General features: G+C 42.8%; 1 pseudogene; it reads right to left on the bottom strand.

Moving 5' to 3' along the window:
- Positions 1-35908: 35908 nt before the first annotated feature.
- LOC115169395 (transcription factor MafB-like) lies at positions 35909-39601 on the bottom strand (annotated as a pseudogene).
- Positions 39602-72089: the final 32488 nt, after the last annotated feature.

The following is a 72089-nucleotide window of genomic DNA, read 5'->3' as shown; positions in this document are numbered from 1 at the left end:
CCCCCCGCTTCTGTATGTCCGGAGGAACCAGACCATGGATCATCGCCGGAGGCTTCGGACAGCCAACCGCCGCTGAAGACTCTGGGCTAAAGGCCGCCGCTGGAGGCTCCGGGCTGCAGACCGCAGCTGGATGCTCCGGGCTGAGGAGCGTCGCTGGAGGCTCCGGGCTGAGGAGCGTCGCTGGAGGCTGAGGAGCGTTGCTGGAGGCTGAGGAGCGTCGCTGGAGGCTCTGGGCTGAGGAGCGTCGCTGGAGGCTCCGGACTAGGGATGCGCACTGGAGGTCCGATGCGTGGGACTGGCATAGGTGGCGCCAGACTGGTAACACGCACCTCAGGTCGAGTGCGGGGAGCAGGAACAGGACGTACTGGGCTATGGAGGCTCACTGGAGGGAGAGTGCGAGGAGCAGGAACAGGAACAAGACACTCCGGACTGGGTATGCACACTGGAGGTCTGATGCATGGAACTGGCTTAGGTGGCGCCAGACTGGTATCACGCACCTCAAGACGAGTGCAGGGAGCAGGAACAGGACGTACCGGGCTATGTAGGCGAACTGGGGACCTGGCATGCTGAGCAGGCCTATTCCTTCCGGGTTCAATGACCATCTTCGCCCTACACCGGCGAGGAGCTTGCACCGACCGCACCGGGCTGTGAGTGCGTATGGGCGATATAGTGCGCACCACACTGTAACTCATCGCTCGCTCCTCCGCACGGCCGCTCCTCCGCACGCCCGCTCCGCCGTGCTCTTTCTGCCAGTACTTCTCTTCGGAATCTCGCGTCGAGCTCCGCGCTTGGCTCCTGTACTGACATCTGTCTGCTCCACGGCTCTCTCAGATAGACACGAGAAGTTCGATCAGGGCTCCCCCTGATGTTGACAAACTCCCCTTATGCCCCCCCCCAAAATATATTTATGGGGCTGCCTCTCCACCTTGATTATAGGTGGATATAGCACTTCGTAGTAACGTCGCTCCCTCTTGGCTTCCTCTAGTTCCTCCTTCGGGCGACGATACTTCCCAGCCTGGCTCCAGGGTCCTTTACCGTCTAATATTTCCTCCCAAGTCCACGACTCCAAACACTTCTCTTCACGCCGCTTGGTCCTTTTATGGTGGGTTATTCTGTCACGGCTGTCTGAAGGATCGGACCAAAATGCAGCGGGTTTGTAGTTCCACATCTTTTATTTATTGTGAAACGTTTGCAAAACACCAAACACTTTAATACAAAAACAACAAACCGTGACGCAGAGAGGAAAACGCACTACTCAAAAGATAATAACCCACAAACAACAATGAGAAAACACCCTTCTTAAATATGATCTCTAATCAGAGGCAATGAGGATCAGCTGCCTCCAGTTAGAGATCAACCCCAAACAATCCCAACATAGAAATAGAAAACTAGAACTTAGAACAACCCAAAACACTCCCTGTCACGCCCTGCCCTACTCTACTATAGAACATGACATCTTTCTAGGGTTAGGACGCGACACTAGTGGATGATGAAGTAAAAACTGAGATGTCTCCACTAACAATGCCTGCAACTCCCAAAATCTGGGCTTCAAAACAGGAGGCCCACAGTATTCCCTCCCTCACCTGTAGCAGCTGTGTGCACACCAAAAACATTATCAATGAAACAAATCCAGAACTGCCTCTCCCTGCTTGATGTCAATATAACGGAATACAGGGAGAGCAAACAACAAGAATGTGACACTGTCCAGACCCTGTTAGTAGAGTTGAGGCAATTCCAGGAGGCTAGCAATGCATCAATAGAACAATTAAGACAGAAGTTAAGACAGAACACTTAACAAATGACAGTCCAATGATGCCCTTCAATAGGAGCTGTGTGTAGTAAAGGTGGAACTGCAGCAGAGCGACATCGATGCCCTCTGTCAGTAACTTCTGACCACGCCACCAGCATTAATCTCTTAAGGAAACAATTTATCCAATGGAAAACGTCACCAACCACAAGATGGAGACGTTCGGCAAACATATTGTTTATTTATCCTTTATTTAACCAGGAAAAGCCTATTGAGACCCAGCGTCTTTTTTTCAAGGGAGACCTGACCAAGAAGGCAGCAACAATTAATACATTCCAAAATTAAAACAAAACAACAACATGATCCAGCCTAAAAAGTCTCCAACATTTTTAATTAATTCAGTGGCACTAACATATCTAGATGAAGCATGGATAGAAGACTATTCCATGTTTCTAGTGCACAAGAAAAGAAGTCAGTCTTGCCTAATACTGTAAATGTCCCGGGGACTTTAAGTAGCAACCACCTAGCAGACCAGGTATAGTAACTGCTGGTGGTGAAGGTGTCCAGACTACAGAGGTAAAGAGGGCTTTGTAGATGAACACATACAGATGTAGCTTTCTGTGCATATAAAGCGAGGTCCAACCCACCATTTGGCACAAGGTGCAATGGTGGGTGAGTGACTTAGCATTTGTAATAAAGCGAAAGGATGCATGATAAATAGAGACAAAAGTGCCCTGAACAAGCTTCTTTCTAGCCATAAGCAGGAAGCAAGCCTTATTACGAAAATAAAAACCCAATTTCAATTTAAGCTTCCTCACAAGATTATCCATATGAACTTTAAATGGAATGGTCTAAATGGAAAACAGAGGAATGACCTAGCCATTCAAAATGAAAACATTTGGAAAGATCAAGAAGACCTTACTTTAAACAACAACAACAAAAAATGCAAGAACAACTCAGCTCCCTAGAACACACAATTAAAAACAACCAGAACCCAATTGACTACGAAATTATACAGGCTGAACTTTCACAGAAAATACAAAACCTTAAACCTGTCCCTGACAGCATCTGGAATTAAATGTTTGAACACAGTGGTTGTTCCACTGGATATCATAAGGTGAATGCACCAATTTGTAAGTCGCTCTGGATAAGAGCGTCTGCTAAATGACGTAAATGTAAAATGTAAATGTTTCACTGTGGATATTGATACTTTTTTGAACCAGACTTGTGGAGGCTGATTTCTTTTGATTTTCCCATGATGTCAAGAAAAGAAGCACTGACTTTGAAGGTAGGCCTTGCAATACATCCACAGGTACACCTCTAATTGACTCAAATTATGTAAATTAGCCTATCAGAAGCTTCTAAAGCCAATACATAATTTTCTGGAATTTTCCAAGCTGTTTAAATGCACAGTCAACTTAGTGTATGTAAACTTCTGACTCACTGGAATTGTGATAGATTATTTCACTTATAATTCAATGTGTCTATAAACAATTGTTGTAAAAAGTACTTGTGTCATGCACAAAGTAGATCTCCTGACCGACTTGCCAAAACTAGAGTTTAATGTGTGGAGTGGTTGAAAAACAAGTTTTAATGATTCCAACCTAAGTGTATGTAAACTTCCGACTTCAACTGTAAATGGCAAATAACCATGTATGCTGTCTATATTGTTTGTAATTGATTTAAGTCAACATCTAAGTATTAAGTATTTTTACATTAATTGTTTTAAAAACCCAATAATGTTGTAGGTCCATCAGATCTGTGAACATTGGGTGAATAACAAAAACATGGGTTAAAACAGCCTATAACTCGATTATAGTTGCTTTAAAATCAGTGCACGCGTGAGCACTCTCTTGCTGTCTTTCTCTCTTTCCATCAACTGCATTCAAATGTCATCCAAAATAGATTATCCTGTTGTAGATATATAGCCTTATATATAGAAATCCAAGATTTTCAGGTAATACATTCAATGGAGTATTAGCCTTATATCTAGCTAATTAATGAATGGTTATACATAAAAAGCTTCCAACTCATAGCCGCTCCGCTGGCCTCTCCTCAAAAGGCGCTCCATAGCTATTGGACTAGAATAGCTTGCTTGACATACATGTTTTTGCATTTGTTGTACCAGTGGTTCCCAAATTTTTATGGTCCCTAACCATATTCAAACAATCAACCACCAGGTGCGTACCCCCTCTAGCACCAGGTTCAGCGCACTCTAAAATGTAGTTTTTTTGCCATCATTTTAAGCCTGCCAAACACACACTATATGATACATTTATTATACATAAGAATGAGGATGAGTTTCTGTCACAACCCGGCTCGTGGGAAGTGACAGTGTTCTTAAAGGACCAGGGCACAAATAATAATATTATAATAATCAATAATCGTGCTCTTTATTTGTTCATCGAAAATTGTGAATAACTCACCACAGGTTAATGAGAAGGATGTGCTTGAAAGGACGCACAACTCTGCAATGTTGGGTTGTATTGGAGAGAGTCTCAGCCTTAAATCATTTTCCACACACAATCTGTTCCTGTATTTAGTTTTCATGCTAGTGAGGGCTGAGAATCCACTCTCACATAGGTACGTGGTTGCAAAGGGAATCAGTGTCTTAACAGCGCGATTTGCCAAGGCAGGATACTCTGAGCACAGCCCAATCCAGAAATCTGGCAGTGCCTTGTGATTAAAATCAATTTTCACAGATCCGCTTGTTGCAATTTCGATGAGGCTCTCTTGTTCAGATAACGGTAAGTGGACTGGAGGCGGGGCATGAAAGGGATATCTAATCCAATTGTTTGCGTCATCCGTTTTTTGGAAAGTACTTGCGTAATTGCGAATACTCAGGTGCTCGCTATATCACATTTGACATTGTCCGTAAACTTGAGTTAATTTGTACTCAAAAAATCATACAATGATGGAAAGACCTGTGTGTTTTCTTTGTTAATGCAGACAGAGAAGAACTTCAACCTCTTAATCATAGCTCCAATGTTGTCCCGCACATTGTATATAGTTGCGGAGAGTGTAATCCTAGATATAGATCATTCAGGCGAGAAAAAAACATCACCCAGATAGGCCAGTCATGAGAAACTCATCATCATACAAGTGGTCAGACAAGTGAAAATTATGGTCAGTAAAGAAAACTTTAAGCTCGTCTCTCAATTTAAAAAAAACGTGTCAATGCTTTGCCCCTTGATTACCAGCGCATTTCTGTATGTTGTAAAAACGTTACAGGGTCGCTGCCCATATCATTGCATAGTGCAAAAAATACATGAGAGTTCAGGGGCCTTGCTTTAACAAAGTTAACCATTTTCACTGTATTGTCCAAAACATCTTTCAAGCTGTCAGGAATTCTCTTGGCAGCAAGAGCCTCTCGGTGAATGCTGCAGTGCACCCAAGTGGCATCGGGAACAACTGCTTGCAGGCGCGCTACCACTCCACTATGTCTCCCTGCCATGGCTTTTGCGCCATCAGTACAGATACCAACATGAGCAGCAACTACGTTTTCTACATACAGACCGTTAGTGGAATTCCCGTGAGAGAGTAACAGTTAATGTGATTGGATGTTAATTATTTGAATAGGCTACCTGTAACACTAGATGGTTTAATTTTATTTTTGTCAGTGAAACGAGGCTACTCAGGTGAGAATAAAACCTCACCCAAATATATTGCCCTGTTGGAAAATATAAATGGACTGTTTGAAAATGTGAAGAGAAAAAAAAAGTTAATATTTAAATGTGAATCACATTTTTATTTGGCGTACCCCCGGTGGCATTGCTTTGGGAATACCTGTCTTATACCAATAGACTATTCGAAGAGGGATGCCAGCTCTTTTTTGCTGAATGTTAAATTCAGCAGCCAATAGAACTCGCGGGTAGTTTGAAAGTATAGCGAACGTGCGATAGCTGTAGGCTTTAGTAGTTCTTTACTTAGTCCCATAACCAATCGAAATGAAGAGAAGTGACAGCCTTCTGCATCTAATTGTAGTCCTATATTATTCAAGGATCTCATTAGAATGATGAAGATAAGGAAAACAAAATGTATTTCATATAAGGCCAGGCACCACAGGTTAACAGAGATATATATTATTTTAAACTCTCATCAGACTGAAACTTTACCAGTTGAAAGTATACATGAATACAATATATTATTGCATTACAAGTTTTATTTACTTTAACTTTTAAATACGCAAATGAGGCCATACCTCCTTAAATATGCCCTAACATGAAATATTACCATGCTCCAGAGAGTGTTAGCACTCAGGAATAGTCTTATATCACAAACACTAGAGACAAATTCAGAGGAAGAAAATCAATTCAACATGGCAAGTTGGCTTCATAAACTGCCAGAAACGTGTTTAATATGTTTACCGCCAGAAACCTCTGTTCACTTCCACCATTCCTTGCTGGCAAAGTACCAGGATGTTGTCTCTGGTTTCAAATCTGAATTTAGAGAAATTTATTTGGAAACTGAATCTGAATGCATCTGAGAAGTTAAATATATGAAACTTTGAACATTGAACATTTCGAAATGATAGTTTGTAAACTTGATACATAGAAAATATATGCAATATCTGCCATCTCTCCCTCTCGTTTTCTCTCCTTCTTTCCATCAATAAAATGTATTATTGGTTTAAGCAAAACATCCTAGCATTTTTCAACACATTGTTTCAAGGCAGAATGTTTTTTTTGTTTTATTGTGATAAGACACTCAATGGTCAAAAAATACCCTATTAAAATACCCTTTTAAAGGGTTCTTCAAAGAACTTATAGGGGTTCCCCCACAGTTTAAATTTGAAGAACCCCTAAAGGATACTGCAGGAACCTTTTTTTTTTTTTTTAGAGTGTACTCCATTGAAGCAGTATAAGCTCTCACAACTCCAATTTGATTGCTTCCAGTCTCACCAAAGTGTTGTCAAGACACAATTTGTCCATCACATTTGATCTAGCACTGGCTCCCTCATTGAACATGGCTACTGCCATACTGGCTGCTGCGTCAATGCAGCTTTGGCCCACGAAGACAGTTTTGGGGCATCGCGACCATATTTCAGACATTCATTTGCATTCTGAGTTCCTCTGTGCTTCATTCTTTTGAGGAGGTTATCATTAGACTTTCTATGATGTACAGGTCGATTTTTCTGTGCAACCTCTCTATTAACAAATGTATGGCCTCCATGGTTTTTGTGACTGGGTGGATCATCACCATTTTCTATGGCTCGCTGGCACCAGCACCAATGCACACACCTATCCCATAGTTAGAAGTGAATCCTTTCTTGTGCCAAGTGCCATCAAAGGATACATGAATGCCTATGATCTCATCCTCCTTCAGCAACTCTGCTATGTCTGGGTCTATATCTGCGCACTCTCCATTGACTGTAGCCCTCTCTGAATCTCTGCAACTAAAGTGGGGGAAAAAGTACTTATGACTGAAATTTCGACAGACATCATAATAACTGCAGGACTAAATATCAGCACAATACCCCATGTAAATATTAGCATATCAATACCCCCTGTGGCTCAGTTGGTAGAGCATGGTGTTTGCAACGCCAGCAGGGTGTGTGCAACGCCAGGGTTGTGGGTTCGATTCCCACGGGGGGCCAGTACAGAAAAAAAATGCATGAAATGAAATGTATGCATTCACTACTGTAAGTTGCTCTGGATAAGAGCATCTGCTAAATGACTAAAATTTAAAATGTAAAGCTAATTTCTCACTAATCACATTAGGCTACAGCCCTATGACACTGTAGGCCTATGTGACAGTCTCATTGTATAGTTATGTTTTCCTTTCACTCTGTTTTATTCACTTTGAATACATTTGCTGGACCAAGGAGATAAATATTATTTATACACAGCAAGTCACCTGACACTGGGCTACTCTCCCTTTTTATTTACCTGTCATTCTCCTGTCATGTCTCTGATATGAGCTGAAACGCAAGGAAGGAATCCCTAGGACTTTGCTTATTTTCTTTAGAGCTGCATAACCAAGTCCAAGTTTGTGGGCTAGAAGAACCCTCCTCACATTTATATGAAATGCCACATCTCCCCTGGAGCACTCCTGCAGCCTGGAGGAAGTGTAAAGACTCCTCCTAAATGCATCACAATCAATTTCACAGTGTGCACATTCTATTATGACAGAATTACACAATCCCTGGTAGGTGGGATCAGCCGATCAAGGCAGTGTGGCAGTACAGGTACAGGACAAAAAGGAGGTAGCTGGCAGCAGCGGGTCGAGATGCAAATTAGTTGAGATGAAGATAACAGCTAGCGGCGATCAACCAGACAGCAGCCAGCCAACAGTGGCTTTTATCCACGTGTCACAAATAAACCAACTTGTACATGATTTGCCGTAAGTGTTTAAACACTGGAGGAAAATCACCATAGACCCCATCGATCAGGCTAATTGTTTATGTAATTCACTGCTTTTCTCGCATTGGCTAACTGAGATCGTCTATTTTTATTCACACACTGTAGCTATATTTTTTCGAGATTTTCTAATTTTGGCTCTGTGGATTCTTCACGGGAGATAAAGGGTAAATGCCAGTAACCAATCGGATGTCAGGATATTACTAATCTTTCACCACAAAGTACTATGTATACAAAGGATATAGCTGTGTATGGACTAGCTAACGATATGCTCCGGAAAACAAGCTTTTGAATGACATGTGATTCAACATGGAGAGTTTTAAAAATAGCAGTTGAAGTTCTACATGAAACATGCTAATAAGAACGACACTTATGGTAGGTGTAGTTGATTTATATACATTATTGCCAATTTATTTGTACATTTTCTAAAAGTATGGAAGTTATAATTGCAAAATATCACAAAATCTGAAATTTGACAGATGGAAGCAAAATCACAATTTTGCCCTGTGGTGCCTGGCCTTAACTGCTGAAAGAAAGAATGAAGCGACAATAGAGAAAGAGGGGGTAGGCTAATAACATTAGGGAAAATATTATGAAAGGTATATATGGCAGTGGCGATACATCATTCATTTTTTGTGCCTGTTTTGCATGTTAATTTGGCATTGATAGATGTCACAGTTTACAAACAATGTAAAAAAACATTGAGTTAATAAAGCTGCATACAAACATGGTCTCTTTTGCTTTCTTGAGTAAAGCAGCTCCAAAATGCAGGTGTTTCAGCCTAGCTCAGTGCTTTCTGTGGTTGTAGGGCAGAAAATACAGAGCGCAGGGATTGGTAATGTTCTCTAGTTGTACTGTGATTGGCTCAGTATTCTGTCACTCACACTACGTCACTGGAAAATCTATGGGTAGAGCTCAAAAATTCAAGCCCCTTGGGTGCTGCAATAGAGTTACATTAGAAGTGCCCATCCAAGGTATCATGACACAAGGCAAGATCCAGATGCAGACACAGGAGGCAGATGGTTGGAGTCTTACAATGTTTATTAATCCAAAAGGAGTAGGCAAGAGAATGGTCGTGGACAGGCAAAAGGTCAAAACCAGATCAGAGTCCAGGAGGTACAGAGTGACAGACAGGCTCGTGGTCAAGGCAGACAGAATGGTCAGGCAGGCGGATACAGAGTCCAGAAACAGGCAAGGGTCAAAATCGGGAGGACTAGAAAAAGGAGAATAGCAAAAAGCAGAAGAACGGGAAAAACGCTGGTTGGTTTGGCCAGCCAGTATGTCCTTGTCTCATCATGCTCTAGCGACTCCTTGTGGTGGGCCGGGCTCCTGCAAGCTGACTTCAGTCATCAGTTCGACAGTATTTCCTCTGACACATTGGTGCGGCTGGCTTCCGAGTTAAGTGAGCAGTGTGTCAAAGGCTCTCGAACTTCGCTGAGTCTGTAGGTGGAGTTGCAGCGATGAGATGCCATAGGCCAGAAAAGTTTGAGTTACATTGGCCATGCTGTCAATCCAGCATGACTACCACATTCAAAACAACTGGAAACTCAGAACTGGGAAATCGATAAAACTAGCTCTGACTAAGAAAATATGGAAAATAATTTAGAACGGTCATCCAACTCGAAATTGCAAGTCAGGATTTCGGGCCTCTTCTAGAGCCCACAAGAAGGACCGCTGGGCCACCTTCCCATTCAAATGAGCACAGTACAACAAAGTGAGGCCAAAAATGTATTGTATGCTGCTGTATAAATGATGTAGTATGCCAGGGGGATATGTATACTGTAGCCAAGAAAGTAATACTAAGTGTATGTTGTGTAGTAAGCTAGTAGCCCATGTGCCTCACCCTAATAATTTGGTCCCTTTCCTCCCTCATAACTTAGCCTACTGTACTGACTTGATGGTGCACATGTAGCCTATAACCTGTTTTAGAGAAATGTAATCATCGAATATTGTAAGAGCTTTCATTGTTTATATGACCCCTTTATTTATCCTATCATTCTGACTTGCTGTAGAGGGAAAATACTATAAGAACAACCCATATTCTGAATTCTGTCAAAAAAAAATTCAAAAGTGTTGAACAAATAGTTATATTGACTACGCCCATCCTAGCTCGCTCATTAATGTCTGAATCGAAATTACAGATTGCCTCTTATCCGCTCGTCGTTCCCTAATGCCATAGTTTATACATCTCAATTGTCAGTTGAAACCACATTTGTTTAAGCAAGTCAACCATATCAGCAATGTTTTTTAAAGGCAGTAAATGAGGCTGAATGAACTGTTTCGCTGCCAGACAAGGCTCCGCTGATAGCCAGCTGTAGCAGTGGTAAGGATTCACTTCATGGTGCTGATAAGAAAGCTCTGCTGTTGGGACAGCTTTATATAGGCACTAACAGTTTGTGGGCACCGTTTGTCACCGTTATAGTGCAATGAATGTATTGTTTAGTGTTGTGTTGTGTAGTGGCTTTGCTGGTATGCATAAAACATTTTGGGGGGTAGTTTGCCCCACCAAGATTTACATGCTAAAATTGCCACTCTATATGCGTCAGCCTACTGATTATACAAATAGGCCCTATTATATTTAAAAATCATATTCACTAGCCTATACTTGTAACTTTGTAGTCCACATGTGCAACACCAGAATCACATGTTCTCTCCCTGCCCTATCATGGTTTGAACAAAGTGCATAATTCCAGTCCATATAATACAGTATAATACAACACAGTACAGTAATACAGTACACACTCAAAAAGATTAGACTATTCAAGCTAGTTTCATTTATTTACCCAAGAGAGCATATAGCTAGCTACATCAGTGGGCTTTTATGTTTTTCTGTCGTGGGTAATGTGCAGTAGCCTATTTTTTTATAGCCTATCCTATTGTATAACGGCACAATCATTTGGGCTTGGCCTCATTAAATGTCTTTAATATAGGGTTCATAAATTGTATTTAATGTATGGCTCATCAGGCTCATATATAGCATCAGGCTTGATTTTTTAAATTTTGAATGACACTTCCAGTTTGGCTGGAAATATCGGGTCACCCGGGAGAAAAGGGATTTATTCTCAGGGTGGAACATTTGTAAAGTACCGTGAAAATATTCAACAGTGAGTGAGTGAGTGAGTGAGTGAGTGAGTGAGTGAGTGACCAGACCAGACCAGACCAGACCAGACCAGAAAGTGTTTACTCTTCAGTCTCTGCGTGACATCTCTCTTTCGGCTGCTGTGACTGTAAAGATGAGTGACCTGTTTCTCCCACCACCTCCCTTTTCCCCTCCTCCTTCCTTCCTCCTCCCGCCTGTAATTGTGTTTCACCTCCCGGAAATTGAGATGTACACACTAGAGTTTGACCGATTTAATGGGAATGTACGATTTAATTAGGGCCGATTTCAAGTTTTCATAACAAAAAGGTAATCGGCATTTTTGGACACCGATCATGGCCAATTACACTGCACTCCATGAGGAGACTGCGTGGCAGGCTGACTACCTGTTATGCGAGTGCAGCAAGGAGCCAAGGTAAGGTGCTAGCTAGCATTAAACATCTCTTAGAAAAACAATCAATCTTAACATAATCACTAGTTAACTACACATGGTTGATGATATTACTAGTTTATCTAGCTTGTCCTGCATTGCATATAATCGATGCGGTACCTGTTAATTTATCATTGAATCACAGCCTACTTCGCCAAACAAGTGATTTAACAAGCGCATTCACGAATAAAGCACTGTCGTTGCACCAATGTGTACCTAACCATAAACATCAATGCCTTTCTTAAAATCAATATACAAGTATTTATTTTTAAACCTGCATATTTAGTTAATATGTAAAAAATATTGCCTGCTAACATGAATTTCTTTTAACCAGGGAAATTGTGTCACTTCTCTTGCGTTCTGTGCAACAGAGTCAGGGTATATGCAGCAGTTTGGGCTGCCTGGCTCATTGCGAACCATGTGGAGACTATTTCTTCCTAACAAAGACAGCCAACTTCGCCAAACGGGGGATGATTTAACAAAAGCGCCTTGCGAAAAAAAGCACAATGGTTGCACGAATGTACCTAACCATAAACATCAATGCCTTTCTTAAAATCAATACACAGAAGTATATATTTTTAAACCTGTATATTTAGTGAAAAGAAATTCATGTTAGCAGGCAATATTAAACTAGGGCAATAATGTCATCTCTTGCGTTCATTGCACGCAGAGTCAGGGTATATGTAACAGTTTGGGCCGCCTGGCTCGTTGCGAACTAATTTGTCAGAATTTTACGTAATTATGACATAACATTGAAGGTTGTGCAATGTAATAGCAATATTTAGACTTATGGATGCCACCCGTTAGATAAAATACGGAACGGTTCCGTATTTCCCTGAAAGAATAAACGTTTTGTTTTCGAAATGATAGTTTCCGGATTTGACCATATTAATGAAATAAGGCTCGTATTTCTGTGTGTTATTATATTATAATTAAGTCTATGATTTGATAGAGCAGTCTGACTGAGCGGTGGTAGGCAGCAGCAGGCTCTTAAGCAGTCATTCAAATAGCACTTTACTGCGTTTGCAGCAGCTCTTTTCAATGCTTCAAGCATTGCGCTGTTTATGACTTCAAGCCTATCAACTCCCGAGATTAGGCTGGCAATACTAAAGTACCTATTATAACATCCAATAGTCAAAGGTATATGAAATACAAATGGTATAGAGAGAAATAGTCCTATAATTCCTATAATAACTACGACCTAAAACTTCTTACCTGGGAATATTGAAGACTCATGTTAAAGGGAACCGCCAGCTTTCATATGTCCTCATGTTCTGAGCAAGGAACTTAAACGTTAGCTTGTTTACATGGCACATATTGCACTTTTACTTTCTTCTCCAACACTTTGTTTTTGCATTATTTAAACCAAATTGAACATGTTTCATTATTTATTTGAGACTAAATACATTTTATTGATGTATTATATTAAGTTAAAATAAAAGTGTTCATTGTTCATTCAGTATTGTTGTAATTGTCATTATTACAAATATATATATATAAAAATCGGCCGATTTAATCGATATGGGCTTTTTTGGTCCTCCAATAATCGGTGAAAAAAAATCATAATCGGTCAACCTCTAGTACACACGGGTCACTTTCAACGACTCGCTGTGGCCAGGCCTATATATATACAGTATATCTTAAGCACATACCATTGACTGGTAGGCCATGTCGAGACTCATTATCACATTGCTTTGATGACTAAACTGACCATTGAAAACTGCTATGATATTCCCTATTGTTGTTTAACAACAAAAAAATATATTTTATTGTAGTAATTTCAGAAAACACAATGCTATGTTAAAAAAATAAAGGTAGTGATATTAAAAGATAATATCAAAAACATCCAAATACAGTAATTCAGTAAAAAATGTTTCTTGGTTTGTTTATGTGAGATAATAGCATCCCTCTTGCTGTGTCAGATTGTTAGGTGTCATTAGTCTAATAGTGGAGTGATATCCTCATCACTGTGTGATTGGTTAGACAAATATCCAGACTGTGTGTGTGTGTGTGTGTGTGTGTGTGTGTGTGTGTGTGTGTGTGTGTGTGTGTGTGTGTGTGTGCGCTGCGGATGAATGCACATTTGTGTTTGTTTGTGAAAACATTTGGTTTTAGGGAATTGTTCTCAATTATTTGCAACTGTGTGTCAGTGTGGTTTATGTATAAAGGGGAGGAATATAACATGCAGCAGATAGATAGCAGATGCAGTGATGATGTCCCCGTCCAAAGCAGACACAGAGCTGGCCAGGGTGAGGAGCGGAAGATGGTGCTGAAGATTGATTGCCAATGACTGAGGTCCAACACTGTGAGATCACAACTGCCAATCTGGAGCGTGCACACATAGACGACACCAGAGACATACTGCTAGGAAAGAGATCTCTATTAGAGCGTTAATAAAGCAGATGAAGTACAATGGCAAGAAAAAGTATCTGAACCCTATGGAAATACCTGGATTTCTGCATAAATTGGTCATAAAATTCATCTATGGCTTCATCTACGTCACAACAATAGACAAACACAGTCTGGTTAAGCTAATAGCACACAGACAATTATACGTTTTCATGTCTTTATTGAACACACTGTGTAAACATTCACAGTGCAGGGTGGGAAAAGTATGTGAACCCTTGGATTTAATAACTGGTTGACCCTCCTTTGGCAGCAATAATCTCAACCAAACATTTTCTGTAGATGCAGATCAGACCTGCACAATGGTCAGGAGGAATTTTGGACCATTCCTCTTTACCAAACTGTTTCAGTTCAGCAATATTCTATTTTTGGGATGTCTGGTGTGAACTGCTCTCTTTAGGTCATGCCACAGCATCTCAACCGCGTTGGAGGGCAGGACTTTGACTGGGCCACTCCAGAAGACGTATGTTCTTCTGTTGAAGCCATTCTGTTGTTGATTTACTTCTGTGTTTTGGGGTCATTGTCCTATTGTATCACCCTACTTCTGTTGAGCTTCAATTGGCGGACAGAAAGCCTAACATTCTCCTGCAAAATGTCTTTATAAACTTGAGAATTCATTTTTCCGTCGACGATAGCAAGCTGTCCAGGCCCTGAGGCAGCAAAGCAGCCCCAAACCATGATACTCTCTCCACCATACTTTACAGTTGGGATGAGGTTTTGATGTTGGTGTGCTGTGCCTTTTTTTCTCCATACATAGTGTTGTGTATTCCCCCTAAACAACTCAACTGTAGTTTCATCTGTCCACAGAATATTTTGCCAGTAGCGCTGTGGAACATCCAGGTGTACTTTTGCAAACTTCAGATGTGCAGCAATATTTTTTTTGGACAGCAGTGGTGTTCTCCCGTGAATGACATTCTTGTTAAGTGTTTTATGTTTTACATATCGTAGACTCATCAACAGAGATGTTAGCATGTTCCAGAGATTTCTGTAAGTCTTTAGCTGACACTAGGGATCTTCTTAAACATTCACAGTGTAGGTTGGAAAAAGTATGTGAACCCCTAGGCTAAAGACTTCTCCAAAAGCTAATTGAAGTCAGGAGTCAGCTAACCTGGAGTCCAATCAATTAGACGAGATTGGAGATGGTGGCTAGAGCTGCCTTGCCCTATAAATAATACTCACAAAATGTGAGTTTGCTATTCAAGAACCATTGCCTGATGATACCATGCTTCGAACAAAAGAGATCTCTGAAGACCTAAGATTAAGAATGGTTGACTTGCATAAAGCTGGAAAGGGTTACAAAAGCCTGGATGTTCATCAGTCCACGGTAAGACAAAATGTCTATAGATGGAGAAAGTTCAGCACTGTTGCTACTCTCCCTAGGAGTGGTCGTCCTGCAAAGATGACTGCAAGAGCCCAGGGCAGAATGCTCAATGAGGTTAAATTATGTATTTAATATGGACAAGAAAAATACAATAATGTGTGTGTTATTAGTTTAAGCACACTATGTTTGTATATTCTTGTAACTTAGATGAAGGTCAGATCAAATTTGATGACCATTTTATACAGAAATCCAGGTAAATCCAAAGGGTTCACATACTTATGTTAAGTTGAAAAAAGAGTTTCTTGTTCAGCTTCATTCAGACACATTACCATCTCTCTCAAAAACTCTTTATTTCCCATACATGCACATGCACACTCCATCAAGAATAAATCTGCGCGTGTACACACACACACGACCAGTGGTGGAAAAATAACTAAATTGTCATACTTGATTAAAAGTAAAGACATGGGCTAAACTCCGAATGGACGTTTTGGACCCGGTACCGGGTCTGGCGGGTTTTGGGGGGGGGGGGGCAGGAAATAGAAAGTGTTATATCAGGACCTCCCGAGTGGTGCAGCGGTCTAAGGCACTGCATCACGGTACTTGAGGTGTCACTACAGACCCGGGTTCGACCCCAGACTGTGTCATAACTGGCCGTGACTGGGAGATCCATAGGGCAGCACACAATTGGCCCAGCGTCATCCGGGTTAGGGGAGGGTTTGGCCAGGGGGGCTTTACTTGGCTCATCGCGCTCTAGTGACTCCTTGTGGTGGGCTGGGGGCCTGCAGGCTGACTTCGGTTGTCAAATGTTTTGGTACCTTTTGGAGAGCTCTTCTTTGTCTACATCCATTCAGCATTGTTCACATCCTTTAAAACTTTATCCCCTCCCATCTCTTTAAGCATTCACATGTGAGGCTATGTACTAAACATACACAGATTTCAAGATTAAAGACTGGTTTATACTACGGGTGTGTTATTAAATTTTATCTGGAGTGCCAGAGTGTGCTCTGGGCGTTCATGAACTGAGAGGGTTGTCAGATTGTTCATTCGTAAATTCAGAGTGTTTTCACTTTAGGAGCGTTCAGAGCGAACACTGGACGCTCTGGCTGAAAAGTAGGGTTGATCCGAGCGCTCTGACCTAACAGCAGTCAAGCTCCCAAGCTAACTGGCTAACGTTGGCTAGCTTGCTATTTACTTCCAGACACAAATTAGAGTACAGCTTCCTCACCCTAGCAGAGCTGGTTAGGCTGCTTTTAAGTTATCCAGAGCGTTGGTGACTGCAACTGTGCTGCTGGCAACAATTTAATTACACTTTTATGCCAACGTTTACTGACACCGGCCATATTTAACGGGTATTGAGCATTTGTAAATTCGTCAGTTATTCTGCGCTATGGCATGCTCAGACGAGAGTGCTCTGAAATCGGAGTAGATAGCCAGAGCGAATTTACCAGCTACATCTATCGACAGTTGTCGTATTGACATCATAAACATTCTATTGAAATAGTTACTTGCATAGAGGAATCTTTTGTTTAGCCTTTCTGGGAAGGGGGTTCCGCTAGTGGAACACCTGTCCTACAGCCAGTGAAATTGCAGGGCGCCAAATTCAAATAAAAGAAATCTCATAATTAAAATTCCTCAAACATACAAGTATCATACACCATTTTAAAGATACACTTCTCGTTAATCTAACCACAGTGTCCGATTTCAAAAAGGCTTTACGGTGAAAGCACACCATGCGATTATGTTAGGTCAGCGCCTAGGCACAAAAAACCATACAGCCATTTTCCAAAGAAGGAGAGGTCACAAAAGTCAGAAATAGCGTTAAAATTAATCACTAACCTTTGATGATCTTCATCTGGTGGCACTCCCAGGACTCCATGTTAGACAATAAATGTTTGTTTTGTTCGATAAAAGTTAATCTTTATGTCAAAATACCTCCTTTTTGTGCGTTTAGTCCAGTAATCCAAATGCACAAAGCGTGGGCACAAAGTCTAGACGAAAAGTCAAAAAAGTTCCATTTGAGTTCGTAGAAACATGTCAAACGATGTTTCTAACCAATCCTTTGGGTGTTTTTATCATAAGTATTTAATAATGTTTCAACCGGACAATACTGTTTTCATTAGAAAGGAAAGGGAACGGAGCTCACGCTCACAGCCACGCGCGTGACTAAACTAACAGCTTTCACCTGGGCCTTTTGCTTAGAATGCTCTTATTCGCTCCCTTTTCACAATAGAAGCCTGAAACAACTTCTAAAGACTGTTGACATCTAGTGGAAGCCTTAGGAAGTGCAATCTGACCCCACAGACACTGGATATTCGATAGGCATTCACTTGAAAACTACAAACCTCAGAATTCCCACTTCCTGGTTGGATTTTTCTCAGGTTTTCGCCTGCCATATGAGTTCTGTTATACTCACAGACATTATTGTAACAGTTTTGAAAACTTTAGAGCGTTTCTATCCAAATCTACTAATTATATGCATATTCTCGTTTCTAGGCCTGAGTAACAGGCAGTTTACTCTGGGCACGCTTTTCATCCAAACTTCCCAATTCTGCCCCCTATCCCTAAAGAGCTTTAAGCAAACCAGACGGAATTAGTTTCTTGTTGTATTTTTTTTTACAGACAGACGGGCACACTCCAACACTCAGACATAATTTACAAATGCAGTATTTGTGTTTAGTGAGTTTGCCAGATCAGAGGCAGTAGGTATGACAACGCGTTATATTGACAGGCACGTGAATTTGACCATATTGATGTCCTGCCTGAGCATTCAAAATGTAACGAGTACTTTTTGGCATCATAGAACATTTGGGGAATAAAAAGTACATATTTTCTTTAGGAATGTAGTGGAGTAAAAGTAAAAGTTGTCAAAAATATTAAAAAAATAAGTACAGATGCCACCCAAAAAGGTTAAGAAGTATTTAAACGTTTTTTTTACTTAAGTACTTTACACCACTAACATACACAAACGTCCTTAGTGCCGGCTCAGTGGCTGTAGCTGATGCAGTGTGTGTGTGTGTGTGTGTGTCCCAGGGGAAAGGGCTGATTTTCATTCCTCAGGAAATCGCTCTGATTTGGAACAGCAGGAAAGTAATTTCCAATGAAAGTCAATGGACTGCTGGTGTGAGCGGCTTGAGAGAGAGAGAGTAGCGTGTGTGTGTGTTCCTAACCTAACCCTTGTTTGTGACCATTAATGTGATGGCGGCCATTTTATTAAATCAATTAACTAGGTTTAATTATTGTGATTAAATTAATCATGTGACAATTAACTCATTAGTAACTTGGGGCACCATGGAAAAAGTTTGTTTAATGAGTTACCATTTCCCGAATTAACTCAAGAATATATAAGAATATATTGTTATCATACCAGTCATCCACTAATCATTATTACCTCATATGTCTCATTCTGAATGTCGCATAATTCTTGGATATCTGCACAAACCCTAGTCTAAATGATGATTCAGTGATACACAAATTGGCTTTATTTATTTACTAACTAACTAAATAATCACACAAAAATACATAAACACACACAGTATAGGTGATATTGATTACTAACATAATGCAATGAAAAGTCCCTAGTGGACTAACCCAGTATGACGGCTTGTTACACAATGGAGAGGGGGTGGGGACAGATAAAGAGTGGGAAAGACATCGTACATACGGTTGGAAAACTATTCTCATGGGAATGTGAATACTTTGCACATGAACGACCACTCATTCAAAAATAATTGCTATGTATATATTTACGCTTGTATGTCTTTGTTGTCTCTCTCCGTTCAAACCACTCGATCCGTCTACGGCGAGTAGTTCGATGCAAATCACTAGTTGTCCACCAAACGTCACAACATCCTTTGTAGTTGTAGTAGTAGGCTTTCTTTGTCTCTGGGTGTTCGTTAGACTGGATCCTTCAGAGCTACACACGAGGTGGTCTTTGTCGAGTTTACTAGACTAAAGTACTTAATCAGCTGCAGACTGAATGTTCCGATGTAGTCTTTATCTTCTTCACTCGAGAGTTTGAGTCTTACCATTTTTTGGTCTGGAAGTTTTAAACCGCTTCAACATATTCAGCTCGTGCTACACATATACTGGTCTTCTAGTCTCAAACCATTTCAATGTGTAGCCACCGCTCCACACTTTCTGGTCTAATGTAAATTTCATTAGCAGTCCTTTTATGCACTCGCCTTGGAGGGTGATTCCATCACGTTGCCATTATTTCTGTGCACACATGGGCATGGTTACTGACTTGGCAAAAGTTTATATGAAAAACAATGATCTAATTTAGAAGGCTAAAGTCACATTTTATCTTCTCACAAATAGTTTCATATTTAGTCATTTAAGTTTTACAACATTTAGATTTAAATCTGATAACTGGGATGTACACATTTGTAGAGTTACAGTTATTTAGTTATACAGGCCTTAATGATATCACTAAACAATACATTTTTGGCAGGATTTATTGTTTGGATGCGCACCAACCATTCCAGATGTTTGGATTTGAAAACTAATGTTTCACTGTCCAATCTTTTGAAGTTTGTTGTTTTGGCAAGAGTCTCTCTCTACACACAAAGGATGTTTTACTTCTCCATATACTGCAGTGCAAGAGAGAGAATGTTTACGACCGGTCTTATGGATCAGCCCCTTTTTTTCCATTTTCACCTAAAATGACATACCCAAGTCTAACTTCCTGTAACTCAGGCCTTGAAGCGAGGATATGCATATTCTTTGGAGTTTGTGAATGCAATGTAGGAGAATATAACACAATAGATCTGGTATAAGATAATACAAAGAAAAAAACAACCGCTCTTTTGTATTTTTTTGTACAATCATCTTTGAAATGCAAGTGAAAGGCCATAATGTATTATTCCAGCCCAGCTGCAAATTAGATTTTGGCCACTAGATGGCAGCAGTGTATGTGCAAAGTTTTAGACTGATCTAATGAACCATTGTATTTCTATTCAAAATGTTGTATCAAGACTGCCCAAATGTGCCTAATTTGTTTATTAATAACTTTTCATATTCAAAACTGTGCACTCTCCTCAAACAATAGCATGGTATTAGTTCACTGTAATAGCTACTGTAAATTGGACAGTGCAGTTAGATTAACAAGAATTTAAGCTTTCTGCCAGTATCAGATATTTCTATTTTCTGGGAAATGTTCTTGTTAATTACAACCTCATGCTAATCTCATTAGCCTACGTTAGCTAAACCGTCCCATGAAAGGGACACCAATCCGAAGAAGTTTTTAAAGTCATAAGACCGGCCCACTTCCCCCACTTCCTCTCTAGTGGGGGAGGGGGGGGGGGGGGCTATCTTTGATCCCCACCCAAGAGGGAAAGTCATGACATCCTTCATTTATTTAACACTAAGACATTGCTGCCGATGATGCAGGATTCAAATAATACATAAACAAACGTTGCTATTAGAATTAGACATTTTTATGGTTTTTCATGTCTAAATCTCCACTAGGGAGACAGAGCAGAGACTGAGCTAGAATAACAAAATAGTTAGTCATGCCCTGCAACTACTCAATCACATTACAACATTCATGACATGTGAAAGCCACATTACATTTTCAAAACACACAAAGTAGTGTTCAAATACACTAGAACACAGCCCATTGGTAAATAAACCCCAACCAACATGTAATGTAAGGCCTCAATAATGACTACATAGCAGCATTCACATGATTGGAGTAAAGCTAAGAGAGCCTCATGAATTCAGGAGCTGCTGAGCATATACACAACCCTGATAATGCCTTTAGTGGGCTGGTATACTGCACTCACAGCTGAGTCATAGGGCGGCGGCTTGGGCATAGAGCTGGGTTACACTAAAAAGAAACAGCCAGGTCACCTGTGATAAAAGTCAGTTTTCAACGCCCATCCATGTCTGAGGATGTCGGGAGATGATGTGGAAACAGGTTACTAGGGGCAACAGTAGGCGCTGTTACCTTCAAGTAGGTTTCAGTTTTGCTAGGGCGTTGTGGACAGGGATGGTGGATAGGCATCTGCCTCTGATACCAAATATTGCAAGTTCAAATCCAGATAGAGAGTTGTTCCTGATAGTTTTGTTTTAAGCCTATCCCAAAATCTTAACAATTACCTTAACCATTCGGAGTTAATGCCTAAACTTAACCTTAAAAACCTTGAAATGTGAAGTTTGCAACACGTTTTACATTTAAGAAACATGGATGAACGTCTAATTCTTAAATAAGACTGTGAGAGCTAGTTGAAAGAAACACCCACAAATCCAGTTTCAAATTTTTTTAATTAAATAATCATTTGTTAACTCAACTTTTCTGTCTAAGTGTTACCGGAACAAAAGAAAATGAGTTTGCCCAAGTTTAGCTTGACAAACCATTTGCTAAATATTCTGTCACTTTAAAATGATGTTTGCTCAACTTGACCAAATAATAATTTATACATGAGACATCTTAGATAACAAAGGCTGTGCAACTGATTACACTGCTTTTAACACAGAATGTTTTCAACTTAGACATTTATACCCACATTCATTTATACAGTAATTATTATTCAACTTGTCCTTAACTGGAATTTGAACTCACAACCTCTTGGTTCATGGCATTCCAATATTCCTTCTACGCTACCTTGTCTGTATGAATTAAATAATAATTTTAAGTTGAATGAACATATGATGCAATTTGAGCAAATGAATCATTATCAGTTGAAAACATTTGCCTACATTTTCCCATGTTGTATCTACAGTGGGGGGGAAAAGTATTTGATCCCCTGCTAATGTTGTACGTTTGCCCACTGACAAAGAAAGGATCAGTCTATAATTTTAATGGTAAGTTTATTTGAACAGTGAGAGACAGAATAACAACAAAAATATCCAGAAAAACGCATGTCAGAAAGGTTAAATTGATTTGCATTTTAATGAGGGAAATAAGTATTTGACCCCCTCTCAATCAGAAAGATTTCTGGCTCCCAGGTGTCTTTTATACAGGTAATGAGCTGAGATTAGGAGCACACTCTTAATTAAAGGGAGTGCTCCTAACCGCAGCTTGCTACCTGTAAAAAAGACACCTGTCCACAGAAGCAATCAATCAATCAGATTCCAAACTCTCCACCATGGCCAAGACCAAAGAGCTCTCCAAGGATGTCAGGGACAAGATTGTAGACCTACACAAGGCTGGAATGGGCTACAAGACCATCGCCAAGCAGCATGGTGAGAAGGTGACAACATTTGGTGCGATTATTCGCAAATGGAAGAAACACAAAAGAACTGTCAATATCCCTCGGCCTGGGGCTCCATGCAAGATCTCACCTCGTGGAGTTGCAATGATCATGAGAACGGTGAGGAGTCAGCCCAGAACTACACGGGAAGATCTTGTCAATGATCTCAAGGCAGCTGGGACCATAGTCACCAAGAAAACAATTGGTAACACACTACGCCGTGAAGGACTGAAATCCCGCAGCGCCCGCAAGGTCACCCTGCTCAAGAATACATATACATGCCCGTCTGAAGTTTGCCAATGAACATCTGAATGATTCAGAGGACAACTGGGTGAAAGTGTTGTGGTCAGATGAGACCAAAATGGAGCTCTTTGGCTTCAACTGAACTCGCAGAGTTTGGAGGAGGAGGAATGCTGCCTATGACACCAAGAACACCATCTCCACTGTCAAACATGGAGGTGGAAACATTATGCTTTGGGGTGTTTTTCTGCTAAGGGGACAGGACAACTTCACCGCATCAAAGGGACGATGGACGGGGCCATGTACCGTCAAATCTTGGGTGAGAACCTCCTTCCCTCAGCCAGGGCATTGAAAATGGGTCGTGGATGGGTATTCCAGCATGACAATGACCCAAAACACACGGCCAAGGCAACAAAGGAGTGGCTCAAGAAGAAGCACATTAAGGTCCTGGAGTGGCCTAGCCAGTCTCCAGACCTTAATCTCATAGAAAATCTGTGGAGGGAGCTGAAGGTCCGAGTTGCCAAACGTCAGCCTCGAAACCTTAATGACTTGGAGAAGATCTGCAAAGAGGAGTGGGACAAAATCCCTCCTGAGATGTGTGCAAACCTGGTGGCCAACTACAATAAACATCTGACCTCTGGGATTGCCAACAAGGGTTTTGCCACCAAGTACTAAGTCATGTTTTGCAGAGGGGTCAAATAGTTATTTCCCTCATTTTTGACATGCGTTTTTCTGCATTTTTTGTTGTTATTCTGTCTCTCACTGTTCAAATAAACCTACTATTAAAATTATAGACTGATCATTTCTTTGTAAGTGGGCAAACGTACAAAATCAACAGGGGATCAAATACTTTTTTCCCCCACTGTAAGTTTGGGCTAACTAAAAATGTTGAGTTCAGCTAACACTTTGACCGAAAAGTTGAGTAAATTAAAAAAGGCTGTAGAACCAGTTACTTAATCATGTTTAGTTGAAACAACTCGATATTTTGTTTTACAGAGTATATGTTTGGGGCTAGTGAGCTGTAACTGTCCTGCGCAGATGGTTGTAGGAGCTGAACCTGGTATTCAGTGCTTCCTGAAGGCCAAACAAGGAGCTGTGTGTATGTGTTTGGCTGGGAGCAGGGAGCTGGCAGAGCAGAAGCTGCTGCATGCAAATAGCATCTCAGCGGGGGGAGTGAATGTGTGATCGGAGACTAAAATCATTACAGTACGCCTGGTCACTGTGTCCTTGGCTGGGCTTACTGCTTCCTCTAGCTAGGTACCATCCTCCCTTTCTGTCTAACCCCTCCTCTTCTCTCTATGGTAGTTATTTTACATTCTCTGCAAACTTCTCTCATCCATGTATTCCCTACACTTTTCATCTCCCCATTGCTCTTTACTAACTGCTTTCGCCCTAGTTTCCCCCCAAACATACCCACACAACCACTATGGGGCAGTATTTCAGACAGACAGACAGACATACAGACAGGACTTTTGACTTTCTTTACTGAAAAATTCTCATTTCATTTAAAACTCCCCCCCCCTTAAAAATAAAAAAAACAAAATATATCCTGTACATATGACCCTGTTCCTCCTTGTTAGCCAAATAGCTAACTTTGCCTGAGGAATCAGAAAATTCAACAAAACACATTTGGTCTTCTCCTTACTCGAATACCTGTATCCCATTATAAAACACCCCAACAGTAAAAACCACCCCCAACCTCTCACACAGACATTCCAACAGAGACATTAATGACATTAACCTGGCACACACAGAAAACACATGAATCACAGTTTCTTTCATTACACAGAAAGGACACCCCTGCCCGACTCCCGGTTCAACTCGTGCCAACCAGCTGTTAGTGGCCAGGGCTCCATGAAGAACCCTCCACTGGAGGTCCCCTGACCTCTTTTGTACTATGGGTTTGTAAAACCCCCTCCATCTAAAACATCATACTCCCTGCCCCACATACCCCCTGCCACTGATGTGCCTTCACTCCTGTTAGGCTCCTAATGTTCCTAACCTTAACGCAGAGGTTGTAGAGGGCTTTACCTCCCACCCCTTCAAACTCTCCCTGGCTCGGGGTGTTAAAATCTAACAAGTCCTCCAGACAAACTTGCCAGTCTCCAGTCTCTGCCGTCACCTGCAGTGGCGGAAACATTGGTGGCCCCTCTCCCTTTGGCCGCTCAAACATCCCCCTTACCGGCTCAGACAGTACCTCCTGGACCTCCTCCAGTAATCTCTCCAGCAGCCTAAGAGACATTATTCCTGTTTGGGGTTTTCCACCCCTCCTCTCCCAGCAGTCTCAGGTCACCCAGCCTTTGTAAACCCCCTGCCATCAGTTGCCTCTGCAGGCTGGCCGACTGAACCGATCTCAAAGGGATGGCTGGGTTGTGGAAGATAGGCTCCTCCCACAGCCCAGGCTCCACACCCCCTTCTCGTGTGGGCCTTAGCAGCTGCTAGGCCCTCAGCATTGCAGAATAAAAATCTAAGAGACCTGCTGTACTCAGCCTCTCCAGCTTCATGAGGAACAGCTGCCGGTCCAACCCTAATCCGCCAGCTCTCCTCAGCAGCACGCATGCTGGTTCCCTCCGGCCAACATCAGTATGGTACAGCAGTCTCTGCACTGCCTTTAGCCGGAAGGCAGCCATCCTGCTCTCCAGTTCCACCAGGCCCTGTCCTCCTTCGTGGACGGTCATGTACAACACTGCCGCCCTCAGCCAATGATGGCCCGACCAGAAGAAGTCCACCAGCTTGCGTTGCAGGTCTGCGAGCAGACCGGCGGGGGGTTGCAGGGAAGATGCCACCAGGTTGTTAATTATCAGCACCCTCCCTCTATATTGTAACGGTTTTGACTTAATGTTATCGTTTATAGGGGTGCCAGGTAGGTTGTGCCTACCAGAGAAAATATTGGTTTCTCCTTTTGGTTTGGGAGGGAATGAGTCCCATCTGGTCCGTCAAGTCTACACCAATACAAAGGACTCATGTAAAAATCAGGATGCAAATACACTTTTCATAAACCCTTAACATTGGAAAGAACTTACAAAACAACTTATTTTGCGTGGGTTGTATTGCCAACATAAATGATCACACACACATAACAACATAACAATTAATGAGCTCTGGTTCCTCCAGAAATGTCCTGTACCTCGGGCCTAAAAAGAGTCCAGCCTGGTAAACAAGTTCAGGGAACTCAAGTGACCTTAGTCACGCAATGTTTGTCCGTTCATACCAGTGTAGCGTAAACCCAAAGAGCGGATCCGAACCTGGGTAGACTTGCTATTAGGCTACAAAGTACACTTTTAACTGCAACACAACAAACGGAAGAGAGAAGCTTCAGAACTGAGGGTTGAACACATCCTCATTCATGTCTCCATCACAACCCCACTTTTGCGCAGCTGATGCTGGCTATTTAATTGGGAATTAAAGGGAAAGCGTCCTATTGGAAGGAGAAGCACTGAGACGGTTCAGGAAAATTCAGGGCCGTCACAATATAACACTTTGGACAGGAGCCACCTCCACCTGGCCAGTCTTGACACCACTGCCTGTGACAGCCCCTCCCAGTTCTTCCTGACCCACTTCTCCGAGCCAAGGTACACCCCCAACACTTTAAGCCCTTCACAACACCACTGCAAACCCACTGGAAGCAGAGGAGGAGCCCTATCCCCCCATGCCCCACATAACAGAGCTTTGCTCTTGCCCCAGTTTACCTTAGCTGATGAAGCTCCTTCGTACACCTTCAGACTGGTCTCTAGCGCCTGCATATCTTGACCATCCCTGACCATCACAGAAACATCATCTGCATATGCTGACACTGCTATTCCTGTCACCACATCCATGCCTGTCCAGCACACTCCCTGCAGTCTCCTGCGTAGCAGTCCTAAAAAAGGCTCAATGGCTAGTGTGTATAACTGCCCAGATGGAGGGCATCCTTGTCTAATGCCCCGTCTCACCCAGACTGGCCTACTGAGCCCTCCTCCCACCTTAACCATACATGACACCCCAGCATACAACAGCTTCACACATGTCAAAAAACTCTTCCCAAACCCAAACATCACATTAAACAGATACTCATGGTCCACTCTATCAAAAGCCTTCTCTTGATCTAAAGAGACCAGTCCAAAGTTCACATTAGAACCTCTCGACAAGTCCAACATGTCCCTAATTAAGAACAAGTTGTCCGTAATTGAGCGTCCCGGTACACAATATGTTTGGTCCTTATGTACTATCGAGTCCAAATGGGACTTCAGTCTGATAGAGAGGACCTTGGCAAATATCTTGTAGTCCGCACAGAGTAATGCCACAGGCCTCCAGGTCTTAAGTTCACACAAGTCCCCTTTTTTGGGCAGGAGAGTCAGAGCCGCCCGATGGCAGCTCATCGGCAACTCTCCTACCCCGACGCATTCACGCAACACGCAAAAGAAGTCCTGTCCAATTATTCCCCAGAATTTTTTATAAAACTCCACTGGGAGTCCATCAACCCCCCCCCCCCCCCCCCGGTGCATGACCGGGGGACATCTGGGTTACAGCCTCTGCCAGTTCATGGGACAACAGAGGAATGTCCATTTCATCCCTCTGTGCCAGTGAGAGCTTAGGGAGTCCTGCGAACAAGACCTGAGCACACATAGGATCACACACTTCTGCCCTATACAATTCAGTATACAACTCCACAGTCCGCTCCTGCATCTCACCCACCACAGAGGTCACCCACCCATCAGACAGCCGTAGACAATGCATACCCTTGGCTTCACTGCTCTGTCTTTCTAAACCAAAGAAGAAGGAGCTGGGAGCATCCATCTCCTTGAGCATGGAGAACCTAGCTCTTACAAGTGCTCCCTTTGCTTTAACCTGGAAAAACTGCCCAGGTCCCTACTTAATTCAGCTAAAGTAGCCTGGAGGCCTACATTGCCTTGCCCCACCATCTCACTAATACAACACTCTAGTTCCCCCAATACTCTCCTAGCCTCTGAGGATGAGAAAGCTGTGTACTGTTGACAGAAAAGCCGAATTTGGACTTTCCCCACATCCCACCATTGACTCAGAGACTCATACTCCTCTCTTCGCTGCACCCACCTTTCCCAAAAGGTCTGGAAACCTGAGCAAAAAGTGGCATCTTGTAAGAGCTTTACATTTTACTTCCAATAAGATGCCTGCCGGGGCCCTGGTGAAATACACAGCCAAGCCATGGTTATGTGATGATCGGAAAACCCCACCGGGAGAATGGTAGCGCCCAACAGCCTATTGCTCTGATTCCTAGACATGTAAAGCCGATCAAGTCGGGCTGCACTCACCCTAGCCCCAAAAACCTTCACCCATGTATAATGTCTTGTGTTTGGATGTTTAGTTCTCCGAACATCCACTAGGTCGAACTGATTAATGATGTCCCTTAACACTCCCACTGAATGAGGCTCTTCCCCATTGCTGTCTTTTGTAAAATCCATTGTACAGTTCCAGTCCCCTCCGACCACCAGCGTCTCCTCAGGCGCTACCTGTGAGAGTTCCTGTCTAAGACTCCCAAATAGAACCCCTCTTTCTCTCCCTGTATTAGGCGCATAAACAATTACAAAGACAAAACCCATGTTGTTAATTTCTGCTTTAACAACAAGCAGCCTATCCTTACACACCTCCTTTGAGGAGCAAATCTTTACAGACAGACCCGGTGCAAAAAGGACTGCCACCCCTGCACTAAGATTTGTCCCATGGCTCAACACACTTGCCCCTTTCCACCAGAGCCCTCAATCGACTTCATTCATCACATCACTATGTGTCTCCTGCAGAAAAAACACCTGTACTTTTTTTGTTTTACATATTCACCCAACACACTCCTCTTTCCCGCATCTCTGGCGCCATTTATATCGAGCGAGCCTACCCGAAGAGTCTCCATAAGAAGTGGGAGAAAAGCCAGCAGAGAAAGAGACCAATAGCAAAGATCAAAAATAAAATATACATCTAAACAGTGTCTGAAGGTAGACCCTTACGCACTGTTGTTACCCACTTCCTCAACCTAAACCGTTTCCTGGGTGAGAGGACACCATGCCCCTAATTTTTCATAGCATGTTGTACTGATCTTAAAAACTTTCTCGGAACAGAAAAAAAAGCCTCAAGATTAACTTTTTTCCCTTTGGTCTCATTCAGGAACCTTGTCAGTTCTCGCAACGTGTACTTAGACCCCTCTGCTTGACTGGCTGTCAGCTCCGGGCCCATTGAAGAGGAGTCCGGAAAAAATAACTCCTCATCCTCTTCCTCAGACTCGCTTTCCTCCACATCTCCCACCCTGACCACCTGCCCTTCCTCTCTGGTCAGGGCATCCCCCACCACAGCAACAGGCAAAGTTTCCATGGTGCCTTTGACCACACCCTTTTTCCTTTTCCGCTTGACACCCTCCTCCTCCCCCCCTAGTCCCTTACACTTCCCCACTATACTCTCCTCATCCACTAACACAACCTGACTAGACCCAGCATCATCTACTCCACCCTCAATAGCATGACTAGGCCCAGCATCATCTATACCACCCTCCATAGCATAATTAGTCCCAGCCTCAGCTACCCCACCATCTCTAGCCTGACTAGACCCAGCCTCCACTACCCCACCATCTCTAGCCTAACTAGACCAGCCTCCGCTATACCACCATCCATAGCCTGACTAGACCCAGCCTCAGCTACCCCACCATCTCTAGCCTAACTAGACCAGCCTCCGCTATACCACCATCCATAGCCTGACTAGACCCAGCCTCAGCTACCCCACCATCTCTAGCCTGACTAGGCCCAGCCTCTGCTACCCCACCATCTCAAGCCTGACTAGGCCCAGCCTCATCTACACCACCATCTCTTGCATGACTAGGCCCAGCCTCTGCTGTCTGCATCTCATTACCCCCTGCACTTTGACCTCGATTTCCCCCACTGGCGCTTGTACCCTCACCTTGTCTACGGCCTTTATGTGGGCATGCAAACTCTTATGCCCCAAATCCCCACACTCAAAACACCGTAGAATATCTGTGCTGGCAAACCCTGCGTAGAGCCCCTCCCCACGCCTCACTTTAAAATGCACATTTAGCTGTTGCTCATTGTTATTCAGAAACATAATCACTTGCCTCTGGAACGAAACAACGTGTTTAACGGCATCTGCCTGAAAACCTGCCGACAGTACACGAAAACCACTAGCAAACTTACCAAAACGACTCAGCTCTTTCCTGATTTGATCATCCGTAATAAACGGAGGCATATTTGCAACAACCACTCTTGTCGAAGGGGTAGAGAGAGGTAAAACTGGCACCAACACATCCCTTATAAATATTCTACTAGCAATTAGCCTACCAACCAAATTTGCTCTTTTCATGAACACAACCACAGCTTTGTTCATTCTAGAAGCAGAATGTATCAATTCAGCTCCTACCTGTTCACCGACCGCGAGCAGAACCTCCTCCACCTTAACTCCATTCTCAGGAACACACCTGAATCCATGCGTATCGACAGTGTCTCCTCCGCGCTAGGCTGAGAAGCCATCGTGCACACCACACCTTCCAAACCCCAGGAAACTTACTCTGTCCTCTTCCACCCTAACTTTGAAAAAACTGTGGATACCGCTAAAACAAACATTGCATTAATCCTCCACCATAGAAAAATAAAATTGAAAGAAAAGACCAAGAAAAGAATCAAGAGAGTTAGTTAGGACAGAGCCCTCCACACCAAACACTCAAACTCCAAAAAACTCTGAGCATGCACTGAGAGAGAGAGAGAGAGACTAAACACACGGACGCATGCATGCACACACACACCTATTGTACTAAAAGTTTACTTGGTCAATGAATAGGAATATTTATATATCTAACAGAAAACATGTCAGCTGTTATCCTGTTTTTCTCCCTCTTAAACGTAATAGTTACTGTATTTCACACACACGTGTCTATATTAATGATAATATTAATAAGAATGACAGCAGCATCGCTATTACCATACAGTAGGCCTATTACACTACAGTGTTGAACCTAATCACCTTACACTGCCATCCCCTGTCCTCCTCAAATACAAAGAGAGAATAATATTTTAATAGCATTAATACTGTGGATATTACTGGTTAAATACAGTAGGCCGACTCTTACACAATACATGTCTGTAGTTGACTCCAGTACAGTAGTGTTGGCTGATTGTCTGCTGTACTCTCTCTTCTCTCTTACACACTGAGAATGTAAACCAGACTGAGATTCCCTGGGCTCTGATTGGTGAATTCCACGTCTGGCGGTTTTGTCCTTGAGAATGCGCAGACATGGGCCAGATAATGTTCCGACACCAGAAACTCTAAAGCCAGACCCAGATCAACACATACTCTCCTCTCCTCCTACTCTGCTATCGTGGTACAGGATGAAAGAATTGAGTGATGTCTTAAATGAAAGCACTACATGTCCCCAGTCCATCTACAGAAATTTGAGGATAGATATATTGTACAGTTGAAGTCGGAAGTTTACATACACCTTAGCCAAATACATTTAAACTCAGTTTTTCACATTTCCTGACATTTAATCCTAGTAAAAATTCCCTGTCTTATGTCAGTTAGGATCACCACTTTATTTTAAGAATGTGAAATGTCAGAATAATAAGCGGAGAGAATGATTTATTTCAGCTTTTATTTCATCACATTTCCAGTGGGTCAGAAGTTTACATACAGTCAATTAGTATTTGGTAGCATTGCATTTAAATTGTTTAACTTGGGTCAAACATTTCAGGTAGCCTTCCACAAGGCCCATTCCTCCTCACAGAGCTGGTGTAACTGAGTCAGGTTTGTAGGCCTCCTTGCTCGCACACGCTTTTTCAGTTCTTCCCACAAATTTTCTACAGGCTTGAGGTCAGGGCTTTGTGATGGCCACTCCAATACCTTGACTTTGGAAGCATGCTTGGGGTCATCGTCCATTTGGAAGACCCATTTGCGACCAAGCTTTAAATTCCTGACTGATGTCTTGAGATTTTCAGGCGGCAGGTAGCCTAGTGGTTAGAGTGTTGGACTAGTAACTGGTTGGGATGGTGTTCTTCGGCTTGCAAGCCTCCCCCTTTTTCCTCCAAACATAACAATGGTCATTATGGCCAAACAGTTCTATTTTTGTTTCATCAGACCAGAAGAAATTTCTCCAAAAAGTACCATCTTTGTCCCCATGTGCAGTTGCAAACCATAGTCTGGCTTTTTTATGGCGGTTTTAGAGCAGTGGCTTCTTCCTTGCTGAGCAGCCTTTCAGGTTATGTCGAAATAGGACTCGTTTTACTGTGGATATAGATACTTTTGTACCTGTTTCCTCCAGCATCTTCACAAGGTCCTTTGCTGTTGTTCTGGGATTCATTTGCACCTTTCTCACCCAAGTACGTTCATCTCCAGGAGACAGAACGCGTATCCTTCCTGAGCGGTATGACGGCTGCGTGGTCCCATGGTGTTTATACTTGAGTACTATTGTTTGTACAGATGAACGTGGCACCTTCAGGCGTTTAGAAATTGCTCCCAAGGATGAACCAAACATGTGGAGGTCTACATTTCTTTTCTGAGGTGTTGGCTGATTTCTTTTGATTTTCCCATGATGTCAAGCAAAGAGGCACTGGGTTTGAAGGTAGGCCTTGAAATACATCCACAGGTACACCTCCAATTGACTCAAATTATGTAAATTATCCTATCAGAAGCTTTGAAAGCCATGATATCATTTTCTGGAATGTTCCAAGCTGTTTAAAGGCACCGTCAACTTAGTGTATGTAGACTTCTGACACACAAAATGTGATGCAATGAATTATAAGTGAAATAATCTGTCTGTAAACAGTTGTTGGAAAAAGTACTTGTGTCATGCACAAAGTAGATGTCCTAACTGACTTGCCGAAACTCTAGTTTGTTAACAAGAAATGTGTGGAGTGGGTGAAAAATGAGTTTTAATGACTAATGTAAACTTCCGACTTCAACTGTATGTCTAATGCCATATGAATAATAAAGATATAGATGGACTGTATGTCTAAAGAGTAGTGACTGGATTACATGGGTGATGCCATTCCTATGCCTTCTCTGTAAAGAAACTGTGGCATCTATCCCCAACATGCAGCTCTCTCATCCACCTAGGAAGTTATAATTGTATAATTAAAATTGCACCTGTATTCTAAATGTAGGCCTTTTATATTAAAGTGTGAATTGCAAAATTCAAATATCTTCACACATGCACCCATGCATGTGCGCAAACACATACACACAAACACAGTGGCTTATTTAGGTATAGGCGACATGGGCAGCCGCCCAGGGTGGCATCTTGTCGGGAGCGGCACAAGGCGCCCGCACCAAAAAAATTGGAATGGTGACATTTGCGCGAACGGTTTTCTATCACTCATTTGCACGTCACGTCAATGATATCATGTCACCGCTTGGGACTGTGGCTCAATTAACCTTGTCGGAGTAGGCGCCCTGATTCTAGTTTGTGAGCTAGGCAGGCTACTGCCTGGGAAGGTCTCCCGCTCAGAAGTACGAGGTGGGGAGGGGGGCGGGGGTAGGTTGACCTTAGGTCTCCCCACTGGAAGCCTGAGGTAGGGAGGCGGGGGTAGTTTGACCTCAGGTCTCCCCACTGGAAGCCCGAGGTAGGGTGGCGGGGGTAGTTTGACCTCAGGTCTCCCCACTGGAAGCCCGAGGTAGGGAGGGGGGGGTTGTTTGACCTCAGGTCTCCCCACTGGAAGCCCTAGCTGGGGTCCGGGGGTAGTTTGACCTCGGGTCTCCCCGCTGGAAGCCCGAGGTAGGGGAGACGAGGGGATCTATGAAATAGCGCTCCTCTAACTGTGTACAGCACTAATGTAATTAGTCAAATTAGTCACACTACGAAATGCTACCAAATAAACCACAATTCATTCATACTATTGTGAATATATAGTTTCACAGACATATTATTGCATTTTTTTCAGTTTTTTGTGAAATCGTTAAGAATAATATAAAATCAGTCTGCACACCACCAAGGTGAATTGTTTAGTCTCAACTCTTGGTTAACAGTGTTGGGGGATGGGTAATGTATTGATGCTCGAGTGCCAAATCAACACGAATGTGTTTCTATTTGTCTTTGTTACTTCTTTTTGATATTTATGAGTTATTTATGAGTCTTATTTTTGTATAGATTTTTTATATTTATATAGTTTTAAATGTTATTTTTATTTATTTGTGTTTTTCCAAATGTCTGAATAAAAATGACAGTTAGTGCAGAATGGGGCTTTTGGGGGGAAAGAACAAGTCCTATTCGGAATTCACCTTTCTCTGCCATCATTACGCAGCACCTGTTACGCTATTTTTGTAGGCCTGGAAGAAGTAAGCCTACAAATGAAACACACAGACAACTCGTGAAGGCCTAGTGTAGGATTAATAGCAGAATGATATCGGCATTTGAAAGTTTAAGGACTCTATGCAATCCATATCGAGGAAATTCAACGTTACAGCGCGGTTGAGGTACAAAGGTAATGTTCCCGTTTTAACTGAGACTGCATTTAAACACTGCATATGTTGGCTCAATCGGAAATTACTTTTAAATTTAGATCGTGCAAAATGTATCACTTCAGCGATACAAATTGAATCGAGCCCAAATCTCCTTACCCAGCTGCTCGCACAGTGTTGCAAGGTCAAAATCTCATTTTATCATTGGCACCTGCAATGACGGGAATTCTGCAAAAGTCAGCAGCATGGGCCAGCACCCAAACCCAGTACAGTTTAGATTCTGTCGCACGCAGTATTTGGTCTAATTCCAGGCTTTCCACCATGCAACGTGTGTTTAAATCAGGAGGCTACCATAAAATTAACAAAAGGCCTGCTGCCAGTGAGAGCAAAATGCAAGTGCAGACTGGTAAAGTAGGCTATGACCATACTGGGCCTACTACATTCCTTTTGCCTCTGTAGCATGTGAACCTTGTGTCAGTAATAATAGCCAACAGGGCCAGGCTACTTCACTAAGAAATGAGACTAGTCTGTGTTTCCGAGAGGGTGAACATGGGGCATTCTAGACATTGGGCATAAACCTTTAGGCTACATGTCATAAGCGAGATGTTATGACCTCAAATCAACAGTCTCGATAAAAATGCCTAAACCACATTAACCATAAGGTTAAATCTTTGCAAAGCATAGTTCTGTAATATTGAGCATCAAAGTTGTCACATCCCATTTCTCAGAACTGTTTTGTAGTGAATTATTCTTTCATAACCCAATAAGCTCCTCACCTTAAAGGTCCTTAAATTGCAGAGTCAAAATCCTGAGACATTTGTAAATTCGTTTTTTTTAGGGTTGCAATCACTGATAGAACCTCATGGCTCTGAAATGTCAATCATGGGTTCAGCTATAAGGTTCTATCTGACACTTTGAATTAGACATTTTCCGTTTTTATGAATGCTGAGCTATTTGAATACATAAATGATAGAATATCACTATTTTACCAAGATAAGAGTCAGAACACATCATCACATACATTAAGAATTGTACAACAAACAACGATGTGACAGAATCATTTACTATAAGATTTCTGACAGTTGTTGTTTTACATGAATGCCATTATTGCTGGCTGGACTAGCCTAGACTATACTTGGAGGAAGTTGGCAATGACATGTGTTCTGATTGGTCCGTTTGTATTTGTTCAGGATTGTGATTGGATTGCAGATAGAAATGTATAGGCCAAGTTCGTGTGTTTATGCATATAGAACTTTCTAGTTTTTCATTTTTTTCTCTTAAAATTTACTTTTTCAAAAATCGAACTTCACAGACATATGAAGAACCATCTAAAGGTCAAATATATGTGACAAACTCATGTTTGACAAAACATGTCAGATAGAACCTTACAGTCCCAAGATCTCATATTTATGTTCAGTATAGGCCACGACTGATGTTGACTCAGTCCGCTAAAAACGCTGTGACAGGAATTGGGCTATGTTTTACTGATGGAAAGATTTTCCATGAAAACTGTAGGTCTTCCCAATGACATACTTTTCCGAACTGTAAATATGTAGCTCTATGTTGGTGTATAATATCGGACTGTGCCTGTAGTCTAACGCAACAATTACACCATGTTACCTAAACAAACCTGCAATTAGTTTGTTGACGTAATTCAGAGAGCGAGAGAAAGAGGGGAGTGAGAGTAGAATGAACAGTCTGAGAAAGGTAAATGCCATTTCAATGACTTTAATAAGCAAAATAGGAAACAATTTCTTCCAAAAACAATAAAAATAAGACGAAACAGAAACCAGCCTGAATGGAACTACAACAGTTCAAATTTAAGATATTTTTTTGGATCTTATTTATATAAACCGGACTGAAAATTGATCCTCATCATCATCATCGCAAAATACATGAAATTAAAAACAAAACAACAACCTGCTGCTGCAGTTTCAATTTGATTTCAACACAGTTGAATCAGTAACAAACCAAGAGATTGTAAATGCATGACTTTTCAACAATAGTTTTTAAATACAAGCACCATGCTTATTCAATATGATCTGACAGTTTGTTAATTTTAATCGTTAAAATTACGACTTTAACTATGCATCTGGCCAGCAGAACCAGAATCACCAAATAATAATAATAAAATAGACGAAAAGATAATATCATATAACATACACAACAGTTTTCATTTTGAGAATTTTGCACAACCTGAATCCCTTTTTTTACTGACCGGCAGAATATTTTTGGGGAAAACATATAGCATTAATATATTTCAACGTCGTATTCCCGAAACGCATGCGCAATCCAAATACTTGTTAATTGTACATAAAACCCCTCACTTGGTCAACATTATTGAGTATGTTTGAGTCACTTTATTAAAAAATGGAAAAGTACAAAATATGTCTATAGTAGACCTATATGACTGTTAACGGATGCAGCTGCACCCAATAAAATACTTTAATCAAGTTTCAATTAAATGACTCTCCTGCTACATTTGTTCTTCGCATTACATTCACATTAGGGTTAGGCAATAGTTAACAGAACGGCATTTCTGTTTAAGACAAAACTCTTCTGACTACAGCACCACATTGAAATGGAATAACATGTGACAGTGTTTTTCTACTGTAGCCTATATGCATCCGAGGAGAGAGAATAACAAAACATTTATGGTGCTTAAATGTTGTGCGCAAAGTACTCACTCATCTGATATTCTAGCGAGGCGTTTGTTTTTACAGTTTCGCACAATACATCACATTGTGTCATATGGTTATTATTAAGCTTGCATCTATCTTGTCTTTATTATTATAATAGAATAATCATAGTATGTCTTCTTTTAAGGGCGTCTGCACAAAACTCAAAATGAAAACTTAAAACAAGCCATTATCCAAAAAGTGCACTTAATATACAGTTTGTTATCTTTAAATGCAACTGCAAAATGGCAATATCTCCGAATCAATACCCACAGAATGAAACTCAAACAAAAACACGAAGAAAAGAAAACTCAAAGAAAGAAAGAAAAGTTAAAACCAGCCTCTTCAATCATGGTGTGCAGTTTTGCGTTGCGTAATATTTACAAGGCTACAGAACACCATGATACTGCACAGGCAGCCCTGCTGTACTGTCCCCATTCCATTCATCTAAACCCAACAACGCTATGGAGAAGCGCAGATCAACGACATGCTCTTATTAAGTAGTACAAAATATAAATTATTACCGTACATGTCCAGCATGCAGGATTAATATTTTAATGATATTTTTGTTTCAATATATATTTGAAAATAACCAAGCAGGCAACCAATGAGATGTTGCATACAATGTCCCCCTTTGCGGGATAAGTAGACAGAATTCAAGATTGCATAATGTGGAGTCTTGCTTTACAATTCTCTTTTCAGGCCCAGTGTCAAATGTGAGTCTCAAAACTCTGCGTTGTTTGTTGTGTAGGCCTATAGGCCGGTAGGTCATCCCACTAACAGACACAGTAAAAGCAGTAGTCTGAAAAGAGGAAAGTTCACCCGCAGTTTCTCTCTTCTCGTAGGAAGATGGAAAAAAGTATCTTCACTACAAGCAACTAATCTACAAAGATACAGCGTTGACCAAACATTCTACCTTGTTCTTTGTATCTCTGTTGTCACATGGATGGAGAGAGATGGTTACATATGAGACTATTACTATTGTATGGATAATTATTATTATGTGAATATAGTTGCTGTCATTAGTATAGTCAAAATGGCGGCGTATTTGAATATTATTATTTGTTCATCAGCAACAGTTGGTGGTAGGGTAAGGGAGAGTCAATAGAGCTATAATAACAACTCACATGAAAAACTCTGGAGATGACGGATTGTCCCTTGTGGACCCAGCCTCCCGGATCCCGTTATTCGCTCCCGGTTCCTGTCAGTTTCTCGCACTTGAGTTTGTAGGTGTCCCTCTCGCGCGCCAGCCGATTGATCTCCGCCTTGAGTGCCTCCACCTGGTTTATCAGATGAGTCTTCTCGTTCTCCAGCACGTGTTTCTGCTGCACCCGCTTGAAGCGGCAGGACTGTGCGTAGCCCCTGTTTTTTAGGGTCCGCCTCTTCTGCTTGAGATGGATGACCTCGTCCTTGGTGAACCCCCGCAGGTGCCTGTTCAGCTCCCTCACAGACATGGACACCAGTTGGTCGTCAGAGAATCGGTCCTCTACGTTGCCTGAGCCTTGTTGCCCTTGGTCGTGTTGGTGGTGGTGGCGGTGGTGGAGGGCTTGGTGGGAGTCTGGGGAGACGGGGGATGGGCTGTCTGGGTCCTGGCTGTGGTGGTAGTGCTGGGTGTGTGGGTGGCTGTGCCCCACCTGATGTCCAGGCAGTTCATCTGGGTGGTGCGGAATGCCTCCCCCATAGGGATGGTAGTGCTGTTGGGGTTGGCCATGGGGGTAGTGAGGCCCTCTGTAGCCATCGAAGCTGCTCTGCTGCAAAGGCTGCTGGACATGCGGGGTCGGGGTGTGGCCATGGGCCGTGGCTCCAATCAGGGCCTCCACTGCATCCTCCGGGGTCAGGCTCAGCGTCTGTGAGTCAATCTGCTGGTGGTACCCACCGTTGGGCATCCAGTAGAGCTCCTCCAGATGGTTCTTCTGCTCTGTGGGGCTGAAGCTGGGTGAGGAAGGCACCGAGCTGCATGGTGTGCTGATGGGGGTGGAGGACACAGAGCCCTGGGGCTGGAGCCGAGTACACTGGCGCACCCCGGCGCGTTCCAGCCCGGTCAGACCTTCCTTCTTCACGTCAAACTTCATTAGGTCAAAGTCATTGACGTATTCCAGAGCCAGAGGGCTGTTGGGGAGGTCTGGGCCCATGCTCAGCTCTGCGCTCATGGTGCTGCCACGACTTTTCTGCAGATTGGCGAAGTTGTTTGCCAGCGTCGCAAAAACAGACTTCTTAATAATAAGCGTCTGTTCTCCACTCTCTTGTCTCATGCAGTAGTTTTTCCTATTCCTCCAATGCTGCAGACTCGTGTGCTGTTGCATGCAACACCATTCGGAGAGGTTAAAAAGTAGATATCGAAAAAGAAGCGGAAAAAAACATTCAGACTAGGGCACTGCAAACGACATAGGAATTTACTTCATGTCGCCTACTTCTGCTAACTGGCTCTGATCTGGTCAACAGACGAGAAGTGGAGGTAGAAATACTTTCGTCTCAGTGCATAGACTAAACGGTCAGTCCTTTCAGCAGAAACTAACTTAAAACATCTTTTAAAATAAAAAATAATACCGAGTTGTCATTGACCCAGGCTCCTGTCCTGGTCAACTTTGTAGATATAAGGTATAGTTTTTGTTTTTCGCCAGGAAAATTAAAATAAGACTAGTGCGTCTGGTTTTTGATTGGAGAAGTAGCCTTTTAGCTCTGCACTGCAGAGATTTGAGCTCTCCTTCCTGACACACTCACTCTCCAGTATCCAACAGTCTGCGCTGACTGCCAGCACTTTATCCTTATAGCTTGCCGTGACGTCACGCTTAAAGGCAGGTCCCCTTGCCTGCCTGTCTCCAATGGGAGCGGTTTATTCTCTGAATTAGAATAAAGGAGAAGATGGAGAGGTAGGAGGAGAACGGAAGGGAGGAGGGGGAGCGCTTTCAATTCAATTCAAGGGCTTTACTGGCATGGGAAACATATGTTAACGTTGCAAATGCAAGTGAAGTAGATAATAAACAATCAACATTAACAGTAAACATTACACTCACAGAAGTTCCAAAATAATAAAGTCATTTAAAATGTCATATTATGTCTATATACAGTGTTGTAACGATGTGCAAATAGTTAAGGTACAAAAGGGAAAATAAGTAAACATAAATATGAGTTGTATTTACAATGGTGTTTGTTCTTCACTGGTTTCCCTTTTCTTGTGGCAACAGGTCACACATCTTGCTGCTGTGATGGCACAGTGTGGTATTTCACCCAATAGATATGGGATTTAATCAAAATTGGGTTTGTTTTCGAATTCTTTGTGGATTAGTATAATCTGAGGGAAATATGTCTCTAATATGGTCATACCTTTGGCAGGAGGTTAGGATGTGCAGCTCATTTTCCAACACATTTTGTGGGCAGTGTGCACATAGCCTGTCTTCTCTTGAGAGCCAGGTCTGCCTACGGCAGTCTTTCTCAATAGCAAGGCTATGCTCACTGAGTCTGTACATAGTCAAAGCTTTCCTTATGTTTAGGTCAGTCACAGTGGTCAGGTATTCTGCCACTAAGTACTCTCTGTTTAGGGCTCTCTCTGACAGCTACAGACAGTCAAATTAGCTGACTGACTCCCCCAAACAAACAAGGGAGGAGTGGTGAGTGAGAAAGGTGAGAGAGAGAGAAGAGCTGAATGCTTTCACATAGGGGAACCACTGGCATTTAATCATTTAACAGCCCGCGTTTAATGCATAATTCCCCCTCTTCCACAGAAATGATCTCCCAGCTTACACAGAGTGAACAGAGACAACCAAGTTATCCACACACAGTGCCTTCAGAAAGTATTCAGACCCCTTGACTTCTTGCACATTTTGTTAGGTTACAGCCTTATTCTAAAATTGATAAATTCTTATATTTTTCCCTCGCCAATGTACACACAATACCCCATAATGACAAAGCAAAAACAGGATTTAGACATTTTTGCTAATTTATTAAATATAAAGACTGAAATATCACATGTACATAGAGTACCTGTCAACTTTGGACACACCTTCTCATTCAAGGGTTTTTCTTTATTTTTTAAATATTTTCTACATTGCATAGACACATCTCTACATAACTGTTTAGAGGTGACTGAGTTAATCAGGCCTTCATGATCGATCGAATTGCTGCAACAACAAAAAAAAACACTACTAAAGTACACCAATAAGAAGAAGACACTTGCTTGGGCCAAGAAACACGCGCAATGGACACTATACCGGTGCAAATCTGTCCTTTGGTCTGATGATTCCAAATTTGAGATGTTTGATTCCAACTGCCGTCTTTGTGAGACGCAGAGTAGGTGAAAGGATGATTTACACGTGTGGTTCTACTGTGAAGCATGGAGGAGGTGGTGTGGAAGTGCTTTGCTGGTGACACTGTCGGTGATTGTTTTTGAATTCAAGGCACACTTAACCAGAATGGCTACCACAGGATTATGCAGTGATAAGCCATTCCATCTGGTTTGTGCTTAGTGGCACTAGCATTTGTTTTTCAACAGAACAATGACCCAACACACCTCCAGGCTGTTTAAGGGCTATTTGACCATGGAGAGTGATGGAGTGCTGCATCAGATGGCCTGGCCTCCACAATCACCCGACCTCAACCCAATCAAAATGGTTTGGAATGAGTTGGACCGCAGATTGAAGGAAAAGCAGCCAACAAGTGCTCAGCACATGTGGGAAATCCATCAAGACTATTGGGAAAGCATTCCCTGTGAAGCTGGTTGAGAGAATGCCAAGAGTGTGCAAAGCTGTCATTTGTTTAACCCTTTTTTGATTACTACATGATTCCATATGTGTTATTTCATAGTTTATGTCTTTACTATTATTCTAAAATGTAGAAAATATTAAAAATAAAGAAAAACCCCTGAATGAGTGGGTGTGTCCCAATTTGACTGGTACTGTAAGTATTCAGACCCTTTACTCAGTACTTTGTTGAAAAACCTTTGGCAGTGATTACAGCTTTGAGTCTCCTTGGGTATGACGCTTCAAGCATGGCACACCTGTATTTGGGGAGTTTCTCCCATTCTTCTCTGCAGATCCTTTCAAGTTCTGTCAGGTTGGATGGGGAGCGTCGCTGCACAGCTATTTTCAGGTCTCTTAAGAGAGTTCAATTGGGTTCAAGTCTGGGATCTGGCTGGGCAACTCAAGGACAGTCAGAGACTTGTCATGAAGCCACTCCTGCGTTGTCTTGGCAGTGTACTTAGGGTTGTTTTCCTGTTGGAAGGTGAACCTTTGCCCCAGTCTGAGGTCCTGAGCTCTCTGGAGCAGGTTTTAATCAAGGATCTCTCTGTGCTTTGCTCCGTTCATCTTTCCCTCAATCCTGACTAGTCTCCCACTCGCTGCTGCTGAAAAACATCCCCACAGCATGATGCTGCCACCACCATGCTTCACTGTAAGCATGGTGCCAGGTTTCCTCTAGAATTGATACATGGCATTCAGGCCAAAGAGTTCAATCTTGGTTTCATCAGACCAGATAATCTTGTTTCTCATGGTCTGAGAGTCTTTAGGTGCCTTTTGGCAAACTCCAAACGGGCTGTCATGTGCCACTCTACCATAAAGGCCTGATTGGTGGAGTGCTGCAGAGATGGTTGTCCTTCTGGAAGGTTCTCCTATCTCCACAGAGGAACTCTAGAGCTGTGTCAGACTGACCATCGGGTTCTTGATCACCTCCCTGACCAAGGCTTTTCTCCCCTGATTGCTCAGTTTGGCTGGGCAGCAAGCTATAGGAAGAGTCTTGGTGGTTCCAAACTTCTTCCATTGATGGAGGCCACTGTGTACTTGTGGACCTTCAATGCTGCAGATCTTTTTTTGGTACCCTTCCCTAGATCTGTGCTTCAACACAGATGTTGTTTTCTTTTAAACTGCTGCTACTCACTGTTTATTAGCCATGCATAGTGTCACTTTACCCCCGCCTACATATACAAATTTCCTCGACTAACCAGTACTCCGCACATTGACTCGGTACCGGTACCCCCTGTATATAGCCTCATTATTGCTATTTTATTTTGTTACTTTTTATTTATTTTTTACTTTAGTTTATTTAGTAAATATTTTCTTAAGAAAAGAGAGTTAACTGCATTGTTGGTTAAGGGCTTGTAAGTAAGCATTTCACGGTAAGGTATGTTGTATATGGTGCATGTGACAAATACAATTTGATTTGTTTTATTTGTGTGTTTTCCCAACACACATATGCAAGCCACTTCCAAGTTCAATATATTGAGAACAAGGTCCCAGAATTAGAGACACATTGAGAAAAGGCTGTGATGGTAGACCAAAGTAGCCTACATTCTGACATCGTGCCAATGGTAATATCAGCATGTTCGAGCGAGAGACAGAACGCTCTTTCTTGGCTCGAATATTGTGTAGTGCATTGTGAAGCATCACTGGTGACTACGGTGAAAAGAGGCTCAAGACCTCCGCTCCGTGGTCCTAATTGACTCTGCACAGAGACCTCATGATTGTTTTTCGTTCAATCTTTCTTCACAAGCTAATTGTATCATTAAATTGATTAGGCTACCAGTGTTTCTTTTAGGCATTGATTTTGTTGATACATAACACATTAATCGATAGTATTGCATATAGCCTATTTCTTATTTGTGACAACATAAAGTAGAATGAAGTTAAACAACCAAATTAAATATTCAGGAAAAACGAATAGTTATGGAACAGTACAATTAAAGACTACCTTTTGGAATATAACATTTAATTGTGGGCTTTCTCATGTTGTTTGCATTGCGATTAATTGCCTGAATATGTTATAAGAGATATGTATTGATATCCTGCAAAAGGAAGCTGCTTGTAAATGAGTCAATTTGAAGAATTGCTTCTAATATCAATTCGTTTCCACCTCATATACAAGCCTGATCTCATGCCTCAGGCTCGGCCAAGAGTTATCAATTAGGCTGGGATGGAGGGGACAGGGCGCCGCGTGCAAACATCATACAATAACTGTTAGTTTATATACTTCACTCACTTCAACTCTGCATTTCTTCACGATGTATCTAGACACATAAGGACATATGTAATCTCAATCTTTTCCCACAGCCATCTGTTAGATTATTATTCAGTCCATATTAGGCTAGTTTTTTTTATATAAAAAAGACAATACATGTTCACTTTGTCTAGTTTTAAAATGTCCCAAAAATCGAATAAACTTTAGACTTGAGTAGCAGCAAAAAGGGAAAGAATGTGCTCTCACATTGTGTGGTATTACGCCTATTTTTTAAAGTATTTCGAGATGTTAGTCTGCATACATAAAGCTGATAGACAGCAATTTACGTTTTATGCAGTGATACATCTATTCTACTTTCTGACAGAAGCGAGATTTCAAATCCCCAAAAATAAATAAATTGAATGTATTATTGTAGGCCTTAAGTTTAGCCTAATTGTATTATCATTACCAATAACACATGTTGTTACTATGAGGCTATTCAGTGGCGATTTTAGCATGTACATCTTGGTGGGGCAAAACATTTTATTGTGGGATGCATGCCAGCAAAGCCACTACACTAAACGATACATTAATTGCACTATAACGCAGTCCCAACATCTCACCACTGCTACACCTGGCTATCAGCAGAGCCTTGTCTGGCAGCGAAACAGTTCATTCAGCCTCATTTACTGCCTTTTTAAAAGACGTAGCTGATATGGCTGCTTTGCTTAAACAAATGTGGTTTCTAATGACAATTGAGATGTACAAACTATGGCATAAGGGGACGACAAGCGCATAAGAGGCAATCGTAATTTCGATTAAGATATTAATGAACGAGCTAGGGCGGACGTAGTCAATATAACTAACTATTTGCTTAGCACTTTTGAAATGTACAGTCACAGAATTTAGAACATGGTTTCATCCTGTACATAAAGTCAGAACAGTAGGATAAATAAAGGCGGCATATAAGCAGAATGAAAGCTCTTACAATATTCGATGATTACATTTATCTAAATCAGGTTATAGGCTACATGTGCACCACCAAGTCAGAACAGTAGGTGAAATTAAGAGTGGTAAATAGACCAAATTATTAGGGTGAGGCACATGGGCTACTAACATCTTAGCATTACTTTCTTAGCTACAGTTTACATGTCTCCCTGGCATATTACATAATTTATGCAGCAGCATACAATACATTTTTGGAATCACCTTGTTGTGTTGTGCTCACTGGAAGAGGAAGGTGGCGCGGTGGTCCTTCGTGGGCAAATTTTGTCATCAAGGTATGGCATTCTCTGGATTTATGGTGCTTTCAAAACAACTGGAAACTCAGAAAAAACAAGGTTGAATCATGATCACGTCATTGATCTTCAGGTTGTAGCTCTAGAAAGAGGCCAGATTTACAATTCCAAGTTGCATGACCGTTCAAAATGCATTTTCCCAGTCGGAGTTCGTTTATTCCCAACTTCCCAGTTGTCTTGAACTCACTGAAGTCAAGTTTTCACAGTTCCGAATTAACAGTTGTTTTGAGCGTGGCACAAATCATGCTTCAATGACAGCATGGCCAATGTTGAATGTTTATCATTTTAAACTTGGAAAAGAGACCCTTAATCCCAGATTTGGTCCAATGGCCGATGACCACCAATATGTTTTATCTATTATGTCTCTTCATATGACAAGGATTACAAAGGATATGCCAGTAGATTGTATACTTGAGATCATGATGATGACTGCTAGCTAAGATTTTGAAAGTATGATGATAACATGATCATTCCAATCAAAGCTACTGTACATATAACATGATTTGACATCATTTTATCTGTGACCAATGACCTTGAGCCTTCTTGGATGGGCACTTCTAATGTAACTCTATGGCAGCACCCAAGGGGCTAGAATTTTCTAAGTCTACCCTTAGACTTGGCGGTGACGTAGTGTCCCCATGAGTGACAGAACATTGAGCCAATCATGGCAAAACGCTCCGTATTTTCTGCTGGCTTGCCCCACCACCATAGAAAGCACTGAGCTAGACTGAAACACCTGCATTTTGAAGCTGCCTTAATCTGCCTTAATCAACAAACAAAAAAAGGATTACTTAATCCAATCCCAGGTATTCCTTAAAGAGGTGGGGTTTCAGGTGTCTCCGAAAGGTGGTGATTGACTCCGCTGTCCTGGCGTCGTGAGGGAGCTTGTTCCACCATTGGGGTGCCAGAGCAGCGAACAGTTTTGACTGGGCTGAGCGGGAACTGTGCTTCCGCAGAGGTAGGGAGGCGAGCAGGCCAGAGGTGGATGAACGCAGGGTGTAGGGACTGATCAGAGCCTGAAGGTGCGGATGTGCCGTTCCCCTCACAGCTCCGTAGGCAAGCACCATGGACTTGTAGCAGATGCGAGCTTCAACTGGAAGCCAGTGGAGTGTGCGGAGGAGCGGGGTGACGTGAGAGAACTTGGGAAGGTTGAACACCAGACAGGCTGCGGCGTTCTGGATGAGTTGTAGGGGTTTGATGGCACAGGCAGGGAGCCCTGCCAACAGCGAGTTGCAGTAATCCAGACGGGAGATGACAAGTGCCTGGATTAGGACCTGCGCCGCTTCCTGTGTGAGGCAGGGTCGTACTCTGCGAATGTTGTAGAGCATGAACCTACAGGATCGGATCATCGCCTTGATGTTAGCGGAGAACAACAGAGTGTTGTCCAGGGTCACGCCAAGGCTCTTAGCACTCTGGGAGGAGGACACAATGGAGTTGTCAACCGTGATGGCGAGATCATGGAACGGGTAGTTCCATAATTGGAGATCACCCCAAACAAAGCCCAACATAGAAATACAAATCTAGAACCCAACATAGAAATACAAAACTAGAACATAACAACATAGAAACCCCCCCCTGCCACGCCACCATAGAAAATCACAACTTACTATGGTCAGGATGTGACAACAGCTCAGGAAGGAGACGCATTCTGTCTCCTAGAGATGAACGTACTTTGGTGCGAAAAGTGCAATTGAATCCCAGAACAACAGCAAAGGACCTTGTGAAGATGCTGGAGGAAACAGGTACAAAAGTATCTATATCCACAGTAAAACTAATCCTATATCGACATAACCTGAAAGGCTGCTCAGCAAGGAAGAAGCCACTGCTCCAAAACCGCCATAAAAAAGCCAGACTACGGTTTGCAACTGCACATGGGGACAAAGATCATACTTGTTGGAGAAAGGTCCTCTGGTCTGATGAAACAAAAACAGAACTGTTTGGCAATAAGGACCATTGTTATGTTTGGAGGAAAAAGGGGCAAGCTTGCAAGCCGAAGAACACCATCCCGACCGTGAAGTACGGGGGTGGCAGCATCATGTTGTGGGGGTGCTTTGCTGCAGGAGGGACAAGTGCACTTCACAAAATAGATGACATCAAGAGGAAGGAAAATGATGTGGATATATTAAAGCAACATCTCAAGACATCAGTCAGAAAGTTAAAGCTTGGTCGCAAATGGGTTTTCCAAATGGACAATGACCCCAAGCATAGTTCCAAAGTTGTGGCAAAATTGGTTAAGGACAACAAAGTCAAGGTATTGGAGTGGCCATCACAAAACCCTGACCTCAACCCTGTAGAACATTTCTGGGCAGGACTGAAAAAGTGTGTGTGAGCAAGTAGGCCTACAAACCTGACTCAGTTACACCAGCTCTGTCAGGAGTGGGCCAGAATTCAGCCATCTTATTGTGGGAAGCTTGTGGAAAGCTACCCGAAACGTTTGACCCAAGTTAAACAATTTAAAGGCAATGCTACCAAATACTAATTTAGTATATATGTAAACTTCAGACCCACTGGGAATGTGATGAAAGAAATAAAAGCTGAAATAAGTCATTCTCTCTACTATTATTTTGACATTTCACATTCTTAAAATGAAGTGGTGATCCTAACTGACCAGGAATTTTTACTAGGATTAAATGTCAGGAATTGTGAAAAACGAGTTTAAATGTATTTGGCTAAGGTGTATGTGTAAACTTCCGACTTCAACTGTATATTTTTTATATTGTTTGCAAACATGTGTCACGTAATGATGCCAAAATAACATGCAAAACAGGCAAGCCTGTTTTTTGCTAACAATGACGTGTCGCCACTGAGGCTATTATAATTCCAATAAAACTTGCTATGTAGAAATCAATGAATCCATCCTCTTCTGTAAGCTATTAGTCTATATCCTTCCTAATATCATCAGGAGATCACCAGGAATTTCTTGTGCTCCCTGCCTGCCTGAGTGAAGTCTCGTGCTGAAGCGTTGGGCCCACGACAGCATTAGTTCCTCTTTCCCAACTATCCCCTGCAGCACCTCCATGTGGACCGCATAACGAACAGCATATAACCAATTCTGACAACATTATCAAAACTAAAGGCTATAGTGTACAAATACTGTTCTACAGGTATTTACCTACCAACCCAGTCTCATGAGCTACACCTCTACACCCATAGACCTAACTGTTAAACACTGACTCTCCTGCGTCTTAAAGCCCCATCTATCTCAGCAACATGTTTTCTTCCTACCTGAAGGCAGCATCATTGGCATGTAATACTCTGTAATATACCCAGACGCTGTCGTATAGCAAGTAACCAGGCCGCCGTTGGCTCTCCCCTTTCAGTAATAGTATCGAAAGGTGTTCATGTCAGCAGCATATTGCTGGTTAATGATCTATTAAGTTATCCGTGTGCTTGTGGACCGCGAAAAAAGTATTGCATGCTTATTTATCCTCATAATGAAACTCCCATCCTACGGAATTTAGGAATGAATAACAATACATAAAAATGACTTATAAACTGTTTAAATGTGAACATTTTAAAGGTGGCTGGCTGATGTGCGTGGCACAACCAGTGTTGCCACTTAGCGACCATGTCGCTATATTTAGTGAGCATTCAGACCCCTCTAGTGACACATTTTCAAGAAAATCGACTAGCGACAAAGCTAGCGACTTTTTCTGGTGTTATTGGAGACTTTTGGAGACTGACGTGAAAGCACTTATCGTTCTTACTCTTCTCAACGAGCAGCGGGGCCCCACCCCCATCCCAAAGCACTCACAGGCAGCCCAGTCCTCGCGCAGCAGTCCCTCCCAGCTGCAGTCAGAACAGGAGACATTCACCCCTCCGCGTCCAGACTGCAAATGAATCGCAGGATGTGTAAAATGTTCTTTGTCTAAAATAAATCACTGCACAAAAATAAATCACTGCATTTGACTCACACAGCCTCAGTCACTTACTCACCTTGTCCACTGTGTGTGTGCCTCTCTGTGACATAAGTTAAACATCTAGCTGGCTAGCTCATCATGTCTCAGTCTAAACTGTACACTCAAAAATACAGAAAGTGGTGGAAATCAAACCCTGAATTCAAAGGCTGGTTGAAGCCGTTTATTGGAGATGATACATGGGCATACCCATATCCAGACAGAAAATATTTACACAAGAAGCAACCTAATATCACACAGTCAACCTGTCACGTCCTGACCAGTATAAGGGTTATTTGTTATTGTAGTTTGGTCAGGACGTGGCAAAGGGTATTTTGTTTATGTGGTTCGGGGTGTGTGCATGATGTAGAGGGTAGTTGATTTATGTATTCCGGGGTTTTTTGGTCACTCTTCTATGTTCTTTCTAGTTAGTCTGTTTCTATGTTTAGTTAATTGGGGTGTGGACTCTCAATTGAAGGCAGGTGTTGTCTAGTTGCCTTTGATTGAGAGTCCTATATATTAGGGTGTGTTTGTAATTTGTGGGAGGTTGTTTCTTGTTTAGCTGTCTATGCCTGACAAGACTGTCTTTTCGTCGTTCATCATTATTGTTATTTTTGTATACGTGTTTGTTTGGTTTTCCTTCTTTTGCCTATTAAAAGAAGATGAGTATACAACCCGCTGCGTTTTGGTCCTTTCCAGACGACAACCGTGACACAACCACTCATTTAATTTAGTAAGTTCACCATTCTTAATGTATTGTAAGGCTGATTTCTACACCAAACTTAGTGATGTAAAAAACACATGACAACTCAAAAGGCAAAGCCTTATAACAATTCCACCCAAAACAAGCTGCCATTTATGGTTAAAAAAAAATTGACTCTGCAAAAAAGGCTTAGGCCACCATGGCATTAGCTATCGCTGAACACTGTTCCATGCTGGCATGTGATCACATTGGAGAAGCATGTAGAGCTGCTTTCTCAGACTCCACTGCTGCTACCCACTTCAAAATGCACAGGACAAAGTGCACAGAAATGATTAAAATGGTGTTCTAGCACCATAGTTTCTGAAAAAGTTGATCGCAGATGTGTGTGACCAGCGTTTCAGCCTCCTCCTCGATGAGTCCACAGATGTAAGTGCTTCTAAGTACCTGGGGGTTGTGATAAGGTACTTTAGTGACACCAAGCAGACAATTGTATCAACATTTCTGGGGCTTGTTGAGTTGGAGGGAGGAGATGCCAAATCTATAGCCCGTGCTATTGTGGCTTTCCTCAAGAAGTGTTGTCTTAAAAAAGAGAAACTCCTGGAGATAGGGACTGACAATGTCTCTGTTATGATGGGGATTAACAATGGGGTCCATAAAGTGCTGAAGGAGGAGTATGGCCTCATTTATCTGGTTCTTATTCGCTGTGTGTGCCACTCTGCAGCTTGCTCATTTTTAGTTCGAAAGATATATATATATATTTTTTTTTACTCACTTTTTGTCTCTCCCACGATGTTATTCCTCTCTCCTACAGCGTCCATCACAATTACATGCACATGGCCAATTATGCAAATTATGTGATGATGTCATTTAGTGACTTTTAGGACAGCCAATAGCTACTTTCCTTACTGAGGAGTTGGCAACACTGGGCACAACGCACCCTGTAGTGGTGAGGAGTTAAGTGCTCCTACAGCAACACAACTCACTCCCTGGAGCACAAGGCCATGGTACCTGTTCCTGTTACTGTAAAAGCGACTGGGCACGAGGGCTGCCAGTTTGATAACGTTAGGAGTGGCCGCTGCGGCTAAGGCAAGACTCCACCAGCGAACTGGATGAGTATTTTGTCGCTTGCAGGACTTCAGAGTACATCTACCCCAGAAGCGCATGTGCGAAGTTGCAGCTGTGGTGCATGACCAGAGAGGCTCGAGTGGTTATATATAACTCTGTTTTAGAAGCTTTGGTATTTGTCCTAAACTTTGAATACTTTGAAATGGGCCGGTTCGTGTTTGTGAAGTTGGGTAATGGTGTGTAGTTTATTGGAACCCGTTGCAGGCGTAACAATTAACGCAAATATTCCCTACAGATCATGTATCAATTCTAGGAGAGAGCGAGACATAACGTGTGTGTGTTTGCATGCGTGGAGAGAGATAGTGTGTTTGCGTGTCAGAGAAATTATGCTTTGTTCTGTGTTGCACACAGAGAGCCTCGCGAGTCACCAGGATGGCTTTCACGCACTCAGACATTGGGCAAATTAGCTTTAGGGCAGAAGCATCACTATTGAGCATGGCACTTAATCCTAATTTGCTCCAGGGGCGCCATACTACTACGGCTGACCTTGTAAAACAACATATCCCACTGGGCACAGCCGTCAATTCAAGGTCTATTCCACGTTGGTTCAGAAACCTCATTGATTCAATCATTGGGATTTCAATGCACCAGATCTTTGAACTTCAGTGAAAACATGTATTATTAAGGTATGTCATCTCTGCGTAGGCTACACTCTGCCCTGAGCCTTATTTCCCAGTTGTAATGTAATTTAAGCAGGATGATTGATTGCTGTTTGGGGTTTTAGGCTATGTTTCTGTATAGCACTTTGTGACATCTGCTTATGTAAAAGGACTTTATAAATAAATATGATTCAGGGGTGTAACTTTGGTTTTAGAAGTGGGGGGGCATAATGTGACAGGGAGTCCTCCCTTTGATTTTTTTTAAAATATAGACACATTCTGTGTTTTAATAAAATCAACTGTATGTACTAAACTTGTCTGATGCTTTAAGCACACTCTTTATTAAATAATGAAGACACACAAATGACTCAAAAAGGGAGCCAGAGATCAAGACAGCCTAACCAGAAGAAAAACAACTGTTCCCGACCCTCCTCCTCCTTCTCCTGCTGGCCTTATACCCTAACTACACCGCTCACGTCGCGTATGTAAATTGCAAAATAAATTTAGGAATATATGTCATTCAATTATTGCACCCACACTGCTCGCGCGCGTCAACGAGCGTCTGTGTTGCCAAGGGCTAAAATAGAAGTCATTCCTATTTCTGACGCAGATCGCGCTGCAAGTCCTGTCTCTCCCATCTCCTCATTGGTTTATAGAAGCAGGTACCCACGTGCTATCTCCTCATTGGTGATTGAAAGACAAACTGTTTTGCCGGTTGTTGTGGTAATACTATGAAAGTGTAGATGCCAATCACCATATAAGTTCAAAGATGAAAAAGCCAAGAAGGAGGAGAGATTACTAGAAACAATTCGGTTGACCGTTTTATGTGTGGGTTAATTGTCGGAGTAGAGGACCTTGTGCATTCCAGGTAAAATAACAACTCAATGTTTATATCCCAGGACAAATTAGCTAGCAACAGCAAGCTAGCTAAATAGGATAAATTAGCTAGCAAGTGCAAGCTAACTAGCTAAATTGCCATACATGTTAAATGCTTTTCAACCTGTCCCCAAATTAATGTCATTGGTTCAGAGTTTGTTTTGATATTAAAACCTGCGTGTCGTGATTGCGTTTGGTGTAGGGGGAAAAAATACATTTATGCACGAAAGCGCACGCGCACAGCCAGTTTGCGTTCCGTGTTAGCAGTTATGCTCCTGAAGTTTCCAGTAATAGGCTACACCAGCGGTCGGCAACCTTTTCCATTTGGAGTGCCAATTTATCTTACCATTTCTACCAATCTATGCCAGTTATGATTTTCATATGCACATAATAGTATTTGTATCTCAAAATCATTATCTGTGGTTAGTCTACATTCTATCTCAATCTAAATGAAATTATACAAATCTAAAAGTAACTTTTAATGCCATTGCCAACTATGTAATAATAACCTACATAAAGCCAAGACATAAACATTGCAGGTAGGAAATATCCTGATAAAAATAAATATCCTATAAATCGCATGGCCTGTCTGCAATGATCTTGAAACAATGTATCAATTATCAACTGGGTCGGTCTCCCTAATGGCGCAGTGGTCTAAGGCGCTGCATCGCAGTGCTAGCTGTGCCACTAGGGGCGGCACACAATTGGCCCAGCGTCGTCCGGGTTAGGGGAGGGATCGGCCAGCAGGGATGTTCTTGTCCCATCGCGCACTAGCGACTCATGTGGTGAGTCGGGCGCAGTGCACGCTGACACGGTCGCCAGGTGTAAGGTGTTTCCTCCTACACATTGGTGTGGCTGGCTTCCAGGAGGACGCGCGGCTCTCGACCTTAACCTCTCCCGAGTCCGTACAGGAGTTGCAGCGATGAGACAAGACTGTAACTACCAATTGGATCCCATGAAATTGGGGAGAAAAAAATATATATGTAAAAAAAATAATCTAGCAAACGTGTCGCCGCAAAACTCACTCTAGCAAACTTGAAACAATTGTATAAAATATTCTGGGCCCTCAAGAGTTCCCCGTGCTAGCGAGCTCGAGACAGACACAGCTGTAGGCTATTTGTGCAAAGGATAAGAAGTAATCAGGTGTTTTATGACGTTTCCACTGGATCAGAGCACTAAATTTTTTACCTTTCATGCCGAGTGGTTATCGAAAGGTAGAGAGCTAAAAATTACGTTCAAATACTTTGAGGAGCTATTGTCATTCTCAATTGATTCTAAAAAGAGACTTAGTTTACTTGCTGTTTGAGGTGAATAAAATTACTTTGAGAACCTCCACAGCTCATTAGTGATGGTGAATTAAGACAATCAGAAATACTATCAGACATCCCCAAATGGGCACATTTATAGGCCTACATTTGAGCGCAGGTCAGGTAGACTAGTCCTACTTCTATATGCTTAATCAACATTGTGTCACAAGCGTCGTTGTAGGTAGACCAAAACGCAGCAGGTATGTGAATGCTCATCTTCCTTTTATTAGAAAAAAAAAAAAAAGAAACACTTACACAAAACAAACGACGAAAACAGTCCTGTAAGGTGCTCAGACTATACACGGAAACAACCACCCACAAACACAAGAGAAAATAAACCCACTTAAATATGGCCTCCAATTAGAAGCAACGACAACCAGCTGCCTCTAATTGGAGGTCGTTCCCAAAACTAATATAGATATAGAAAAACTAGAGAACCCACATAGAAATAGAAAACATAAACCAAAAACCCCAAAACACACTAAACAAACACCCCCTGCCACGCCCTGACCACACTACAATAACAAATAACCCCTTTTACTGGTCAGGACGTGACACATTGACAGGAGCGTTTAAAACAAAAGACGATGAATAAATTGACAAAACCTCGTAAACATAATGAAAAAAATGCATGTGTTTCTCACAAGTGTAGCATAGTTTGTGAATTTTGCAAAACACATGTCCACTCCGACAATGAGAACAAATGGTAAATGACTGTATAATAATATATTGAATGCATTAATAATTTTAACAGAAATTACCATAGCCAAGCAAACATTGCAGATTAGAAATTATGGGAATTAATGGTAAATGTAGGCTACTATTGGTGATGTATGTATGGGGAATTGAAGAACCGGCAATTGTCACAATGAAGATATGAAACAATGAATACCCACGAAATGGCAGGAGAGACCGCATTCTGGAAAGAGACGTGTATCTAAACCACAGTCCCCATATTCTTGGACCGTGGCATCCCCACGACCTCCTCAATGGTTTAGTCCACTGAGACAGGCGCAAGTCACATTGGTGTCTCGTGTGCCATAAAAAAAATATATTTGTGACTGCTCGACTAAAACAATCTCATGTTTTCTATACAGACTCCTTTTGTTATACAGTAGGCTATTCCATATAAGGTACACTAACAAATAACTATAGTTTTTACAGTAAAACTGCACAGTAATTCCCTGTTTTATCCATTAACAATATAATGTTGTAGACTGCAATGCATCTTGGGTTGCCGAACGATTACAGTTTGTAACAGTGAATGTTATGCAAACAAAATCCAGGCATGATGATTTACAGCTAATGACGGTTAATCCTAGGCCTTTAAGGAATTGCGTGGTCTTTTCGGGTGAATTCTTGTACCAGACCTCTATACTGAAGCAGCCATCAGGTGGGTTAAATCATATTTTACATTCATCAACCATACTATCACATGCTGATCTGTTTCACCTGTCTTTGTGCTTGTCTCCCCCTCCAGGTGTCGCCCATCTTCCCCTGTGTATTTATACCTGTTCGTCTGTTGCCAGTTCGTTTTGCCAGATCATTTTGTTCGTAAAACCTACCAGCTTTTGTTCCCCTGCTGCAGCCTGTTTCTTGCCCCTGTTTTCTAGTCCTTCCTTCCTGCCTGTCCTGACCCTGAGACTGCCTTCCGTTCTGGATCCTTTGCACCCTCTCTGGATTATTGACCCCTGCCTGCCTTTGACCTGTTGTTTGCCTGCCCCTGTATTAGAAATAAACTTCGACACTGTCTGCATCTGGGTCATACCTGAAAGTGATACATACAATGAGAAGACGATTTCTCACTAGCTTACTTCTCGCCTACAGAATCACACAGCCTATTGTAAAGAATTGTCCATTTGCACATTGCGCTTTCCACATGCCCGTGCAGTCCCGTGATGGAAGCAAACATCTGCAATTGCAGTCAAATCAAATCAAACTTTATTTGTCACATGCGCTGAAAACAAGTGTAGACCTTACCGTGAAATGCTTACTTAACCAACAGTGCAGTTCAAGAAGAGTTAAACTAAAGTTAAAAGTAACACAATAAAATAACAATAATGAGGCTATATACAGGGGGTACTGGTACTGAGTCAGTGTGCGGGGGTACAGTGTTAGTCGAGGTAATTTGTACATGTAGGTAGGGGTGAAGTGACTATGCATAGATAATAAACAGCGAGTAGCAGCAGTGTACAAAATAAATGGAGGGGGAGGGGGTGGGTGTGTCAGTCACTAGGCTATATTAATTTATTTATTTTGAGAGAGAGAATTTTGCATTGAGAGCCCGTGAATCCGTTTGAAAGTGTCTCTGCGAGCCTTCAGTCTCAAACTGTTATAATGAATAGCTTACTCCATGTTCTGTTTTCCCAAAATGTTTTTTGTACGTGTGCTAATAGCTAGCTGTGCCCTCCCTTAGCTAAATATTGGAACATTGTTTGAATCAAGAAGGAATATATTTTACATGTATTTTCGTCTGCTTGATGGTTCGAATGTGTAATAAATCTGTCTGTTGGCGAGCTAGCTGCATTCAGGTGAACTATTTGTCAGCCACAAACATTAGCTTACTATTCTGAATTTAATTGTTCAGCAGTTTGAACTGAGACAGCTGATTCATTTAGTAATTTTTTTTTATTATCCAGAATCAACGTTACACAGTTAAAATGTTTAAGTGCAAATCGTGTATGCATGAATCAAATAAGGTAGTATCATTCGTACAGCACATGAAACTTCAAAGAAACACACCCAATTGCTCTTTTAATTGTGGCCCAAATATTCACGTGCATTCAGGCAATTTAATGCCTTTAAGTCTCACTTATACAGAGACCACAAAGGATATCAAAGATCTGTGAAAAGTGCTCAATTTCAACCAGCAGACAACATTTTTATTTGCCCAATAGACATTTGTCAGTTCAGATGTTTACATTTGACTGAATTTATTTCTCATTTGAAGGATCATTTGCAAGAGGGCAGAGAAATGAGTTGCCCTCTTATGGGATGTGAAAAATATGCTGTTAAATCTACATTTGCGTCTCATATATTCAGAACACACAAAAACAGCTCCGTCAAACATGCATATGAGACAGTGTTGGAACCACAAACTGAAAATGTTACTGAGACCCCTGGTGTGTCTAGAGACAATTACTTTTCTGAGGATATGAAGGAAGGTGCCTCCTTGGACATTGTTGATGAAGCTCTCTTTTTAAAAAAATCGCACACTGTTTTATTTAAAGCTTCTGGCAAAGTTATTGTTACCTGTCTCTGTCATTCAGTTTATTATTGAAGAATTTAGAGAGATTCATGACCTTGGTCAATCACATCTTTCAAAGCTCAAGGAGAAGTTGGGTGTACTTGGCATTCCTGAGAATTATATAAAACATGTAATTGAAGAGCTCCAAAAGGAGGATCTTCTCAAGGCCTCTCATGGTTCTTCTTCTTCTTCTGTAATGGTTCTTCTTCTTCTGTAATGGTTCTTCTTTTTCTTCTCTAATGGTTCTTTATCAACCGATCAGCGTCAGAAGACTATCTTTAAAAACACTTTCAATTATGTTGAACCTGAGCCCTTGTATTTAGGCACTAATGAATCTGGGAAAGAGTGCTTTGCCCAGTATGTCCCTATAAATAAAACACTTGGTGCCCTTTTTCAGTCAGAGACATTTAAGACACAGTATGAGAAAGCACACGCTCACATTTCTGACAAGGATAACTTTCAAGATATTTGGGATGGACAGAATATTGCAGACAATGCTTTATTTAAAACAGAAGTATCATCTTTAGTCTTAATACAATATCAAGATGCATTTGAGGAGACACATTCTTTGGGATCAGGGAAAAAGAAACAAGGTGCTTGCTTTCTATCTTACTCTAGGTGACATTTTGCCTTATAACAGGTCAAATATTGATCACATGCAACTAGTCCTTCTATGCAGAGAGCAAGATTTTAATCATTTTGGACAGGAATGAGTTCTTAACCCACTGCTAAGAGATCATAACGAGCTAGAGGATGGTGGTGTTGTTTTAGCAGATGGACGGGTTTTGAGAGGTGCTTTATGTGCCATAGCTGGAGAAAATCTGGGATCTCACAGTATTGGGGGATTTGTGGAAAATTTCAGCAGGAGTACCCATTTTTGTCGATATTGTGACATTGACAGAGCAACATTTCAGTCCAATGTACTGTCAACTGGTTCAACAAGAACTGCCCAGTCCTTTAAAGAACATGTACAGTACATAGAAGCTAACGACAGACAGTGCATGGGTGGGGTGTAACATTTGATTCTCTATTTAATGAGCTTAGGTACTTCCATCTTTGCCAGCCTGGACTGCCTCCTTGCCTTGGTCATGAACTCTTTGAGGAAATTCTCTTTTGACATTGCACTGTTCATTAATCATTTGTTCAATCAAGAGAAACATTTTACATATTTAGAATTGAACAGATGCATCAGCCAGTTGAAATACCTTGGGAGTGATGGTAATGACAAACCTCCTGAGATCAGCCCTGGCAGTGAGAAGCTAAGTGGACAGGCTGTACAAAACTAGTGTCTGTTGAGAGTACTCCCCCTCTTCATAGGAAATCGGATCAAAAATCTACCAGATAGTGGTGTATGGCAAATGATTTTGCTCCTAAGACAAATTGTCAGATATATATGTGACTCACCACCTGGATTCGGTCTTATGTAGCAAAATGTGAAATGGTGTAGATAAAAGTAGAGACTCAATGCTACAAAAAGGTATATCATACACTGCATTTGAGGAACAATGGGGAAGTAATTGTGCTATGAAAGTTGATCAACTTGTAAACTCACTTTTGAGAAAATCGCCATTGAATGTTTTGGTATCTAGTGAAGAGCTCTTCTTTGTCTACACCCATTCAGCATCGTTCACACCCTCTTAAGTTTTAGCCCCTCCCATCTCGTTTCACTCTCGGAGCGCACACTTGACACTCTGGCCGACAATTTCTTTACCTCTGGATAACATGAAAACAGCCTAACCAGCTAATAATAACGTTCGCTAGGGAGCCAGCCAGCTAACGTTAGATAGCTAGCTAACAGTACACTTTAGCTTAAGACATATAGCTAGCTATTTAGCTATGTAAACAACGTTTAAGACCACACACGTCACGTAATGTTAGCTAACGAGCCAGCCAGCTAACGTTAGCTAGTTAAACAACAATGAACAAAGTGCCAATAATGCCTAACATTATGCTCTAACTAGAAAAGCAAACAGCTCTGGGAAACAAATAATTACATCCTCTAGGGAGCCAGCCAGCTAACGTTAGCTAGCTAGCTAACAGTACACTTTAGCTATGTAAACAATTGACCTAGTTAGGTAAACAACGTTTAAGATCGCACACATCATGTACCGTTAGCTAACAAGCAAGCCAGCTAACGTTAGCTAGTTAAACAACAATGAACAAAGTGCCAACAATGCCATAGTGCTGGGAGCTAACCAACCAGGTCAAATGTTAGCTAGCTAAAATTAGTCTCGATCTATAAAAGCAAACGGCTCTGGGAAACAAATAATAACGTCAGCTAGTGAGACAGCTAGCTAACAGTACACTTTAGCTTGAAATGAAACAACTTTCTGGCAAAATTAGAAACGTGTAATATCTGAAAATGTAGCTAGCTAACGCTAGACTATCTTACCCGTATACATCATCATGCATGATGGACACGTCTCCCTGTCAGGAATGCCATACCAAGATTGCCCTTAGTTTGAAGATGTTACCCGGAGACAGGTGTTTTCTCCATCTCTTTAGATATCATACTCTAATTCCACTGATTTTAAAACTTGATCCTCCAGAAAGTGGAGAGCAAGACTTATGCAGTTCCACTACACAACACATTTTTAAAAAGCCGCTCGACAGGATTACCAACACAGACTGACAAGCTCAAATAGACAGAAGCCTTCAATATGGCAGACCAATCCAAACCCCTCTCAAGGCATGTCCACCCCACTCATTATCTCAGGCAATCATGGCTAGTGGGAAGATTGCTTACTTTTTCTGTGGCTTAACCAACAAGGCTCGTAAATTAACAATTGTATTCGTATTTACAGATGGAATTAAAATGTGTTATTAAGGCACATGAACGTTCACATGTTTTAGAAGACAAGGGCCAACTGCCGTCACTCCACCCTTTTCAAACCTTGATAGGTGTCACATCCTGACCAGTAAAAGGGGTTATTTGTCATTGTAGTTTGGTCAAGGCGTGGCAGGGGGTGTTTGTTTTGTGTGTGTCGGTGTTTTTGGGTTTAGGTTCTATGTTATCTATTTCTATGTTTATATCTAGTTTTCTATTTCTATGTTGGGTTTTTGCCAATGACCTCCAATTAGAGGCAGCTGGTTGTCGTTGTCTCTAATTGGAGGCCATATTTAGTTGTGTTTGTATCACTTGTGTTTTGTGGGTGGTTGTTTTCCTGCATAGCCTGTGTTGCCTTACGGAACTGTTTCGTCATTTTGTTTATTTTGGTCAAGTGTTATCTTTAACCTGTTGGGGATAGGGGGCAGTATTTGCACAGCCGGATAAAAAACGTACCCAATTTAATCTGGTTACTACTCCTGCCCAGTAACTAGAATATGCATATAATTGTTTGATTTGGATAGAAAATACCCTAAAGTTTCTACAACTGTTTGAATGGTGTCTGTGAGAATAACAGAACTCATTTGGCAGGCCAAAACCTGAGAAGATTCCAAACAGGAAGCGCTCTCTCTGACCATTTCTTGGCCTTCTTGATCATCTCTAACCAAAACAGGGGATCTCTGGCATAACGTGACATTTTCTAACGCTCCCATAGGCTCTCAGAAGGCGCCAGAACGTTGAATGGTGACTTTGCAGGCCATGGCTGAAAAACAGTAGCGCATTTGGATAGTGGTCGATCTGAGAACAATGAGACTGGGGGTGCGTGCACGAGCCGACATCATGTTTTTATTTTTTCGTCTTTGAACGAAAACAGGGTTTCCCGGTCGGGAATATTATCGCTTTTTTACGAGAAAAATCGCATAAAAATTCATTTTAAACAGCGTTTGACATGCTTCGATGTACAGTAATGGAATATTTTGAATTTTTTTGTCACGAAACGCGTCAGGCGCATCACCCTTCTTTAGCCTTTCGAAAGTGTCTTGAACGCACGAACAAAACGTCGCTATTTGGATATAACTATGGATTATTTGGAACCAAACCAACATTTGTTATTGAAGTAGAAGTCCTGGGAGTGCATTCTGACGAAGAACAGCAAAGGTAATCCAATTTTTCTAATAGTAATTCTGAGTTTGGTGAGTACCACACTTGGTGGGTGTCAAAATAACTAGCCTGTGATGGCCGGGCTATCTACTCAGAATATAAACAAAATGTGCTTTCACCGAAAAGCTATTTTAAAATCGGACATAGCGATTGCATAAAGGAGTTCTGTATCTATAATTCTTAAAATAATTGTAATGTTTTTTGTAGCCCGGTTTATCGTGAGTAATTTAGTAAATTCACCGGAAGTGTTCGGTGGGAATGCTAGTCACATGCTAGTCACATGCTAATGTAAAAAGCTGGTTTTTGATATAAATATGAACTTGATTGAACAAAACATGCATGTATTGTATAACATAATGTCCTAGGAGTGTCATCTGATGAAAATCAGCAAAGGTTAGTGCTGCATTTAGCTGTGGTTTTGGTTTTTGTGACATTATATGCTAGCTTGAAAAATGGGTGTCTGATTATTTCTGGCTGGGTACTCTGCTGACATAATCTAATGTTTTGCTTTCGTTGTAAAGCCTTTTTGAAATCGGACAGTGTGGTTAGATTAACGAGAGTCTTGTCTTTAAAATGGTGTAAAATAGTCATATAGTTTGAGAAATTGAAGTAATAGCATTTCTAAGGTATTTGAATATCGCGCCACGGGATTCAACTGGCTGCAAGCGTCCCACCTAGCCCATAGAGGTTAAATAAATTAAGAAGATGAGCACTTTACCCGCTGCGCCTTGGTCCAATCCTTACGACGCTGATGACAGAACCACCCACCAAACAAGGACCAAGCAGCGGGGATTGGAGCACTGAGGAGAAGGATGGACGTGGGAGGCAGAACAACGTTTCTGGGAGAGAAAATTAAGGGAGCTACATGAGGTTGAGAGGCACCCCCAAAAAGGCACACGGGGAGTTTTGCAGAGTCAGAGTGGAGACCTGAGCCAACTCCCCGTGCTTATTATAGGGAGCGATGGATCAAGCAAGCACCTTGTTACGCAGAAATGCGCACGGTGTCACCCATACGCACGCACAGTCCGGTGCAGCGAATAAGGGCTCCGCAGCGTTCCCGGGCGAGAGTTGGCCGGCAGCCAGGAAGAAGTGTGCCGGCACAACGGATCTGGTCTCCAGTGCGTCTCCTCGGCCCAGTTTACCTTGCGCCTGCTCTACGCACGGCAGCCCTCATTCCCCAGCACAGCCCAGTTCGCCCTGTGCCAGCGCTCCACCCATGCCGGGCTACAGTGACCATCCAGCCAGGACGGGTTGTGCAGGCCGTGCGCTCCAGACCTCCAGTGCGCCTCCAAGACCCAGTGTACCCTGTGCCTGCTCCGCGCACTCTACCTCCAGTGCGCCACCATAGCCCGGTAAGGCCGGTGCCTGCTGTGAGCACGCGGTCCGAAGTATGTCTCCCCAGTCCGGTGAGACCAGTTCCAGCACCCCGAAGGAAGCCTCTAATGATGGTCAATGGTCTGACGTCTCCAGCGATAATCCATGGCATGAAGCCTCCAGTGATGATCCATGGCCCGGAGCCTGTAGTGTTAATCCATGGCACAAAGCCTCCAGTGATGATCCATGGCCCGGAGCCCGTAGGGATGATCCATGGCACGAAGCCTCCAGTGATGATCCATGGAACAAAGCCTCCAGTGATTATCCATGACGCGGAACCAGTAGTGATGACCCATGGCACAGAGCCTGCAGCGAAGGTTCCCAGTCCGGAACCTACAGAGACGCTCTTCAGCCCTGAGCCTCCGGCGACGCTCTTCAGCCCTGAGCCTCCGGCGACGCTCTTCAGCCCTGAGCCTCCGGCGACGCTCCTCAGCCCGGAGCCTCGGGTGACGCTCCTCAGCCCGGAGCCTCGGGCGACGCTCCTCAGCCCGGAGCCTCGGGCGACGCTCCTCAGCCCTGAGCCTCGGGCGACGCTCCTCAGCCCTGAGCCTCGGGCGACGCTCCTCAGCCCTGAGCCTCCGGCGACGCTCCTCAGCCCTGAGCCTCCGGCGACGCTCTTCAGCCCTGAGCCTCCGGCGACGCTCTTCAGCCCTGAGCCTCCGGCGACGCTCTTCAGCCCTGAGCCTCGGGCGACGCTCCTCAGCCCTGAGCCTCGGGCGACGCTCCTCAGCCCGGAGACTCGGGCGACGCTCCTCAGCCCGGAGACTCGGGCGACGCTCCTCAGCCCGGAGACTCGGGCGACGCTCCTCAGCCCGGAGACTCGGGCGACGCTCCTCAGCCCGGAGTCTCCGGCGACGCTGCTCAGCCCGGAGCCTCCGGCGATGCCGCGCAGCCCAGAGTCTTCTGAACGGGAGCTACGCTCAGAGCCACCCTCCCTTCCCTCCCTTTAAGTTTGGGGTTGTTTTTGTGGGGTTTTTGAGGTGCGTTCGGGGTCTGCACCTTTGGGGGGGGGGGGGTACTGTCACGTCCTGACCAGTAAAAGGGGTTATTTGTCATTGTAGTTTGGTCAGGGCGTGGCAGGGGGTGTTTGTTTTGTGTGTTTTGGTGTTTATGTTCTATGTTTATCTAGTTTTCCATTTCTATGTTGGGTTTTTGCCAATGACCTCCAATTAGAGGCAGCTGGTTGTCGTTCTCTCTAATTGGAGGCCATATTTAGTTGTGTTTGTTTTACTTGTGTTTTGTGGGTGATGTTTTCCTGTATAGCCTGTGTTGCCTTACGGAACTGTTTCGTCATTTAGTTTATTTTGGTCAAGTGTTATCTTTAAATAAATTAAGAAGATGAGCACTTTACCCGCTGTGCCTTGGTCCAATCCTTACGACGCCGATGACAACAGGATGTGCAGAACCTCTTCATTTGTGGGTTTGTAGTAGAAGTATTGTATGATAATCTTTCCTTTTTCTGCCATTGTTGTATACATTTTTCCCAGGATTGAGACATCTGTCAGTAACTTGAAGTGGTTGTAGAGTTCCTTCTGTGTGAAAAGGTATGCATTTTTTGGCAAAAATGGGTTGTCCTCCTGCTGATGGCCCATTTCAAAGAAAAGACGGATACACTCCTTCTACAGGCCGATGTGAGTTTTACATTCATCTGCATCTCTGCATTTCTATGTATAGACGTAGTAGACGGCTTGACAGAAATGTCAGCAGAAGGTGAATGTTGAACTGCTGTTGCATCCGTATCCAGATGATTCTGTGTACTATTCTGCGCAATAACGCTGTCGGTGTGATCGAGCGTTACAATAGCAATGTTTCACAGAGGTAATTGTGAAACATAAACGTGATCTGACTTCAGATGACACAATGACGCTGTCGGTGTTATCGAGCGTTACAATAGCAATGTTTCACAGAGGTAATTGTGAAACATAAATGTGATATGACAGCTGCCAAATAGATGATAAGCATCGAGAAGGTGGTCATGATGTCAGTCCAGCTGTCCTGCTGGCAGCTTTTTTTGCCTCATTCTACACCTTCAATCTTCAGTACCAAGAGGAGGCTTCACACACCCTGGAGTTCATCCAAAACTTGGGGAATTCCACTGGGGGGCTTTAAACTGAGGAATTTTGGATCACAGCTTGGTTTGGCAGGTTAGTTTAATCAAGATATGTTGATAAGTTTGAAAGGCTCCATTGTCAGAGCATAAAAACATAATGCGAAGCCATTATTTGAACTTCACATCCATGCCCAAATTTGGCCAGTACAGTAATCCTTGCAACCCCTTATAGCTTTTGAACCTGCTCAAATGACCAGCTAACGTCTCTTCATTAAAATGTTGAACCAGTTCAAGGCGTAGATTTTCAGGTATTTACATTTGGTATATTTTCTTTGAGCTAGTTGTACAACTCGGTAGACTTTGTCTTCAATGATGGTCAGCTTGTAACGGTTTTGACTTGAGGTTATAATTTATAGGGGTGCCAGGTAGGTTGTGCCTACCAGAGAAAATATTAGTTTCTCCTTTTAGTTTGATAGGGAATAAGTCCCATCTGGTCCGTCAAGTCTACACCAATACAAAGGACTCATGTAAATGTCAGGATGGAAATACACTTTTCATAAACCCTTAAAACATTGGAAAGAACTTACAAAACAACTGTATTCTTTTGCATGGATGTATTAACAACAAATGATCACACACAACAATATAACAATAATGAGCTTTAAACAGCTCTGGTTCCTCCAGAAATGTCCTGTACCTCGGGCCTAAAAAGAGTCCAGCCCGGTAAACAAGTTCAGGGAACTCAAGTGACCTTAGTCACGCAATGGTTGTCCGTTCATACAGTGTAGCGTAAACCCAGTGTCAATCATACAATGAAAAGAACAAATATTTTACCACACATTTCAATAAATCCTCAACTACAACTAACTACATAAATCATCACGGTATACATCACACCAAAACAAATGAAATACCGTATACAAAAAAGGTTGTAGTCAGTCGGTCAGTCGGTCAGTCAGAGAAGCCAATCCGCCGACAGATCTCCAGCGGAGAAAGGCCACGAAAACCAACGGAGGTGTAGTCCACGGAGGCAAAGAGTGGATCCGATCCTGGGTAGATTTTCTATTAGGCTACACAAAGCACACTTTTACAGCAACACAACAAACGGAAGCGAGAAGCTTCAGAACTGAGGGTCGAACACATCCTCATTCATGTTTCCATCACAACTCCACTTTTGCGCAGCTGATGCTGGCTATTTAATTGGGAATTAAAGGGGAAGCGCCCTATTGGAAGGAGAAGCACTAATTAATTGAGAATTAAAGGGAAAGCGCCCTATTGGAAGGAGAAGCACTGAGACGTTTCAGAAACATTCAGGGCCGTCACACACCCCCTCCCCTGGAAAAAGCCGACCATTGCCCTGGAAGGCACATCTTGGTCGGGGAACCGAGAAAGGTCTCCTCATCACTTTCCTCTACAAAAATATTCATAACTTTTTGGCGCTCACGCTCCTCAGCCGAGGGGTCACAGGCCTTAAGGCGTGAGACTTCTGGGTCTGGGAATCCGAGAAAAGTCTCCTCACTTTCCTCTTCAAAGATCTCCAGGACCTTGCGGCGCTCACTCTCCTCCAATTCCTCAGCCGAGGGGTAACAGGCCTTAAGCCGTGAGACATGGACAACGCGCATATCTTCACCTGTGTCCTCTTTCACCACTCGATAGTTCAAAGGGCCGCTCTGCTCCACAATCCTATATGGTCCTTGCCATTTAGGGGCGAGCTTGGCCGAGAAGAATTGTTCAGCTTTTGAATAAGGATGAGAGCGAAGCCACACCCGATCACGAAGCTGGAACTGCATGTCTCGTCTCTTCTTATCATAATTTCTCTTCTGCTTGAGTCGAGCCTGGATCATGTTCTTTGAGACAAGAGCTCTCAAGTCGTGGAGATGGACTACCTGGTCATAGCAAGCAGCGTCTGGAGTAACCTGCTGGGGCTGTAGCACCATCTCCAAGGGTCCTCGGAGGGGACGACTCAGGTTCAGCTCTGCAGGTGTGACTCCAGTGGACTCTTGCGCAGCAGAATTCAGGGCAAATTGAAACTCGTGAAGGTGCTTGTCCCAGTGTTTGTGCTGGGTCCCTACATAGGAAGCAACAATTGTCTTCAAGGTTCGATTAACTCTCTCAGTGAGGTTGGTCTGTGGGTGATAGGCCGTGGTCAACTTCTGTCTCAGGTTCCATCTTTGGCAGGTCTCCTCAAAGAGATCAGAGACGAATTGGGAACCTCGATCAGACAGGATGTAATCAGGCACTCCCCAGCGAGTCAGGATCTCTTTCGTAAGGATGTTAGAGACGGTCCTTGCTGTGGCCTGACGCAGGGCAAAGAGCTCCACCCACTTGGAATAGTAATCAACAAAAACAAGCATGTACACATTCTGATTAGAGCTTCTAGGAAATGGACCCATCAAATCCACTCCTAACATTTCCCAAGGTCGGGTAACCACAGTTTGCTGCAACTTTCCAGCAGGCTTTCTACCTTCTGGTTTGTACATTTGACAAACCTGACAGTTTCGGATGTGTGACTTCACATCCATGCTCAGATGTGGCCAGTACAGTAATGCTTGCAACCGCTTGTAGGTTTTGAACCTGCCCAAATGACCAGCTAACGGGTCTTCATGGAAATGTTGAAGCAGTTGAAGGCGTAGAGTTTCAGGTATGTACATTTGGTATAGTGTTCTGTGAGGTAGTTGTACAACTCGGTAGACTTTGTCTTCAATGATGGTCAGCTTGGTGGTGGGATTGACCATCTTTTCTCCATCTTCCAGGATAGTCTGGTACAAAGCCTGTACTTCTGGATCATCCTGTTGGGCTTTCCAAATGGCCTCATCAGAGATGGGAAAGTCAGTTTTGGGTGAGTCTCGACTGCTTGACAGGACAGTAGCACATGTAAGATGAGGGCCACCATTACCACCAGCAGGAGCTCTGGATAAGGCATCTGGAACAGTGTTGTATTTTCCTTTCCTGTATTCTACTGCAAAGGTGAACTCTTGCAACCGTAGAGCCCATCTGATAAGTCTGGTGCTTGGTTTGTTGGTCTTGAACACCCACACAAGGGAGGAATGGTCAGTGACCACAGTGAAGTGTCTTCCCTCCAGGTAGTACCTCCACTTTTCCAAAGCCCAGACAACTGCAAGGCACTCTTGCTCGGTTGTGGAGTAGTTCCGTTCTGCTCCATTCAATGTTCGACTGGCGAATGCTAGCACTTCTTCAGTGCCAAGTCCAGTCTGTTGGACTAGGACAGCACCAAGTCCAACATCACTTGCATCAGTGTAAACAACAAAAGGGCAATCAAAGTTGGGATGACCCAAAATGGGAGGTGTGACGAGGTGTCGTTTCATGGTTTCAAAAGAGGTCTGGCACTCTGCCGTCCATCGTAATTTCGCACCTTTTCGCTTCAATGCGTTGAGGGGTTCTGCCACCTGGGAGAAGTTCAACACAAACCGATGGTACCATCCAGCCATCCCAAGGAACCGTTGAAGAAGCTTGAGTGTGGTTGGGACAGGGAAATCTTGTACCGCCTTGGTCTTTTCGGGATCCACATGAGTGCCGTCAAAAGACACAATATGACCAAGGAACTTCAGGGAGGTTTGGCAGAAGTTGCTCTTCTTCATGTTCAATGTCAGACCAGCTTCCCTTAGCTTGTCCAACACTGCTTGAAGATCTTGAAAGTGTTGTTCTCTGTTCTGGGAGTAGATAATTATATCGTCCAGGTAGACGAAACAGATCTTCCCTTTGAGCTCACCTAACGCAATCTCCATGAGTCTTTGGAAAGTGGCAGGTGCATTCTTTAATCCAAAAGGCATCACCTTAAAGGAAAACAAGCCCTCAGCACAGACAAAAGCAGTCTTGTCCTTGCTTTCCTGGTCCATCTCAACCTGCCAATAGCCACTATTGAGGTCAAGGGTAGTGAACACAACCGCGCCAGACAATGACTCCAGGATCTCTTGGATGGTGGGAAGAGGATAGGCATCAGTCTGGGAAACCTTGTTGGTCTTCCTATAGTCCACACAAAATCTAAGACCACCGGTCTTTTTTGGGATGAGGACAACAGGAGCAGACCAGGGAGAGGATGAACGTTCAATTATATTTTGTGTCAACATATCATTAATGGGGACAAACGATATGGCTTCTGCTTGATCGGCATTTCCTGTGTAAGGAATATTTTGTGCTTCAGGAGCCCGGTACGTCCCAGCTTTGAAGTACATACATCAGCGTTATTCTGCAGCTGTTCCAACAGCCTTAACTCCTCTGGCTGTTCCAGCTGAGCTCTTCTCACAGCCTGTAAAAGGAGATCATCAGAAGGATTATCGAGGGTTAGTGGTACTGGAGCAATGGCAGAGAAGACTGCCACATTTGGACCCCAATCATGTAACTTTGTAGCTTCTGACTGGAAGAAATGCTTCTTGCTCGGATTGTATGGAAACCAGTAGCAATTGTGTGCGATATCAATCTGGACACCACTGAAGTACATGAAATCAATTCCCAACACGACAGGAAAAACAAGGTTCTTGGTTTGTAGGATAACAGAAGGAATCATATAGGAGTGGTTACACAGGCGGAACTCTACCTCATTCCATCCAAGTGGTCGTTTAGCCTCACCATCAGCCAGATAGAGTGGACCTTCTGTCCACGGCTTCAAGTTGTAGTGTGGACCTTTAACCTCCTTCCACAGTTTCTCATTGAGCAGTGTGTAGGATGACCCGGTGTCCAGGATGGCTCTTCCTGTCCATGGACCTATGGACAGGGGTACCACCAGTTGGGGCGGTATTAACTGAAAGGAAGGGGATGTCGATGGGGGGGGACGTAGGCAGTGACTCTTGGGGTTTCAGCTCTGGTCAAAGCACCCAGAGTAGGATGGTCGTTCCTTTCGAAGGGAGTTAGGTGTGTTGGCCTGTTGTGATTTGTTGTTTCTGGAAGGGTTTACTTGATATGGTCTTGGACATGTAGCTGAAGAATGTCCCTTTTGGCTACATCTCCAACAGAACATGGGAGGGGTCTTGGCTGGAGACTCTGGCTGTTGTTGATGGTCTGGCTTGGGTAACGGTTTGGGTGTCTGTTTCTTTCTCTGTTCATATTGCTGTTGGCATTCTCTGTCCTTCTCGAACTGCTGTCCCAGGCGAACCAGTCCATCAACAGTGGTGACTCTTTCTCTGAGTTGACTGGCTAGTAGTGGGTTGATGTTCTTCAAGATCAATTTAATGACCTCTTCCTCCTCAATACCAGGTTTCCACCTTCTGCACAGGGAGTGGTAACCGTATGCAAAGTCACGGATACTCTCTTTCTCTCTTTGCACTTGATTCCTGACTCTGTCTGCCAGCTCATCTGTGTAGTTCTCAGACAGAAATGCAGAGGAAAACTTGGCCTCAAAGTCAGCCCAGGAGGTAGTGGTGAGACGTGCCACATCCCACCAGTCTCGAGCTGTCCCATGCAACACATTCCTCAATGTGGCAAGGAGTTCTTCGTCAGCCAGGGGATTGAGGGCAAGAAAGTCACGACATCTTTCCAGATACATTAGCGGATCAGGACTGTCATCCTTTTTCCCAAAGGTGGGAAATTGCAATTTAATGGGCATCGCCCCCACATGACATCTAATCAAATCACCATGAACAAAAGAGCTAGGAGGGATTGAGGAAGTAGACGGTGAGGGAGTTATCGGACCATGAAAATGAACACCAGGATGCATGGTGGATTGCATCCTGCAAGGAGTGGCTGCAGCATGGCCTTGTCTTAGCTGTTCTTAGGTGCCAGCTTGGCCCTCAGTGGTTTGAACAGAAGTGGACACCAGAGAAGCTCTGTGCAAGGAGTTGTGCCTAATGGAGGCCATGTCAACCGACACGTCATCCAACATTTTAACACAATTAGAGAGCTCTTTCTGCAAGTGGTCTACAGTGTTAACCAGATGAGAAAAAACTGAATTAACGTCCTTGAGGACCTCAGTGTGATGATGTTGCATGCGCCACTGGAGAGTGGCAGTGAGTTGGGTTTGTTGGTCGTCAAACTGCCTGACCATGGCACCAGTAACATCCCGTCTTCCACTCTCACTGAGCTCTGTCAGCGTGTGGGTTAGAGTGCTAAGTGAGTTTCTGAATTCCATGGCACTCTGTTGCTCTTCACTCAGACATTTGAATTTATGGTGGATTAGAGTTTGGAGATGTTGTCGAGTCCGACGAATATCAAGGATGTCACCTTGAAGTTGTAAGACTACAACCTCTGGAGATAAACCAGACAATGGAGGAAGGTTGGGCGTCAGAGGGAGGGCTAGCTCAGTACTTCCACACAGATCCATGTCAATAAGGGAGTAGCTGGTTAGACCTCCTGTGGCCTGTGGTCTAGACCGAGCATTTAGATTCCCAGGGCTCTGGCCCAAATCAACTCCTAAACATTGAGAAATAACCAAGCAAATCTTTTGTGTGGAATTAAAACAATGGATTCACCCCAAGAAAATGTGCTTATCCATATCTTACCTGTCAATGGGAATACACAGGGCCATTCTGACCATCGAGCCGACAATACAAATCATAATGTTAATGGAGTTGATTTGGGCCAGAGCCCTGGGAATCTGAAGGCTCGGTCTGGACCACAGGCCACAGGAGGTCTAACCAGCTACTCTCTTATTGACATGGATCTGTGTGGAAGTACTGAGCTAGCCCTCCCTATGACGCCCAACCTTACTCCATTGTCTGGTTTATCTCCAGAGGTTGTAGTCTTACAACTTCAAGGTGACATTCGAGGGGGCACAGTAGTTCATTCTCTTCAGACAGAAGTTCAGTCAAGAGGGGATTAAACACTAGCTAAAGTTACATGTCAGTTACACTACTAGCTCAGCACTGGGAATAAAAAAAAGTCAAACAGCAGGTACCTTGCCAGCTACATCAGTCAAGTAAAGAGTAGCCAGTTTCTGCTCTGCTTGCTTTTACAACTTTTAGAAAAAGCACAAAACACAGACAGCAGCTGCAGACAGCAACACCTTGCTGGTCAGAAGTTTTACCATCACACAGCCTGTCTGCATGCTCTGTGGTGTTTGTGTGGTCCTAAATCCAGCCGGCTAAATCCGCCAAACAACCTACACGACTGCTCTGAGGTGTCCGCATGGTCCTAAAGCACACCAATGCCATTTTTTTGTATCACAGTGCAATGATAAAACTGGGGGGGACAAAAATCTAATTTTAGAATATGGGGGGGTCATGTCCCCCGTCTCCAGTGAAAGTTGTGCCCCTGATATGATCCATTGTATAAATAATTGTAAAAAAAAAACTTTTACCCCCTACACACAGAAGTTGTTTTGTTGCCATAAGGGTACTAAAACTCAAAGGAAAATCTGATATTTTCAGAACATTTATTAAATTGAATATAGACTGTAACATAAAACTGTAATTTATACGTTAATTTCATGTGTTATTAACAGTAAAAACTCAAACGTTTTACTGCAGCACCCTGTAAATTGTGGGCCATTGTGTGAAGATTGCTGTATTTCAAATGGTACTGTAATTCCACCCCACAGAATCCAGTACTATACCGTATCTTTGGAGTGGCAAAAACCTTTTGACTACTAGTGGATGCATGGTATTGTTGTTTATGGCTCATTAACATATTTTGAGGTGTGCCTTGTAAGAGGCTATATTTGTTACAACCGTGAGTGAGAGAGCTGTACCAATTTAACTGTTATGTGGTTTTAGTGCCACTCAAATTTAAAATGTAAAGGGGATAGATTGGAGTGGCAGCTATTCTTAAACCTTAAATGATTGAGAATTTTGCCATGTCCCTTTAGTCTGTTTTGCCCTGTAGTCGCTGACAATTTGGATGCCTTTGTTAACCTGTATGGGCTAGGGGGCAGTATTTT

Source organism: Salmo trutta, chromosome 31, assembly GCF_901001165.1.
Source record: "Salmo trutta chromosome 31, fSalTru1.1, whole genome shotgun sequence".
Lineage (NCBI taxonomy): Eukaryota > Metazoa > Chordata > Actinopteri > Salmoniformes > Salmonidae > Salmo > Salmo trutta.
This window is presented reverse-complemented; position numbering and strand designations above follow the sequence as displayed.